This window comes from Neopelma chrysocephalum, unplaced genomic scaffold, assembly GCF_003984885.1.
Source record: "Neopelma chrysocephalum unplaced genomic scaffold, ASM398488v2 Primary Assembly neopelma1_43, whole genome shotgun sequence".
Classification (NCBI taxonomy): domain Eukaryota; kingdom Metazoa; phylum Chordata; class Aves; order Passeriformes; family Pipridae; genus Neopelma; species Neopelma chrysocephalum.
In genome coordinates this window covers 21,753,772-21,825,860 of record NW_020897702.1, presented here as the reverse complement: position 1 = coordinate 21,825,860, position 72,089 = coordinate 21,753,772, and the positions used below count along the sequence as shown (strand labels likewise).

The 72,089-nt window shown below is 43.4% G+C and overlaps 2 protein-coding genes across 6 annotated transcripts in view; both read right to left on the bottom strand.

Annotated features, from left to right (window-relative positions):
- The window catches only part of GAB2 (GRB2 associated binding protein 2), a 92,023-nt gene extending 91,204 nt beyond the window's left edge, over positions 1–819 (bottom strand). For both annotated transcript variants that reach the window (XR_003533314.1, XM_027677572.1), the window contains exon 1: positions 688–819. Coding sequence is in view for 1 of the 2 variants with exons in the window: in XM_027677572.1 (XP_027533373.1) it covers positions 688–759 (72 nt within the window). In the remaining variant the exon portion in view is untranslated. The remainder of the gene's footprint in view (positions 1–687) is intronic.
- A 13,567-nt stretch (positions 820–14,386) lies between these two features.
- Positions 14,387–66,248, bottom strand: NARS2 (asparaginyl-tRNA synthetase 2, mitochondrial). Of its 4 annotated transcripts, none has more exons than XM_027677568.1 (14): positions 66,114–66,248; positions 63,001–63,110; positions 62,032–62,152; positions 61,212–61,352; positions 57,570–57,650; positions 49,419–49,519; positions 35,003–35,135; positions 28,452–28,550; positions 27,979–28,022; positions 26,093–26,159; positions 24,407–24,619; positions 23,197–23,294; positions 20,947–20,973; positions 14,387–15,100 (listed from the first exon to the last, which is right to left on the bottom strand). In XM_027677568.1, exons 1-14 carry the CDS (start codon positions 66,246–66,248, stop codon positions 14,956–14,958), a joined length of 1,515 nt encoding a protein of 504 aa, XP_027533369.1. In that variant the 3' UTR covers positions 14,387–14,955. The 4 variants fall into 4 exon arrangements, with proteins under 4 accessions (XP_027533369.1, XP_027533371.1, XP_027533370.1 ...); XM_027677570.1 differs by having other exon boundaries at positions 24,407–24,544; XM_027677569.1 differs by having other exon boundaries at positions 27,979–28,016.
- Between the last annotated feature and the right edge of the window lie 5,841 nt (positions 66,249–72,089).

The following is a 72,089-nucleotide window of genomic DNA, read 5'->3' as shown; positions in this document are numbered from 1 at the left end:
CGGGACCGTCGGGTGGAGGGCGCAAAGAACAGTTATTTCTTTCAATGAGTGGGGAATGTGACAGAGCTGGCATTTGGACCCTCTTTTTACAACTTCTTTGAAGTGTTTGATCTCAGCCGCTAACGACACAAGGGCTATCCAAGCGCTACTGGTGCTACCTTCAAAGGGTTCGGACGTTCAATGATTAATAGGAACCGTGCGCGGGATGGGGGAGAGCGACTATTATGGGGATGTTGGGGGCGATCCAAGATGCGTTAGTACCTTTACTCCTTGGGACCAAGGTATTTCCAGCCTTCCCTAAAACACGCGACTTCAAAGGCGAGGGTGTGACCGTCGCAGGTCCCGGGTGAGCCCGGCCATCGCGGGGCGCAGCCAGAACGGCCCCAACATAGCGTGCCCCCTCCAGCTGCGGCCGTCATCTCCCACCCCACCACTGCGGGACAGGGGATAAGCCGGGGGGCTCAGAGATGCTCCCACCCTCTTTCCCCGAGCGGCGGGGAGCCACGACCAACCGTGCCGCGCCCGGGCAAGGGGCACCCCCGCCCTGCCGAGCCTCCGCGGCGCCGAGAGAGGCGGCGGCAGGTGCACCCGGGCTGGCGGCGGGGGAGCAGGGATGGAGGCGGAGGGGATGGATCCCGGCTTTCCCAGGGCCGGAGCAGGGATGAGATGGGGTGGGCTGAGACTTACGTATCTCCGCAACTTCTTCTCCGGCGGTGACTTTCGGAGCCAGCCCGAGCACACCACCTCCCCGCCGCTCATCGCGGCAGCCGGGCGCCGCCGGGCGCTGCCTCCGGGCGCTCAGCGCCGGCCGCGCCGGCCCATGGAGGAAGGGCGGGCAGGCGGGAGTGGGTGGGTGGGTGGGTGAGCGGATGGATGGGTGGGTGGGTGGAGGGAGGGATGGATGGGGGGGCGGCGAGCGCCTCCCCCCGCCGCCGCGGCCGCTCGGCTGCGAGCGGGGAAGCAGGAAACTGGCTCCTTCCCGGCTCACCACGCCTCCGCCCGCCCGGCGCCCCGCCAGCCCTGTTAAAGACACAAACCCCGCGGGGAGAGGGGCTGCCCAGCCCCACGCCGCTCTCGAGGGGCTGCCGCTCGTCCCTGTTCCCCCCGCACTGATACAGTGCCTGTAGAGAAACTTTATCCATACTGCAGCAGGTGATCTCCAGCAGCGCACCGTTGCCTTAATAAAAAAGTACACTCCCCCCCCAAACCCCTTCACTCCAAGGTTTCGTTACCCCAGGACCTTTCCTCTCTCTTGATGGAGAAGCTCCTTCTCCCCTCGGAAAGGTGAGGCTGGCTTTAGCCCCGCTGTGCTCAGGGGCTTGTGCCTGAGATGAAGGTGCCATAGGAAAACAAAGAGGTTGAGCAAGAAACAGCCAAACACTAGTGATGCCAAAAACCCTCTTGGAGAAAAGAAAAATAAAATTTAAAAAATTAAACAAACCAACAAAACCAACACAACCCGAGGGGAATCAATAAAAGCTTAGTATTTTATTATTGATTTTGAAGTAATGGAGCAATGGCCACGGAAAGGGGATTTGACTCATGCAGACAAGCCAGGTTTTGTATTACGGCACATTATACTCTGGCTGAGATTCACTATCATCTTTCAGATCTAGAAACATGGTACATTTCAAAGTCTGATCCTCTCCCCAGCTCAGGCAGCAATAAAGAGTCTCTCTACAGACCTGCAAGTTGGGTTATGCTCTAAACGTCCTTTCACTGCATTCTTTAAAGTAAAAACTTGGGCATGGTACCCATAAAAGCTGAGTCCTCTAAGCCCATGCTCACATGGAATACACAACCCAGGGTTGTTTGCTGGGGATGGATTTCTAAGACCTGTCTCTATACAGGAGCTCTGCCCCAAACCTGCTTGGGCACATTCAGTCATCCCTGCCTCAGCTTCTCTGCCTGTCCAACCTCTGTGGGCAGGGACGGTCCCTCCTTACGTGTTTGTGCCGTGGCTGGTGCAATAACAACTCCACGCTGGCTGGATGCTCTACTGCATGTCAAACAACAACAACCTTTATATAATGCCACTCGAGCAAGGATCTTGCATCACTTCAGAACAGTAATTGCAACTCGCAGTGCCTCTGGGAGGTAGGAACGACACCTCTTTTCAAGATGGGGACAGCATGGTTAAGCCATATGTTGTTTATCATCTTTGAGAATGCATAAAGCAGGGGAATAACCCCTTAAAGAACAAGTCAGTCATTTGTTAGGAATGTATTTTCTCAACGGCTTTGTTTTTCTGACAGTGAAATGCAAAGACTTCAAAAGGAAGATTTTTCTACCTTCTCATTACCCAAAGGAAGGATTTGATCCTATTCCAGTGCTGGGCAATCTCTGCACAGAGAGGCTGTGGTCAGATCAGCTCACCTATCTCTGCCAATGCAGCATGTGTGATGGAGCTGAGAGCAGGGGAGGATGGAGAGACCAGTTCTGTGCTGGCCTCAGCCAGCATTGCCTATTATTCAGTGCACTGGAGCTGTATCAATTTACACTGCATGAGAGCAAGAGTCCCACCTGCAAAATCCCCTGGGTTAGAGGAACTTTGCGCATTCGCAGGGAAAACTGTGTCCTGGTGACCTGCACTTGAGAGATCTTCCCAAAACACACAGTGATTTCAGGGAGGCCAGCGAGTCGCTGGGGATTTAGAAAGACTCCATCGAGAGCAGACAATCATGATTAATACACAGGTATCGTACAAAACTATTCCATGGTGTATGTTAATGATTCACAGGTTAGGAACTCACTCATACTGACACCAATGCAAAGTGGTATCAGTTTGAATACCAGTTGCAGAGAACCCTGTCTGCATTTTTATGTTAACAGCTTCCACCACACAGAGTTGAAACACTTCATTTGGGTGATGGATGTTTGAAGAAATGCTCCATAATTATCATCGTGTGAATTGGAATGAATTATTCTACATATTCTGTGACAGCCCTTGGTTTATTACCCTGCTCCCTTGCTGTGCTATTCTTTCTCTCCACTCATCCCCTGTTCTGGATCACATTTACTGACTTGGTTATGTCTCAACATATATCTGAGCAGTGTCCAAAACATGAAGTACCCCTGTGAATTCTTCTTTTATTCCTTTGGTGAAGCCCGACACATGTATCTCAGATTGCTGGGACTTTTGGATGGCAAATGGGTTGCATGTTTTGTACTTTTAAATATGCTGCCATCTCAGATGTGACACAGAATCATAGAGTCACAGAAGTTGGAAAAAACATCCAAGATCATCCAGTCCAACCTTAATATAAGCTCTGTGCAGAAAAATGCTTGAAACAAAGATGCTGCACGTGAACGTGCCTCCCCAATTCCACTGTGGCCATATGCAGAGCAGGAACAGTGAGTTAATTCTGGCATCAGGCTGCCAGATTACATATGATCCAATGCATGTAACATTACAATGCCTTATAATGCTGGCCCTCCTTAAAGCATTTGGCCTGGAAGATACACACAAATACCACCCTCAATGCCCCTAGGAGTTAAGGATGATGTCTGTCTTAAGCACGGCTCTGATTTGGCAGCGCTTGCACATTCGTAACAGTTTTACCAACTTCAAGCTGTTCCTCCAACCGGCAGTGGAGAATGAACTCAGGCTGGCCCCAGCTGACTACGTAAATCTCTGGAGTTTGAGCTAACAGCCAGCAGCCTTGGCGGAAAACTGTGTGAAAACCACATCCCTGTGTTGGAAAAACCCACTGAGGGAGCTATGTGAAGCCATAGAGAATCCATCTCAGCCAGGAGGAACAACTGAAAGGGGAACAGCAGAACTAGCAGGCATAGTAAGGGAGAAATTAAGAGATGCCATATGAGCAATTGTATTCCTTGAACAAGGGTAAGGCTGAGAAACATTTTTCTAAGAAAAAGCCCTTGTACTGTGTGTTTAATGTGCCGGAGTGCATGAAAAAGTGACACTTTCTCCTGCAGAAACCTCCAGGATATTTAACCTTCAGTGCGGTTTCTCGTTCATGTATGAAACCGAAATCTATGAAAGATCAGAACTTCTAAGAAAGAAACCACAATGCCCACCGCTTCTCCTGCCTGCTCCAAATTTATTTATATAAGTTGTGCCATCTGCTGGCAGAAGGGAAAGCTGCAGGCAGAGCAATTCCCCTCCTCGCTCCCGGTCGCTGGTGCAAGCAGTCGGGATGGATGGAGACACAGGGCATTTCCTGTGGATTAGGGACCAGCTGGCTGAAATGCTTCGGGCTACTTACCCCAGCCAGGCACTAATCCCTTGGAAATGCCCTATACTGAGGTTAAAATAAATCGAAACAGGCTAGGGGGTGAGGGGAAAGGCTAAAAAATCTGTGCTGCTTGGTGCTTCTTGCCTGCTTTGAATTCTGACTGAATACTTGGTCTCCTGAGATCCAGCTCCACAACAATAGGACCTGACTTTATCTTCATGCAACAGTTCCTGCAGCAGAGCGAGATGGAAGCAGCTTTTTTATTTCACCAAGGATTTTCAAGGTTAAAAAAAAAATCACCTCTTTCAAGAACTCAATCTTTTTAAGCTTTCCACCCTCCACAGAAAAGCATGGCAAGCCCCCCAGAACGACCGCAATTGAAGCCAAACCACAAGACAGTCCTTTACTTCATGTGATAGACAGCAGTTCCAGCAGCACTGTGTGCTTTCCATGAGCGGAGGGAATAGTAGCACAGGATGCTTTCATCAGATAATGAGACAGTTTGAAGCATCTTCACTACAGTGTTCTGGCAAAGATGGGGCATCAGAGCTCTGATGCCTTAATAGAGACTTGAAAAAGAGAGAAGGGAAGAGATGACTTACAGGTCAGCAGTGTTAAAGGCACATACGGTCCCTTGGACTTGATGGGCCAGTTGCTAGTGGTGGTGATGGGAAAGCAATCTATTTGGAAAGCCTACTTTGTCCTCTCCCTCTTGGACATTCTGGTAAAAATCAGCACATCCCATCAAGAATGGATGCAGACCATTGGGCAGCAGGGGGAGGGGCCTGGGGTGCCTGGACAGTGTCTGTGCATGCAGCTGGAGGACACTTCCAGTCCTCACACTTGAAGATAATTAAATGTGTTTTCCTATTCAGTTCACACTGAAGCCCAGTCCTACCTCTTTGAGCAAATTAGACAGAAGTAACTGCCTGGAGCTGAGCTAGGACAGAACGCTACTGATGTATTCCTCAGTTTTGGGCCCAGGTAGGACTTCTTCCCGCTTGGTGATTCCTTCTACGATGGATGAGTTCCTCATGCAAACTCTCCTGCCTGGATCCAGATACATTTTTGGCAGCTACCTTTACCCTTCTCCCCTTATGCTATTTCTCCCACAGAAGAGAAGGAAACTGGGGGTTTTCCCATTTTTTTCTCACCTCCTCAAGACAGAAAACCATTATAGAACTGCTTGGTGGACAGTGCATCAGGCAGTGCTCCAGACACAGACACTATTCTGATATAAGCATAAAGGCCACTTCATCCTTGTTTTTTCCCAGATGAGACCAGTGGCTCGGTATGGGAAGGACTCCCTCTACGGACACTATTTGGCACAATGGGGCTTTGACCGCAGCTGAGCCCAGGGCAAGCAACCATAAAACAAATAATAAAACAAGCAGGGGAAAATCTTCACCGGGCTCCCCTGCCTGTTTACTCGACCCTGGTATCCTCTCACATCCTTAGACATTATTTCAAGAGCAGATGGTGCTCTGTGGTAGAGCAAACGAGCAATTATCCTCCTGACACCCCGCAAGGCCTCCCCACATGCGACTGCAAGAAGTTACTTCACCCCAAGCTAAGAGCTGTTGTCTGGCTTTTCAGCATAATTGGATGTAATCAAGTTTAATTTGGTTGGTGCAGTAACTCTGAAGACTTTTATAACTGGATTACAGTCGGCTCAACGGTCATGTGCCATTACATTTGCTGGTCAAAACAGAAGCCAGAATAAAAACAGATGCTTTCCCCCTACTCCTCCTTCCAGTGACACCCCTCCAGGATATGAGCTTGCCCTGTACAGTCATTATAATGAACTAAAAATTCTATTAGAAGAAGGAAGTCATTGCTGTTGTATTATGTCCAGGCCTCTTCTACAAAGTGTAAATTACTTGGAGTATGTATCTCTATGTTTGTTTACAATTGTAGACCATGCACAGCTTAGAGTGAAAACTACTGGAGCACAGACCCATGATGCATGTGAGCTTTTAGACATATGAACTTATTATTCTAACTGTACAAATAGGGGGGCTGAGACCATGAGCAGGAGTGAACGGCTGATGAAAATGAACTCCCCCAGGTCTTATTTTCTGCTATACACCACCATCTGAGAGTAAGGAATACACAAAATGCTGTGTTCGTAGCTGACTTACAGCTCTGCTAGTGGTAATCTGTAGGTGAGAGAGTGGCACCTGGTAAATGTGACAAAGCCAGCAGCATAAAGACCTTATTTTCAGACCCCCCAGCTGCTACCAGTGTTGTCATGGAAGAAGCATGTGAAAGCTTGTTCCCATCATACCTTAGGTCAAATTTTGCAAATTCAAAAGCCTGTGGTCTTTTGTAATGCCGGTGAAATGCTGAGAGTTTAGCACACTGATATCCTTCTGGCAGATGCTGAGGCCAGGCAAATGGAGGCTGAAATATGGCACTTTTTTAACAGTGAAAATAATCACTAGAGCAGCACGTGGAGGTGATACGCCCTTGTGGTTTCAAAGCATTTTAGCCCATTTAGAGTGTATTATATTCCTGGTTGAGACATCAACTGCATTTTAGATAGACACCTCCTAAAAGTCTAAAGTGTGAAGAGACTTCCCTGAGATCAGAGCAAAAGATGCTATATGGTTCCCAGTCCCAAATGCTACAGAGCAGCCACTCTCCCAGCTGAATGCTGTTAAGCTGTAGTTGCAGGCATATGTATCTCTGGTTTTGGCCAGATGGCTATTTTGAGTTTCTAATGATCTGGGAAATGAACACTTCATAATGTTCTGTCTCAGAGGGAAGAGCACAAACTTTCTTCCTTTTATCCATAGCAGCACTTTTACAGATGGTACTGGATCTCAATCAGGGACCGGAGTAACACAGTGCTAAAACCACTATGTTTTAACATGTACTCCAAGGACATGGCAATACAATCCTGCCTGGCAAGTCATCCATCAAGTTTATTAACAAATAGGCTCATGAAATTTGCTAAATACTTGAACCATATGCTTCCTAATTCACCATAAATGCTAATAATTTATTAATGTCATTAGTAATAATGGAATTTGAAAGACTGTTGGAAGCCACTGGATAAACCAGGCCCTCAGATTTTACTTGTATGGTTATTTGGGTTTTGCAGGTGGCAAAGTCCAGATGTGTAGGGTGATATGGAAAAGCACCACCCATGCATGTTTACGGAGAAGCACCTATAGCACACCCTTTCTAGCATTTCAGCTGCTGTGCAGAGCCCTGTGTTGGCAGCTATAACACCATGTACACAATGTCGAGCAAGCCTGAAAGCACATCGTGATTTATTTATACTAAACAACTGCAGAGGTCATTTCAAGAGCTTCATGGAGATGCCATCGTGTGACTCCGGTCTGCCAAAAGGACACCTCATCAGTTATAGTGATGACAGCATCTCTGCAGTGGGTAAGTGCTCACAGCTGGATCTCCTGGAGCTGCAAACTGGCTACCAGTTGAGCACTGAGTTTCTGTAACTTTGTGCAGAAATGGAACTAACCTGTTCTCAAGGCAGGGGAGCCTGGAAAATGAACTCTGACCCTGCCTCTTGCTTCCCTGCATAGCCTCTGGCAAGTCCCTTCTTCTGTCACTCACCTGGAGCATCCCAGCTGTGTGAACAGCCCTGGCAGCACTACCACTGAGAGGTCAGTAAACCTTTGAGTTGTATGTGGTGGGTGTCTAGCTCTCTCCTGCTTGGACATGCAGCCTGTGGCCATGCATTCATCAAGAGAGAAGCAGCAGAGCTGAGGGACAAGCAGAAAATGGGAGACCTATGTCTCAGAAAAATATGGATCATATGCCTGCTTCACACAGCTTAATCACAGTACTGACCACTTAGAGCCCAGCATCTTCAAAGGACCACCAAAGATATTATTAGAATTATTGCTCAAAAATCACTGTGAAGGTAAAGACACCAAAGAAAAAAAGGCTGCAAGGCTGACCCGGGTAACTACAGGCCTGTCAGCCTGACCTCGGTGCCTGGCAGACTTATGGAGCAGATTATCCTGTGTGAAATCACACAGCAGCTACAGGATGGACAAGGGATCAGACCCAGCCAACATGGGTTTAGGAGGGGCAGATCTTGTTTGACCAACCTGATCTCCTTTTGCGATCAGGTGACCCACCTGGTGGACGAGGGAAAGGCTGTGGATGTGGTCTATCTGGACTTCAGCAAAGCCTTTGACACTGTCTCCCATAGCATACTCCTGGAAAAGCTGGCAGCCCACGGCTTGGACAAGGGCACTCTCTGCTGGGTCAGGAACTGGCTGGAGGGCCGGGCCCAGAGAGTGCTGGTGAACGGAGCTGCATCCAGTTGGCGGCCGGTCACCAGTGGTGTCCCCCAGGGGTCAGTGCTGGGCCCAGTCCTTTTTAACATCTTTATCGATGATTTAGATGAGGGGATTGAGTCCATCATCAGCAAATTTGCAGATGACACCAAGTTGGGAGGGAGTGTCGACCTGCCGGAAGGCAGGAGGGCTCTGCAGAGGGATCTGGATAGATTGGAGAGATGGGCAAACTCCAATGGAATGAAGTTCAACAAGGCCAAGTGCCGGGTCCTGCACTTTGGCCACAACAACCCCCTGCAGCGCTACAGGCTGGGGACAGAGTGGCTGGAGAGCAGCCAGGCAGAAAGGGACTTGGGGGTGCTGATCGACAGGAGGCTGAACATGAGCCAGCAGTGTGCTCAGGTAGCCAAGAAGGCCAATGGCATCCTGGCCTGCATCAGGAACAGTGTGGCCAGCAGGAGCAGGGAAGTGATCCTTCCCCTGTACTCTATATTGGTGAGGCCACACCTTGAGTATTGTGTTCAGCTCTGGGCCCCTCAGTTCAGGAAGGACATTGAGGTGCTGGAGCGGGTCCAGAGAAGAGCAACGAGACTGGTGAAGGGACTTGAGCACAAGTCCTATGAGGAGAGGCTGAGGGAGCTGGGGTTGTTTAGTCTGGAGAAGAGAAGGCTTAGAGGCGACCTCATCACTCTCTTCAACTACCTGAAGGGAGGTTATAGCCAGGCGGGGGTTGGTCTCTTCTCCCGGGCAACCAACAATAGGACAAGGGGACATGGGCTCAAGCTCTGCCAGGGGAGGTTTAGGTTAGATGTTAGGAAGAAATTCTTTACAGAGAGGGTTATCAGGCATTGGAACGGCCTACCCAGAGAGGTGGTGGATTCACCATCCCTGGAGGTTTTTAAAAAGAGATTGGACGTGGCCCTTAGTGCCATGATATAGTAATTGGAGTTGGATCAGGGGTTGGACTTGATGATCTTGGAGGTCTCTTCCAACCCTACCTATTCTATGATTCTAAGTATTATTAAAAACCATCATGTCAATGAAATATAATTACTTTCCACTTTCACTGGAAATCTAGCCTCTTTCGGAAGCCCTAGCAGATAGTAGAGAATAGTTCCATATAGAAACTTAAGTGTTTACATGATTTATCAAGGCCACCTCCCAGACCACACTGATTTTTTCCTGAGCAGTTTGCATATTTTTTTGCCAGCAACCTGTATGATTGGTGACTTTTGAAAACTCTGAACTCCATTTCTTCAGCACAAGTATCAGTACATTAACCTGCTGAAGACAGTAAGATATACAGCTATTAGTGAAGAACAAGAAGCAAGATCAAGCTTTGCAAAGAAAATTAAATCCTCTGTTGGCTGTCTCAAATTATTCAGAAAAAAAGTCAATTGTAAGAGTAATAAAAATAAACAGCAGGATTGCTATCTCTGAAAGGCCCCAGGACATACAGGGATAGATAAAAATCACTGAAGCACAGTCTAGGATCTTAGAAATGCCAAAAATGCATTTGAAACCAGATCAGTTGCAAACATCCTGCCTTGCTTCTGGTGTGCCAGTGTACCCAAAGGCAAACAGAGGGAAGTCCCATGGGCAGGCGCCGAGCAGGGATTTGGTTGATTTGGGTCAGTTCCATGCTTCTGCCATACATCTTCCACAACCTTGGGCAAGCAGATTAATTGCTCTGTGCCTCAACTTCCCGCAGTAAAATAGCGTCAGCAATAAGAGCAACATGGATTCTGAAGTAATTTCATCCATATGTCATCCACGATAGAGCCTACAATTTCTGATGGAGCTGGTATATGACTTTTAAATGGCCACACAGTCGTGTCCCTCTCTTGCCCTTTATGTGAAAGCTCTCGCTTTACAGCATCTTTTCCATACACCTTGTGCAGCAGACACTGTGACACAGCTGTAGGACAGAAATAATACATTTCACAGCAGCAATAAAACAATGGGAGCCATAATTTCTTTGAACTCCGGGTCAAACTTGTTGTTAGCCAAGTCTGTAAGAACTCATATAGTAAATTACATACGTGTCTTTATCAGCAGGATCATAAAAGAAAACTTTACAACCCTTCTGAAGGTCATGGGTCTGCAACAAACAGTAAGACAAAACAATCAATTCACCCCTGAGACCACCATTTTTGTGACTTCAGCAGCTTTGGTTAGATCTGAGGAAATTAGAACTTTGTCAATCTTTATACAAAGTCTTTCTTATTTCTGTTTTGGACCCATCTCCCATTTCTCCCTAAGTGTAAGGCAAAGGCTAAAACAACAGTAATAATGGCTGTTACTGGTTTCAGCAACAGCAAAGCCACATATAATGGAAACACATTTAATGGAAACAATGACCAAAGTGTTTCTTGGCAAATTAGTCCCTGTCACCCCCTAAAGAAAAACGCATCTATAAGCTATTTCCAAAACAATCAATATTAATCCAGCAAGCAAAACTGTATGTTACATTTCCCATCAAAGTCTTGGCTTTCCCTCAAACAAGTGATGCTTTATAAATTACAACTACTAGCAAATAAACTGGAGAGAGGACTGCTGAGCCGGGCACCTTGCTGCTTTTCCCATAGGTCTGGGGGCCTGGATGCAGGTAATTCAGCTAAAATACCTGTGCTGGTCTGCTGACTTTTAAACACCTGGCCCAGCGATGTATCTTTTTGTCTCTGCTTGTACAGAAACTTGTAAAACAGTCCATTGAACACTGCCACAGCATCACAACATAAATCATAATGGAGAGAACAGCAGTCTCTACTCATAGCTTCAGAGTGTGCATTTGCTGTCCTCCGGATTTAAAAATGAGAAGACTGAGATATGATGTTAGTTCTGAAGGTATTATTTTTTCAATTAAAAATAGAGCACTTTGGGATACTTTGATCCCACATGTAAAAAAATTAAGTGAAAGGATTATCTGATATTCTTGAAATGAAAAAAACAAACGTTTTCCTCTAAACACTCTTCTGAGAGGCTGGCATTTGGTTATGCAAAGTTTATGGCATTGCTCTTTTATCTCCCATCATTCTGTTCTAATGTTGCAAAGCTACTGACGCAGTAATCAATGACACTCATTCTTTCCTCTGAAGCTCAAAGTGAGGACAAACTTGAAAAGAGGCAAGTACAGTCTGCTGAGGAACTGAAACGTCAAGAAATACTTACCAAAATGATGCTAGCAGAGACAGTGCTAGTCACCTGGACTTGAGGGCTGACTGCTTACTGTACTAAAAACACCCTAGGGTAAGCTACTGCACTGCATGGTCAGGCTAAGAGATGGCTCCTGTGTGCAAAGAATAACAGCTTTTTGTTTGAAGTGTCAGAGTTTTTATCTGCCTTCAGCCACTGTCACAGTGCAGACTCTAAGAGAAGATATAGCAAGGAAAACTGCTGAAATTAAGAAATTCTTGGTGCATTTCCCTGCTCACATGTCCAGGAGGAACAAACTCCCTGTCCTCCAGATTAACTTCCGTTTCATTCTAGGAGAGGAGATTCAAAGGAAATACATGACATTCCACATGGAAATCCCAAAGAAAACATGTCGCATTCCTTGGCAATACCAGCCCATGTTATATATACATAGCACAAAGTGAACAATGCCAGCCTGGAGGGAAAGAGCAGCTCCCACCCTTGCTGGGTACCCATAAATCAAGCTTCTCACAAGAGCACCAATCTCTGTATTAACCCTGAGCAGTATCATCACATACACAGGCCTCAGCCTCTCCTCTTTCCCACCACTAAGAAAACTAGCACATGTTGAAGGCTGTTGCCAAGATTGGACAACCTTTTCTTACCCTTCTGAGCCATCTGGCTAGCTCTCCTGAGACAACCCTGCTCACCTTTTGCTTCATCTGCCACATTACTAGGGGTAGTTTTCTCAATGAGCTTTCAGACCTAAGGGCAGTGTCCCCTTAGCTCAACCCTGCCCACTGAATGACCAGCTCACCAAGCACCTTTCAACGAATCAGAAGTACATGTAGAAGACTGGGGAGACTGCTCCTCTTGGACACCTCATTGGAAACACACAAAAAACTAATCACGGTGCATCCTTGTTACTTCTTTCTTACCTTCATCTACCTATCTACAAATCAAAGGTTCAACCTTTACCTTTAGTCCTGCAACAAACTCTTAATAGGGCAAAGAACAAAGGGTAGGTCAGACCAGTTCTTTGTTCTTGCAGGCTATCACCCTGACAGCCACTCTGCACACCTGTTTGAAGCAGTTCTGCATCATTCCCTGTAACTTGTGACTCATGCTACATTAACCTACAACTTTTTGGCTCCTTTCATTATCGTCTTCTCTACATCTTGTTTTCCACCTGTCACTGTTTAGCCCCACCTTGCCCATCAGATCTGGCATCTCACAGTAGGATCAACAATCTCCCACTGATGCCAAAAACAACAGAGACAGCCCAGTGCTGCTGCAGGGATGACAGCAGAGTGGACAGGAGATGGTTTTGCCATCCCCCCAATCTGTTCTCAGCAGATGGGCTTCCAGTTCAAGCACTCTCATTTACAGCAACTGTGACAGAACCAGTGACTAAGGATCTCAATAAGGACACCTGCTCATTCCAAGTTATTTAGGAACAGGCTATGAATGGGGCTGTTTGGCAGCTGTACTCTTTCCACATCTTTCTGCTGAGAGAAGTAATTTCAAACCAAGGCCAGCAATAACAGTTAAGACAACATACGAAAAGGAGGGATGGTCCAAATGCAGGAAGATACTTGGGTGTGAGATGTGGGAACTTCTCAGTGGTTTCAAAGGGAAGGCAGGTGCTTGAACTGTTTCATGGAACCAGACTTACCAACTCGAGGCTGTACTGGGAAATGCAAACCAGCAAACGCACAATTAACACCTGCCTAATCAAGCGGATGAAGGAGACATGAAAAAGTCTTGATATGCAGATGTCTCAGTGCACGCAAGAAACCCCCCAAAGTAATGACCTTGTGGCGATGCTGTTTGCATGATCGTAAGACATAAAAGTCCCCGGCCAGGGAGCACACTGAAACACGGCAGGTGCCACATGACATAAATAGGTATTTTTAGATATTGCAGGTGCAGTATTATACAGCCTCACCAGAAAAAACTGTGACTGCAGTATTACCAGTGCAATGCAAGTGGATTACTATTTCTCAATCGCTTTCATCTACTCGGAAAAGAAGTCTTCGGGGTTGTTATGCAGCCACTTCATATTGCATGTGCCAATTTACAAAGGCTTCATCAGTAGTAAGGCTGCTACCTTGCTTTTTCTCTTTATATATATGTTGTTTATATTCCAGCCATAGTGGTTTCCAGAGTAGTAAGCACCATGCAAATGACCGTTTACTGGATTGTGATAATTTGGACAGGAAGAAGGATGCTGGAAACCCTCCGTTCAAGTCCCAAATAAATCACTGGTTTCCAGTGGCCTTAGGCAAGTCACTTGGTCTTCCCATAGTCCTGTCTTCAAAACAGAAATTAGTATTTCTTTACCTGGCAGAGAAGCTGAGAGCATAAACCCATTAAAGCCTGCTAAGGAGTTCAGATCCTATAGTGATAAGCAATTACTTAATACATATGCAATGCTTGGGAGCATATGTTGGTTATTTTGTAATATAGACAAAATTGTTTGGTCCGATGAGCACATGAGAAATTTTCTCAATAACAACACAAATGCAAAGCAACAACAAAACCCCACCAATAAACTGCAAGTTGGCTCTGTAAAGATGGATGAATGAATTCTGATCTAACTGAACATTTCTTTCTGCTATGAATGTGTGCTCTCTTGGAGACAGAAGACAGGTACATTCTGCAGAAGTTGTGCAACAAATCTGGGTATACAGAACAGGAAAGCTCTACTAAAGACATTGAAGGAAACACTCTAGTGCTGAGAGCTACAGTTTTATAACAGAGGAAACCACAGAGTTACAAAACAACCCAGTACATCTTTATTGATGATTCAGAAAATCAAGCATTCACCTGACTTGCTCCAGCATATCAAGGTGACATTGTTCCTTGGTAGGCTTGGTTGATTTTTCCAAGGTAAGCAATATTTGCTTTTAATTCAGAGTGGGGAGAATCATGCTTTACAGTAGCCATCTTGTAACAGCAAGTGTATTGCTGCCATGACAATATTTTTAGGTCACATCTCCTTATTAATATTTCACATAACCCCCGCTACCTCCCAACAATGCTTATTTAGTACCTCCATGGCCTGTACTAGTCTCATGAGAATCTTAACCCTTTAGTTAAGTGGGATTTACTAATACTCCTGAAGTGCACTGAAGACACGAGCTGCTGTCAAATTAACTGCCAGTGTGCTTCCATAATCTCATCAGAACATATATTATTTTCAACAGGCCAGTATGAAATTTACCAAGAGTTTCACTGATATAAAAATTATCTTGATTTCACACTAAAACACAGTCATATCCTAGTATGTTATATATGGATAGTCACACCAGCAGTTTTCTCCATGTGAGTCAACTGCTGAGCTACAGGAGACAGGAGTGAGAGAACCTGGGGAAAGGAATAACATCTTTGATATTGTCAACTCCCAAGATGTACTGCAGGTAGCGTTCAAACCCCATTCCGAAGCCTCCATGAGGAACTGAGCCGAATTTTCGGAGGTCTAGGTACCTGTAATTTAAACAGACAGTTACGTTTGCAGCACAGTTATGCTGATGTAATTAAAGCGAGTCTTTTATCTACGGTTTTGCTTTCCATCTAAATTACTTCCCTTTGACCCTGACCACTTTGATTTCTGTCAACACAGGTGGTGTTGGTCAGGGGTGTGAAGAGGCAGAATTGTATTTGCAGAAACCCCAGGTGCAAACCCATTTAACCCAGAATAGCTATGCTTTGCTATGTTTTGTTTAGGAGCAAGAACTTATTTGGGTATGAAGAACAGCTTGAACATCATAGCTCTGCTCATATGGAAAGCACATTTGTAAATTTTAGTACCTAAAATATTCCTAGCACAGCTACAAACCCAGGTTCCTACAGAATCACAAAGCACTTCCACTGCTGGAGAGGAAGCTGCCTTCTTGGGTTTGTTTAGCCTTCACCATGCTGGTGTCGAAATCTGCCCTAAAACAAGTTCTTTCATTTTCTGTTTGCTTTTCAATAGCCTAAGTAATTTAATTTTCAGTAATTTCTTCAGAAGCCAAAGTAGGTCTTGCTGTCTGCTCAACATTCCTTCAGACTTTTTTTCTTTTAAGGTAATTAAGATGGCTTTTTGCTACTTTTTCCCTAATCACTCTTATAGACTGAGTCATTTATTTCCATAGTAAGCCAGCAAAAAAACTTGAATATATGTTCTCTAAAAATGAGATCTGGAACAAGGTATTTTATTTTGGAGAACAGCACCTGTTGTGCACAGAAAACAGATATCCCAAATATATGGGTGTCAACAAGATTATGATGGTTCTTCTTTAGAATTCCCTATTTCCCAGCTGGACTGTAGCTGATGTGATACTGTATTTACAGCTACAAATTGTCACCAATGGTTTTATTTTAATAGGAGTGAAAAACATCTCAGTGGTTCTATTGATTTGTGGGGCCGCTTCTGAGCTTGCTGAGGGCACAAAGGCATTCTTCTTTATATGAATGCACTAGTAAGGGATTGAGTGACTCCAGATGTATTACATGCTTCTAATCTTGGTGTATGAATATTTTATCATCCCGGTTTAAAAAAAGAAAATCAAGTGCACTTAAATATAAATGCATATATATGTTTTTCTACTTAGGCAGTGGAATAGAGGGGGGAAAACGCTGTGAATAAAATTAAGATTGGATTGATTGCAATAAATGGCTTCTCAAATTTTAACTACTGTTAATGAACTGCAAAGAAATATTATATTTGTGTGTATATATATTTATATATATAAATATGCATTATATATATTTGAGTGTACTTGCTTGGACATCAGAATTTTCTTGGCTTGAAGACTGTATTTTAACAGTGAAGCCAAAGTAATGTCAATGATCACCTTTACTTGCAAAATAAAAGCACTCTCCCACAAACTGTACAGCTGCAAGAATGCTCTAGCAGTCAGCTTGACAGTATGCCTTTTATACTATGAAATATTATTTTTCCTTGCAGTTCATAAACAGTAGTTAAAATTTAAGAAGCCATTTATTACACTCAACTCAATCCTCAGGTTCCCCCCCCAGTGTTTTTCCCTTCCCTCTACTGCCCAAATAGTAAAAATAGAAGCACATCTTACTTCTTCCTAGTAGCACTGACACACAAAGTGCAGTTGTGCTTATACTTCAAGTTGAACTCAAGAATGGTCTCTGATCACTGGGACTCACGTGCCTTCTATCTGTGCTGCTGCTTAGTTAGCTTGGCTCACTAAGGCTCAGCTGTATCCACCCCATACCTTATAATGAGGATTACGCTTAGGCTGTGAACATGCAGACTGTGCAACTGCATGGTGGTCTCCATTTCTATCCCCTTCATACAGACTGCATTAATAAGAACTTGTGTTTCTGCTAATACCCTGGGAACTGCCCCTGGGGAGCTCTGCTTCACAGCTTTCCAAGGGTTTGCAAGGCATCTGATAGGCAAACCTGATGCTGAGGGTGGTGACTCATGAAATAGGAAAGACCTCATAAATGTGAGGTATATGGGTCCTGGCTGTGGCAGATCACTGTGACCCAGCTCAGCAGTTCTGAGCAGAACTTGCAAACCAGCTGGTCACAACTTTAGCTGTAACTAGGAATATAAGTACCAGCACAAGGATTTCTGATGATGTCTATAAGTACATCTCAGCCTTGCAAAGGCAGTTTAGACTAAGCCTAGCATCTTCTCTCCCCATTTGCTGGCAATAGAGTTTATAAAGTCATTGTAAGAAGAAGAAATAACTCAGCTTCTTCCAGATGAACAATAATAATAAATTCTACCCTTACTTATCCAGGACTTTGATCTGTAGATCTCAAAGCACTTTGAGAAGCCATTTTGGCAAAAGAAGCGAAACAAAACCCATCAAAGTTAATGGAAAAAGTCTATTGAATTAAACGTGCTGAGGATCAAGACTGTGAATCCTTTCTGATGACTGTGCTTAGAAGAAGCAGAGGAATTGGGAAATTTTCCATTCTTCACAGATGAAAGAAAAAGTAACTGCCTGCAGATGAAGAGAAAAATCCCTTTAGACTGGAAAATGCTCCCTGAGGTTTTCCTTCATTCAGTAGTCTCCAGACATTGGATGTTTCTCACCTCAAAAACAGTCATGAACTAGTCTAGCTGTTTTTGCTAGTAACTCATACTTAAGAGGAGAGCTGAGCCCTCCATTGGTAACTGAGGGACTGTGCAACATTATTCCACAGGGAAAATGAGCTTCTGTGACCTCAGCTAGCCCCTAAGTTCATGTTCTGGACCTGAGGACTGGTAGCTCTTCAGCGATTTGAATCTTGCTAAAGTATGTGCTGCAACAACACCCCCCCAGCGATGAATTCCAGGAGCTTGTTATGTTATGTGCCACGTTAGAAGATCATGTGCTAGAAGAGCAGAATGTGTTCTTTTCAGTCTCCTTTCCAAACAAATATAATCTTGATCTTCTTTGCAACACCCTTGTTAAACTGAAGCCTCTGTGGCCAGTTTGAAAAAAGTAAGACCGAAAGAACGAAGTTCTTGAACAGTTCATGACAGTGAATATACTACTAGAGGAAACAAGTGAAAAAAAAGGGTAATGAAAAACTACTAGTGAAATGATACTTGAAAGATCATTTTACTGAATGTTTCAGGAAATAAACATGCAAAGCACCACCAGGTTCTGATGCCGGGTCAAACACTGTCTTAGCTTTCAGGGAGCTTCTGCTCTGCTAAAGCTTCTTGTGTATTCACAAATAAAACCATTCAGGGACACCAATCTAAAACAGTCCCATGGACATGAGTGAGATTTGGGCACATTCTGACTGGCTTTAGTACTGACTTTCTTCCTGCTTCTTTCTGGCTCGGCACAGGCCTCCAGTCTCTCCCCAAATCAAGAGTGATAGGACCAGGCAACTGCCAAGGACAGTGATGGGAAACCTGTTTTCACTGGGCTCTGAAGGAGGTTTAAAGGATGATATGAATGCTGTCACTGGCCATGGGCTGCAAGTGGCTCACCAGTGGTGCTGTTCCCTAAGTCCAACCTCTCCTTTCTATGCTGCCATACAAAGACCTATCACAACACTCCAACATTCAAGCTTCAAAGAAAATTAGAAATTAAAGAGCCCAACACAGCTCAGTCTTCTTCATCCAGAGCAGAAGCAGGGCCAAGACAACACAGTAAAATCCATTTGAAGATGGCAGACACCACCTGCTCTGCCACCGTGTACTTTCACCAGTGTCAGATGATAAGAAAGGCACCTGGACTGTAAAGTATGAGACAATCATCTCCACTGATGTGCATCATGATGATCAGAGTAAGGAAATGGGTGCCTTACATGCAGGAACACTGTCTGAAATGCTGTTCTAGCTGATGGTAGTGATTGTTCATTATTACAAAGTACCCACTGTGTTACTTTTAAGCTGGCACTTGGAGGCTGTAAACAGGGGACCTGATCCTGTTTGCAAGGAACATGCTTAATACTCCCTGGTCACAGAGAAAGCAAGTGACTTTCCAGAGTAAACTCTGATTGCTCGGCTTTCCCACCTCACTTACACAGACCTCTCAGTTTAGCCAAGATCATCATCTACAGCACTGAGCTCTTTTCTATCTACAGGTCAAAGGAAGAAGTGTGAAAATAAGATAAAATAACTGCAAAATCAAGCCAAATACTTCTCCAACTCATACTCTTTTTGGAAAGAAACCTGCACAACAGGAAAGGTGTAGTGTACTGAACAAGATTCAGAGGCGTTTGACCATGTCACTTTATCTACTTTTTTGGGAAAGTTTTCTAAAAGGTAGGAATAGCAAGAAGCAGAACAGCATTTCAGATCACCAGTTGCCTCTTTGCCCTACGATTTTCCCACAAGCAAGGCACTCCTGAAGCTGTCCTAGAAACAGTCAGATTCCACAATATCCTCATGTTTAGTGGGAGAAGAAAACAGGTAGAGTCAGATACATCAATGATTAAGGGGCTTCAAAAGGGATCACATTCTAAAGTCAGCAAATATTATATTTGAAAAGGAATGACTCAACTATTCTTCAAGGAGTTTGCGAGCCAGCTTTGGAAACTCAATTCAATCACTAAATTGGAGGAGATTAATTTCAGTCTCTCCTGCCACCTCCACTGAAAAGATGGATGCTGGCAAACCACCTACCAGTTTTCTGGCAGATTTTGGACTGCAGTCCAGAAGCATCCAGAATTACTCCTATCCTGCACCTTTCTAGGACACCAGACCCTGCTATGGCAGGGGGTAACAACAGCTTTAATCTTCTCTGGGATGTTACATTATCTGTGATGGAGCAGAGTGAATAAAGGAGGAAAGAGTCTCCAAAACAAGATTACAGGAGGAAGAGTTTCCAGAATGTGATTGCTACTATCACATGAAAATGCACATGGGGAACAGGCCACGTCTTAAAACTTCTCTTGAGGGAAGCATGAAGCAGGGCTGCACTATCTTAGTAGTGCTGGAAGGTTCTGCTGTTGAACATCAGACTTCCTCAGGCTGTATTTCAGCATCTAACCACACAACTTATACCCTTGTTCAGGATAATCCTTCCCTCACATGAAGGGATATGGTGTATTCTGGCCCATAAATACAAATAACAAAGGAAGACATTTAATTGCAAATGGATGATGTAAAGATCTGCCATATACTGTGCTATTCCTAAGTGATTTCATATTGTGAAAATGACACTTACTCTGTCTTTTTTCAAGACAGCCTCCTTAATGATCAATCCAAATACTGCAGAATATTTGAATATACTCTTCTAAATTTAAAATTCTCTGCACTAGCACACTCTCAGTAGCTATGATAAAGTACATACCAAGAAACACTTGTCAAGAAGAACACTAAGAACCTCCTGTCTTTTTAAGAGGTTAAACCGATAATTCAAAGGTTGATCTGTCTCCTTGGAATGACAGCTTTAATTGCTTTAACCACTTTGTTAGGGAAGATTTTTCGACGCAATTGTCCTGTCAATTGCAAAGGGTTGCAATTCATAGGGTTATTCATAGGGTTGTTAAAGGTCACAAATTGCTTGTGGTTCTGTAACCTGTTTATCTCATGCATGGTGGTCAGAATCTATTCAACTTCCAACACAGCCTAAAGATTTAATATCAAAAATTATTATGGGTTGTAAATGAATGCATTTCATGCAATCCTGAAAGGAATGACCTGTGCTGTGAGTGGACAAATGGGGAGGATAAACTAAGCAGCATTAAACTTTGTTTAAATGAACTGTCTGTTCCATCTAGACTGGCAGTGATGGCAGGGCAACTGGGCCAAAAGATGTTCCCTCAAGAACAGAATAAAAAAAAAAAAAGATAAATAGTTGTTTAAAGAGTCTCAAAAGAAGAAATAGAGCTTGCAGAGCAAGATAGCATCTTACCATTGGTAGGCATCTGTGAGTCCTAATCTGTGAAACAAACAAAAAAATCCCTTGTAAGTAAAAGGAACAGAGTTGATCTGCACAAGCCTGGAAGAGAATGCTACAAGAAAAGGGAGAGCGTGTGACTACACCCAGTCCAAAAAGGAAAGGCAGGAAATGAAGGGAAATAAAGGGAAGACATGATCAGTGGCTGTCAGTTCTGGTAACTGGTAGACAATCTTGAACAATTCCCAACATGTTTCATAAAATGCCAAGTTTGTTTTGTCAACATACAGGATTGATCCCACCTTCACACAAAGACTTGTACATATTTGTAACTTATCGCATATCAGTAAACTCTGCTTGTGAATGTTTCGAGTTTATGGCCCGAATATTAAATTTACAATGACATGCAGCCAACCTCATTTATGGGTGAGTCAAAATGTCTTCCCTATGTGGCTTCCATTTCATAGTGCACAAAACCACTGAACTCCTGTAGCTTTATTAATGTGTGTCAACTTCTGTAATGTCTTTTTCTCATCACCACCTGTGTAACTTCTCTCCTTTTCCTGCCCTGGCATAAACTGAGCAAAGTTGTAGTTTTTCTTCTGTTTCTCTGAACATGAACAGGAAATTTAGCAGTCAAAGAGAGACCACTTTTCCCATCTTCAGTGCACTGCAGCTGTCCCTGACTTGGCCTTGGAGAGCTATTGTATGAAGCATGTATAAGGAGACAAGAATCATCTTCTTTATCTCTAAGGTTATGCTGGGTCTGCAGGAAATAGAATTTAAAAGCCTAAACAAAGTATTTGGCTCAGCAAAATCAGATCCTGAGGACTCAAAATTGAGAGAAGCATGTGAAAGGAGGTGTGATTTTTCCAGGCCTTCTTCAATGCAGAGCTGTGCTGTAAGGTCACTGAAGTCACACCCCATTTGCAGCTTGAAATACTTTCTAAGACTTTCCTGATAAACAAGAAAGTCTGGCTTTGAACTCCATATGGACTCTCCTCCAGCCCCACAACTTGAGGACTGTGGACTCTAGATCTTACTGGCGAAAAATTTCGAGTGAAAAACTGCAGCAGGCAACACTACATCAGCTGAAGCATGCCTGCTTCAGAGAGCTCACAGAGAGAGTAGCAGGAAGCACAGGGAATATCATCATCCTACACTAAAAATGGAGAATCAATGTTCTGGTGATTTTAATTGCCTTGTGTCTTTTGGATTCATTATGTTGAAATGGATATTGCTTCTGTTCACTCACCAGACATATCTGTGTGAGCATGTGGCTGATTTCAGCAATAAATTAATTCCCAGTGTGCAAACAGTATTACCCTGGGATTAATCCTCCGCCAAAATTGCTTTGCACAAGTGTATGACTGCGCAAGTAGAAATGTTCAAGTGTTGGAAGAGACTTTGCACAACCTGATCTAGTGGAAGGTGTCCCTGGCCATGGCAGGTGGGTTGGAAGTTGGATCTAGATGGTCTTTAAGCTCCCTTCCAACCCAAACCTTTCTGAGATTCTACAAAAGGTTCCTTTGAACAATCAGACAGGATCCAGACAGTAATTATCTATGGAGAATTATCCCATCTATAATGTCGATTATTGTTAATTAAACAGCAGCTTTGATATTCTGACATGGAATTTAGCCTAAAATTACTCAAAGTCACATGATCTTTGCTAGTGGTGAAAAAGCCCATATGACACAGTTACGTCTCAGGCACTTCCAAGTGAAGCTTTCCACCAAAGTGTTAGCAAAGAACCATATTCTCTGAAATGACGCCAGTCACCAAGGCCAGCTGCATCACAGCTAGCAAAGTTTCCAACCAAAACTGCAGTTCCTCAGTTACACAGCGTGATGACAAATGTATCTAAGTTCTGTCTACATGACAACTTCCACCTTTACAATCCACTCTCAGCCACAAAAACTGTGAAGAAAAGGCTCAAGGATGAAGTGCCTCTCATTGGATCCTGTATCAGCTAGTCCCAGCAGAGCTGAGGCATTCAGCTGCCCTGGCCTCCTAGCATAAAGTAAACTTTTCTTCTCTGATGATCTAAAACAGAGAGGCCATTTGCATACCTCCAACAGAAGCATAAGAACTTCTTCACCAGTTTGCAATCACCTACTCGTATAAATAGATATCACAAAGACAAAAATAGGCTTTTAAATAGTATTGGTTGACCTTCCACTCCTCTGTCTTGCCAACCGCTGTGGGCTGCTCAAACACTCTCCTGAGCAGGCTAGTCTCCTGGCACCTGCAGGTTTTCCATACCTCTGTAAGCGTGATTCAAGGAAGGGCAGTCGCTCTTCTCTCAAGCTGCCTCCACACAACTCCCCTATTCCTGGTACGAGGAGATCAACAGCTGCAACCTTAACAGAAAGAAAACTAGTTGAAGTCATGCCCCATAGCCACACAGTGACTGGCAGAAGTACAGTTGACACTGACGGTTGTTCGTAAAACCCTACTGTAATTCTTCCAGAGTCTGTGACACTTAGGTAAGTATTTGCACATACTTGAAAAGTCTCTTGTTGACAGGAGAAGGCTGGGAGGAAATATTGCAAGGATAAACTTCAGTAAATCTACAGAAAACCTAAATGACAGCAGTGATGTTCCACACTGAGAACATCTACAGCAAGTGGTTTGAACTAAGTTACTCTGGTGACAACCCATGCGGGGTTATAAAGAACCCAACAGCAGCTCACAAGACAGCAAAGACACATGGGCAAGTTTCCTGAAGCCCTGATTCCCTGCTCTAATGCTGTAGCTTGTGTTCAGCCCTATCTGCCCCCATTCCTTGAGCCAGCTCAAGTGGATATGGTATCAGTGCCACTCATGTATTGGATCCAACTATTAGGATCCAAGTGATACCACTTAGGCTGTTAGGTTTGGGCTGGCTGTCTTCTCTGTTTTGTCTTCTAGGGTTACTTTTCTTACCCCACAGCTGAAGTGGTTCTAGAACTAAAGCCACTGAAGTGAAAGTGGTACATGGTAGGGTAGCTGCTCTTTGTAGCAGAAGCAATGCTTCAGGTTTTCTCAGTTCAACTGGGAAATCACACCTTCAAAGCATGAGGCTTGTTGATAAAGAGCTTACTTCCTGTGCCCATCTGCTTTTTGAGCATTACATGGATGCTACATTTGGATGACAAGAGAATCACAGACTGCTTGGAGCCATGCAATTCTAGGCCTTTCACCTAATAGTACAGAAGTTTGCCAGGAAAAGAAATAAACTATGCCAAACTTGTCTTAAGGGAATTAAGCTAAAACTTAACACTATCCCAGCTCCTGAATCTTCTCCCTCCCGTTGTTCCTGCTTTGGGGATTTCTTCTGCAACAGGAAAAGAACCAGACAGGATCGTCATGTCTTTTCTTGGACTTCTTGCACAGAGGCCCAGCAGATGATTATTTTCATCAGTCTATCTATCAGTAGGCCGAGACATATGCCTAGCCAAAAAAGCAGTGGAAGTGTGACCCATGGACTCACTGTGTGTTGAGGTCCATCTTCATTGTCCCGCATGTAGAAAGGCTTGAGGTCATATGGGTAGTTAATCACAAACACAGGAACCTCACCACAGTGCTTCACTAGGTACTTTTCATGTTCTGTTTGGAGGTCACAGCCCCACTGCAAAGACAGCAAAGGGGACCTGGGAACCTGCCTTTGAGCATCTTGCCCATGGCAAGAGACCCAACAAAATCCATGTGTAGAAGATGTGAAGCTTTGAATAACATGAAACCAAGCAAAGCAGCTTTTCATACAGGTCACTGGAAAAGTCTGCTAAGAAGGCAGTTTCACAAGTTTTAAGGCACAGCAAAGCACGGAAAATAATATGATTTAACTTCACAGAGCAAGGCCAGATCAAACCCAGGCATTTGGTATCAAATCAGAAAAAAATCCCAAACAAACAAGCAAAACCCTCCACAAAATCACCTCCCAAAAAACACCTCACCACACAAACAAACAAAACCAATCAACCACCCCCAAAAATCAACACCCAAACCATACTCCACATATCTAAAGAGAAATAGGCACCTATCCAAAGTCAGATTATTTGACCCCGCAAACTGGCCTTATTTCAGTATTACCTTTGGTATATAGAAAGCAGCTTTTCTGGGCTGATCCTCTATTTCCTGCTGTGTTACATGCTACATTAATTCTCACTTAAGAAAACCCAGTATCCTATTAAATTCTTTGTTATCAGAAACCTCAGGCATTTGCAATGCCCCTCACTTTTCCTTTCTTCCAGTGATGTTATAAATTTTGTGGCTTTTGACTTGAGACCTCAAGTCCATTTATAGGACGTGCAAAAAATATTGGGGGAGTAGAAGGGGAAGACTGGAACAGACCTCCCACAGATTCTCTTCATCTGAAAATATCCCAAGTTTGCTGTCTCAGATCAAGGTAGTACAGATGAGATCTGAGGTTCTACACCCACTGGTATGCAGAGATGAAACAGTTACTCAACTGGATAAAAAGGTGGCTTCGGACCTTCGGAGGGTTATTTTCCTCAAGGCATCAGAATGAGATAACAATTAAAGAGTATACACGAGGCGAGCACCACCACAAATGCTGTCCCATACTGGGGTGTGTGTGTGTTTGAAATTGTGCAAAATATGATTTTTAGAAAACCATAACCTGACAGTGTTAGAAAGACTAGCATGTTATTCTTTTTCCCAGTCAACATCTATGCTTTGGAAAGAAAAGGGATTCCTTTTATGTACTTCTAGATTACATGGTATTTTGACATGGTATTGGCTTATTAATTGTTGTCAGACTTTTGGTGCTACCTTATTATATTTCCTTTATTTGAGGACTATTGCAGCAACTCTCCTTAGATGATTGGTACTGAACCCGCAACACTCCCAGCACTACTCACACACAGGAAAGAGAAGTGCCTTTGCTGAAGCCTTGGTCCTTCAACAGCACAGTCATCACTTCCTTCCCTGAAAGCGTTACGTGTTGTTCTGCTACAGATCTCACTCCTTATATTGCTCCCATTTCAACCCCAAAGGCCAAAAGTTTCACCTGGGTGATAACCCAGCAAACACCCCAGAAGGCAGATAATTTGTGCCAAGGAACAACTCCCGTGGTATCAGAAAGAAAGGAGATTCTATAGAGTTCAGGCTGTGCACATGAACAGGCACAGGGACAAGTCACCTGGCAACAACCTACCTCTGGCTTGAAAGTGAAAGTTTGAGAAGCTTGCTTCAAAATTTCCACTGCTTCACTGTATGAAATTCTGCAAGAGGAGAAAAAAAAAAGTCTTTAAGATAACTATGAAAGGAATAACAAAGTTTTCTGGACAAGTGCCATGCTGGGAAAAATAAGGAGGCACTTCCCCACCACCATGCCAACTTGTGTGTAATGTCAGACTTCCCAGCAATGCTTCTTTGGACAGAAACCAAAAAGCATTTTATATGGCAAGAACCCTATGTTTTCCTGTGCTTCAGCTACATGCTGGGCAGGAAGTGCTAAGCTCTCAACACTTCTGCATTATTGCAATGTTGCATTTCAGTCAAAAGTGAGCTCTGCAGCGAATTGCTTCACAGAAATTTGTGGATTTTTTTTAAAGAAAACAATGTGCTCTCATCAGCATAGCTACAACAACATAGCTCTAGCTCAGGGTGTGTTAGGCAAAAATAACAGCTCAGGGTGCAAAGCTCTTGTAGCTCAAATGTTTCCACTTTGCTTTGCAAAAACCATGAGATTTATTTGCAGCAATGTTTCTCTACTGCTCTGTCAGACTTGGGAGCAGATTCTCCACTGATTTCCACCAGCACAAAAGAACAGCATCATGGCAATGCAAACAGAAAAATTGCAGTGAATGATTGTGCCAGGTTTGATAACTGGAAATCAAGACTCAATAGAAAAGACTTTGGCTGACAAGTTTTCCACATACCAAGCAAAATGTCATGGACAGAGGAATAACCTGACACTATACAGCAGAACTATATAACAGAACTATACACTATATAACAGAAAGAGTAACCTGACCACTATAATTTCATCTTTCTGTATCATTGGCTAAATCAAATTATAAACAAAATTCTCTAAGGAGCACGAGCTCTGTACATGCAGCTACAAGGTTTCACTAACACAGGGAAGGCTTCTGGAGGAAATACATTGCTCCATGTGTTTGGGTTATGTGAGGCCACAGTCCAAATGAGGTACATCACTGGCACAGGTTCAACACATGTAACTGATGTGTGTAAGCCAGGAATGCACCAGATCTGCCAGCAGCTCATGAAGAGAGAGATAGAGAGGGAGAAAGAGATGTTCTGACTCTCTCTCTTTTTCCTTGGACCATGGGAGAAGCTGAGTGGCAACTCTGTCCTCTCAGGAATATCAGTTAGGTCCAAAGAGAGGACTGAAATGGGGAGATGGTAACTTCCCTGAGGTCTTCCATGGTGCTCTTGCAGACAGAAGACACACAGAGGATCTATCACAATCCTATTGCTCAAGTGTGGCTGTAGCTGCTTAATAGGACAACCAGTGCTGGGCTGAGCAGACCTACAATGTTCTGTGGGAGAAATGGAGAGCTCCACTATTTGAAGACATAGGTAAGAGTAAGGAAGGAGGTATTCTTGAGGGCCAGTGAGGGAAACACAAACCCTTCAATTCTTTAGCACACATAGAACTGGGAATAGGAGTTGCACAACCAATAGGGAATAGAAAAAAAGTTGGAATTTTTAAATATCATAAAATACTTCTATAAAAAGGGAGCCACTGGAGTGGAGATGTGATTGAAAGAAGAGCACCAAGGCCAAAACCAAGCAAGATAGTGAGCAAACCACTGTGCAAGTACATGCTGGAAGAAGGATACAGTTATAGAAAGAGGATCTTGTCCAGGGGAGCAAGAGCCAAAGGCCAGCAGATTCAGATGTCAGTCTCATGCAGAGATGAAAGGGTAATGACAAATAGTAAAAGGGAACTGCAATTCATGCTCCTTTGGAGATATTATGCTAACCCAGAAGATACTGAGTTGTGAAAGAATACATACAAAATAGGAACTCTTTCCCCAAAAGCCCTCTTCCAGATCATTTTGAAATAGTACTTACGTCACAAATTTGTTCTTCAGTATTTGTTCCAACCTGTCCTTGGTCAAAAAAAGAAAAACATAAACATATAAAGATACTCTTAAGGGTTCAGGGGCCCAGAGGAAACTCAGAAAAGTGATTTTCCTCTATATTTGAATTTGTGGGACTGCATTCTGATCTAGATATGGGTCAAAATCCACTCCCAGCCATTCAGTGCTAAAAGAGTACCCAATTATTGAAGCTGATGATTCAGAGGCTGCCAGATGATGTGACAGCTACACTTCCACCATACTTGCTACTCGCTACAGAAACCTGTGTATCCTCTCTCTGCTGGCCTGAACAATCACTTAAGCTCAGGCTGACATTTAGCTCTTCAGTTTCTTAACAAAGGACAACACAGTAAAAAAAAGAATAATAAAAAATCAGCCTCCCTATAGCCAAGAACCCCCAAAATGCACAACAGGATTGCAGCTCTTTCCTGTCACATGTATTACCTTCTGTGCAGGAGCTACATATTTATGAAAAAGTTCAACATCACAAGGACATTTGGAGAGCACAGTGCTTGTTACTGTCTTGAAAAGATCTTCCATAACCTAATAGAAAAAAGAGAAATGGATGAAAAATGAACACTGCTTCGGTGTCCCCAACTACAAATGAAACATGGTACACATCAGCCAAACGGTACAGAAGGAGCTTCTATCCTTCTGCATGGTCAGACTGCATAAGAGGGTACCAGCTTGCTAATGCTCCTAATTAGCAAGCTTGCTTAGTAGTTGAAGAGGACCGGAACCTTTATTTCTACTATGGGTTTAGGACTTCACTGTCTGCTGATGGCCTCAGTATCTTCAGTCAGGTATCTCCAGTTGAAAAACAGCACAGCTGAAATATTCAAGCAGCAACCCTGGTCAGACAGACACATATTACAACCATTTGTGGAGACTGGTCTCAGATGAATTCTTAGTGAGGTATCTGTCCTGTAATGAGTCATTCTGGGTTTCTGCTTTGTTGTTAGTAAAAGCAGAACTAAAGGAAAGGAGAATAAACCTGTAGTGTGTAGAGCCAGCCCACAAAATGGATCCCAGCTAGAGAGACTCCACAGAGTAAAAGCAAAGTGAAGATACACAGAGATGAGTAGAGAGCTAAAGCAGAGGACACATCAGTGCAGGGATGTTTGAGAAACTAAAAAGATGTGGTTCCATTTCCCTAAACCAACGTGTATTAACTAAATGACATTATCATCCAATTTGGATATAGTTATCCAGTAAAACAGGCTTCACTCATTTAGAAATTAAAATGCCATTAAAAGCCCCCACATGCGATGCCATTTTCATCAACCTGTTTTAAGAGCAATTTTCTCTTTTGGTTAAGCAAAGCAGTCCATTCAGGACACTTGCTGTTGTGCAGATTAAGAGTTCTCATGACTCCTCGTAGTCTCACACCCCCACAAAGCAGATAGTGGTACGACCTGTGGTATCAACTGATGACAGTTCCAAACCTTCTTCAAAATCATTCTCCTATTCTACCCTCCTTGGTAAGAACAGAACAATGCAGCTGGGCTGCACGTCACCTCAGCCTGGTATGGGACTAGGTTTTTCTTAATAAAAAGTATCTCTGAAAATTCTGGCACATTCTTTTTTTTTTTTTTTTTTTGGTGAGCATAACAACCGCTTCATTAATTGCAGAGTTGAGAGAAGCAAAGTATCCACCAATGACACTTAGGTGAGCAGCAGTACCCTTCCCTAGACACTACAAGGCCCAGGGAAGGCTAACTGTGAAAAGACGAACCTGACGTTCAGTCAGCAGATCAGAAGAAGCAGCAGCAGGTCTCTGCCTTACAAGCCCTTACAAGGAACCAGATCCTACAGGGAAAGAGGAACATAAGGCACAGAAATGAAGCAGCTGTGCTACTGACATAGCCTGTATGAGATGAGATTTCAGGCACACTGTTCAAACTCTTATGTTTGGATGAACATCTGTCACCTGTCCCAAGCTGCTGGAACACTACTCTGTGCTGAATAACCTCTGTATCCCACCAGCCTAGCAAAGCTGGTAAAGCAGTCCATTTTGACTCCTCTGGAGCCAAACTCAGACTCAAGACTCTTGCATCAACCTGGGCCCTCTTTCTAAAAAGGGAAGATGCAAATAAAGGAACAGCATTATCATATGCAGATTAACAGTTTCACCCCTCCTGGTACTCAAACATAGAGGAAATGAAAAGCCAGCATTTCTGCTGCTGAGTGGCAAATAACCAAACAGTCAGCTTTGAACTTTCTTCAAAGTAGCTAGAAAAAGGTTTATGCAAATGAAATCAGAAAACTGCTTGGCAATTCATGTGGTTTCACCAGGCAGAGACGAAGGGATTTTACATTAAGCTTCCTCTTTCTAGAAAATGAAAGTATCATCTGGTTTCAGAAAAGCATGTTGTTTAATTAGCACTTTTTTTCCTCACTGTGCGATAAAGTAACAATTAGGTTCCCACAGCATTCAACATGAGCAGCTTCCTCTTGTGGAAAAAAGATGTGGGTGGTATGGGAAAAACAATCGGAGAAATATTTCCAGGTTTGAGACTGAGGTTTTATCCTGGCAAAAAAACCCAGACACGTGGGTCATACACTGGCCTCGTCACTGCTCTTATTTATGCCAAACATGTACTAGACACAAACAGTAGAGAGGGGAAAAAAGGAGAAAAAAAAAAATCTCATGCTGAGAATTTATGTCTTTAAGCAGTTAGTACGATGAAGGACTAGAAAGTGGGCAATAGGAGAAATGAGTGGAGAATTGTAACCACTGGCTTGCTGGACTGAGGGAAAACATGAGCTGGAGATACAGGTGAAGTGATTGGTTTGAACATATCCTGAAAGAAACATGTTTGATAGGAGACTTACACAGGGAAAAAGGCATTGGAATCACATCAAGTAGCTCATCTCAGCAGTGGGACTTCTGATGTCCCAAAAGCCCATTAATTTGGTTGCTTCATAATGGCAATGTGGAAACTGCTGGTAGGAGGGCAGACAAGAAGGACAGAGGCTAAAGCTCTCCCCTCTCCCTCAACACTACAGCTTTTCTCTTTTTATTTTCACCTTTCAAAGTTCAGCAGTATCAGCCTTGGCCTTCTCCAATGCTGCTGTGTTACTCAATGGTTAACTGTTCAATTTTAATTAGAAGCAGCTCCCAGGGGTATTGCTTAATTTTAACTTGGATCTTTTGATACTGCAACTTATCCTTTCTCAAATAAAATTATGATCAGAGTTGAAACAGGAAATCATCAATAAAACAGCAGTAAATGTCAGCAGCAGCAACTGGAGGTGCTGTGCACTCCAAGAAGAGTTCAAATCATCATCCCTGTTGCATAAGACACTTTCAGAAAAATCGCATGACCTGCCAGTAGGGTTTTTATTTATGTATTTACCTGAGGCATGCATATGGATGCAGTGTAGTTCACAGGCTATTTACATATGAGACACTCACCAGTGGAGCATTATTTCTTGCTCTCATACTTGGACACACACACCGTACACGTATGCACATATATACACACAAAGAGGGGAGGATTCCCATCTGGTCTTGATCATAAAATCTCCTCTCTCAGCTACACAACCAACAGCTCAGGACTCACTCTAGAGAGATGCTGTTGTTATGCAAGGAAGGAGACTTGTCTGTAGGACTCCTGCTTCACTGGCCATTGAAGCTTGAATGCTGACATAAGTTAGGGAATACAGCAAGCCTCAGCTATGCCAGCTGGATGCCACTTCACAGAAGGAACTTACAGTCCTGCAGATACCCCAATGTCCCTAAAGAGTGCTGAGCAAGACACTTGGACCAAACCTTTCCCACGTGATTACCAGTGTTTGTTCCCTTGAGACTGCAGTCAGATTTGCCCAAGTGCCTCAGCCTGAAGACAAAAAGAATGCTGAGTGCAAACTATTCTGGAAATCAAATCACATACATGTTTCAGATCCAAACTCTCTGAAGCTGACACCTCAAATCAGTGCCACTGATTTCATTTCATGCCTGAACTCCCTTCTATAAATGGAGGTAATAATGCTCCCTGTCACTAGGCTGTAATGACAGCAAATTAATTTTGATGAAGTACATAACCAGTGGAAGACAATACTTCTGCCCTCAGGACAGAGCTCAAATACTGAGTGTTAAATTGTATTCTCCATCTGAAAGAGACATATTCTTCATCCCTTAAAGAGACAGTGGTGCTAGGATGTGATCTTGTTAAGGAAGACTAACACTATGCATAAACTCCCCAAAATGCCATTGGGAAAATGCCTTCTGGCATTTCCTATTTTTACAGCCTAAATAATGTCTTTTTTAGCATAGCTTTGTATGTGTGTTTTATGAAATTCAATAATGACTGTATCAAATGGCCTCTGTGAGACCCCATTAGTGTCAGGAGTGAAGTGGGATCCTCTAAATCTACTGCACTGCCAAGACAGCAGAATGAAAAACAGAAGATAACGGTCTCCAGATACATCTACATAACACAGCACTCAAGAGAGAGGGAGAGATTGACAGCAGGCATCTCAGAGGACAAATGAAACTGGAGACCTTGGACCTCCAATACAGGTACTGGAGGGGAGATGACTCTAGATGGCCACGTCTGGAAAGTCCAGACACTTCCACAATTGAACCTCTTCCGCTGTCTACCTGACCTTCTTCTAACTCCTTCTCATCCAGTTTGGAGGAGAAAAGTGCCTTGGAGCAACCTGACCCAACTTCTTCACTTCACTTGTGGAAAGAGGCTACAGAGGTCTTTCCTTAGATACCCTTACATAGGTACCCTTAGGTACCCTGTACAATAAAGCAGAAATACTATTACCCAGCCATGCAGCATAAAGTACTGCACTAAGCACATGGGACTTTCCACAGAAAGTATTATGAAACCAGTATTGTGAGAGTTGAAGCTTCTTTGTAGCACTAAAACACATTTTGGCAGAGAACAGAAATTCAGATTGCATGATTAACACATAAGAGACTTCACAAGAACTGTGCTACTAATTTAGGAATAACTGAGCACTGCTCTGTGCAATTACAGTGGGGAAAAAAGGCCACTGCTCTAAGATTTCAGGCCCTTTGTTCCTAATTACATTTAACTTGGTTATTAAATCTTCTTTTTTCCTTTTATTTCATAAGGAAAGCTATGTTTCTTTTGGAGCTTTGGCTGAGAGAAAGACCTCAAGGCCTCATCAGTGAATGGTAAACATCTACATCTTTATAGCAACTCTTTAATACTGTACAAGCAAATACTTCAAGATGTCCCTGAAGAAGCTGAGCATTCCCAGCATACTAGTTACTATTAGAGGTACTTAGTCCAAACGTTGAATATCAATTTTAAAAATAAATCTTAAACAATTCAGCTCTTTATGTGAGGACAAAGTTCAGATGGTAGCCATGGCCAAGAGCCCCTGAGGCTTTCAACAGGGCATTTTGCACCGAACAAAGAACTTGCAGATGACAACAAACAGACAAACTGCCCAATGGGCAGATACATGAGAGAACACTGAATTTAGGTCAGTTACACCAGGCAAGAAACTTGACTTAGGCTTTAGAGCAGCTGGCAGGGTTTTTTGTTGGTGTTTTTCCGTTTTTTTAAAGAGTGATTGCCCAATGATTTAAAAATAAACAAAATGGGAACTCCACTTCTGCAAATAAGAACACCCCAAAATTAAGGCTGTTGCAATGTAGACTCATTATGAGGAATGCAAAATGAAGGCTGCTAGGAGACTTTCTGTTATAGGGAAAGAAGCTTGTCAAAGACTTTAAGACAGAGGAAAGATGTGAAGACAGCACAAGATGAGACTTCACAAGATACTTAGCAACAACAAAAGACAAGACAAGGGGGGAAGTTCTTCCTTTCCCTACAAATAAAAGCATTCCAGAACAGTTCTCAACCCTAATTCTCTGAATTGTCTGAACTGGTCGTCTATACTTCAAAAGACAAGAAATTAGGGTTCTCGCACAGGATATGTTGATGCTGTGTTCAAGGGCTCAAACACCACTTAACAGAAGACCCTGCTTATTATACTAGATAAAAGCAGTGAAGATTTCAATTAGCTCCTGATTGCCTAGAGAAACAGGACTCAGGAAGTAAGGTGTGAACATATATACATGCTATGCTCTAAGAATACACAAAGTTGTTCTGGAGAAAAGGAGAGAGCAAAGAAAGAGCAGGATGCTACTAATGATGGAGCACAGATTCCCAGTGGTCAGTCCACACAGTCCAGTGCCATCCAGACATCCTGGACATAGAAGCAGCACACAGAACATGTCAGCTCTGCTGTCTGGCCATACCAACTCAGCGATGTGTACGATCCAGGCTGAAGAAATGACCACCTGGATGTTATTTTATAAATCTGTAGTCAGTGTCTCAGGTATTTTTCTTTATAAGGCTGTTTCTCCAATAGCTTTCCAGAGAGCTTATCTGATAAACCAGAGTTTGTGAGGATGTTTACTCATAAGTCCTACTGGACATAAGCTGGCTAACATTGAGACTAGTAAAATGCATTAGCATCCATCATGTGGGTTAACTGCAACCGAGAGGTCAATCCTGAAAAATCAAAAACCAACAGACTAAGGATTTCCTCCAATCTTCTGCTAAAGCCACAGTGAACAGTGTATGCCAAAAACTGTTGTTTCTACTTCAGATTTCAATGCAGATTTCAAGGAGGCCTTTACAGACCACATCAAGGGACACACTGTACAAATACTGTTCATTCACTGGAGAGGTGCTGAAGGTTTTGAAAGGGAGAGTGCCACTTTCATTAGCCCAGTCAAGCACATTTACACACTTCCTGGCAATACAGCAACTGTGCAGCTTCGGATGAGGGCTGTGTGCACCTGTATCTTCCCTTCCAAATACCCTCTGTGGCCTCATCTCTGCTGAGCAAATCCCAATCCTTGGGAAACCCCTGTGCAGCCTCTACTTGGTTCACACAGGGTGAGAGGAACTGTGACCTCAGCTGAGGGTAGGGAGCACATCTCAGGGAGGAGGAAGAAGCTCTGGTACTGGTCCTGCACAGGCATTTGGAGTGCCCACCTGCATGATGTCCTGTAGGCTTTCAGTGAAGGATAGCTCAGCCTCCACCATGTAGAACTCTGCCAGGTGCCGACGACTCTGTGAGTTTTCTGCTCGGAACGTCGGACCAAAGGTGAACACGTGGGTAAAAGCCCTGCAAGGTGACAAGATACAGGTCAGGTTCAGCACACAAGTGAGTCTGTTACACCTAAAGCCCTCACTTTTCAGGATCTAGAAACAATGTTTCTATTTCATCTTTGACCCGTTTAATGGCACTGCTGAATACGCCACTGTTATGCTCCTTTATCCAGACATAGAGAGGGCTTATTCACACCTCTTCATGACTCAGGGAGGTTGCACACACAGTATTCAGCTTTCACTGTACACAAGTCGTGGTCAGGACACTTTTTGCAACTGTGAGGGAAGAAAAAACAACATTCTGCAGAGCCAGATAACTGGAGAAACACCCAGTCACCACACCAGTCAGGCTCTCCTTGACCGCATCCTTTCTTGTTTCTTTGGCTGCAATGTCTGACCTTCATGGGTGCTGTGAGACCTCAGAGCACAACAGAGCAGAAAGTGCCCTGCAGCTGGAGTTGCTGGGCTGGTGCAAACACGAAGGGGTGGCGGGTGAAGCCCAGCAGGATGGATGCATGGTGTATGGCTTGCAGTCCCCCTCTAGTGGCAAGACCAAAGTTTATTGCTGAAAGAGCCTTCGAGATAATCAACCGGGCATTGTCCACACACCTAAAAATGGTTCAGCTAAAGGGTCCCTACTGCGGAGAACACACCTGGGATATCACTTGGTGCTAGAGCAACCAATGCAATTCTCCAGCCACCTTCTGGAGAGTCTATTTAAACACATCCTCTCTTGTTCTGCAGTCATGTCATGCTGTGTTTCTATTTCCCTTGTAAGAAACCTTCCTATCCAACACCAACACATCCTTAAAAGTTTTAGTTTTATGTGTGAAGCTGCACTACAAGCAATACCTTTTACACCACGGGCTATGAACACTTGGGCTCCTGGACATCCTCAAGCCAGCGAGAGCTTCCCAAGCAGATGCCATGACAGCAGTGTTTCCCCTCTTGCTGCATGGGAAGCAAACCATGATTGGGGGAGAGTGAGCTGCTTCAGAAAAACCATGAACTGGGCAGCTGCTATCTTTAGTACATCTTTAACTTGATGTTATTTTCAGCTGTAGGCAGCATGTAAGAGAAAAAGAACCCAAGCAGTATAGATTAAGCACAGTCTGACACTCATGAAAGGATGCGTGCTAATAGCTGGGGTTGGCATTTGACTTGCATCTTGCTCTGCAAGCTTTCAATTTAAAGAGGATGTTCACTGAAGTTTCTGAACAGGTTAATTTTGTTAAACTGAAGTTTAAATAAACAACACTACAAAAAGCAGCATTTTTCCTTTGCCCCTTATGGAGACATCTGCGCTGCAAATAAAGGAACACACACATTTTGCTTCACTCATCTGTTTCCTCATGTCACATGTTGGTTAAAGGTTATGATCCAAAGAAAGAGCACTTTCTTTTTCCTTGAGTTGCTAGTAGTAAACACACCAGAAGAAAGTTTCAGGTCAAGACTCAATATGCAGCCTGCCTGTAGGTTTCTTTTCCCCACTGCTCTGCTTTCCCCACTCCAAAAAACACACTTTCTGTCTCTACTTTGCCCCTGTACCTGCACTCTCTCATACATGACCACAGCATCTATGACTTTAACCAGATTTTGCAGCAAACATCTTTCCTCAAGCATCATTTTCAACATGCCTCTTCGCTCTGCTGCCTTTCTTACTTGTTACGATGTTACTGTGAAACTTCTGCTGTCTCTCGATCATCCTCTTTCAAACTGCCCTTTGCTATAGCGTCTGTAAAACCTCATCAATGCTTAGACAAGTAATGTACCAAGACTATTACTCAATGCACAGGTCAGTATTATATCATAGGTTCCTTGTGATCCCCCATCTGTAGCCACCTGTTGTCTTGGGTTATACAGAAACACATGTTCTTCCTCAACAAGGCTGTTTTGGTTTGTTTTTTTCCCCTGTTCCTACTGCACCTGGCACAACAAGGTCTTGGATCCAAAGCTTAAGAGCCTCAACTGCTATAGCAATACAAACAACAAATACGAAAGAATGAGTCATGCTGCCAAAATTGTTTTGTGTTTAAGGCAGAACTGGTCAAAAACTTTTGCTTGGCAGGTTGTGGAGGCTGCCTGCAGAGGAAAACAGGAGATGCAGGTTCTTGTTCTATCTGTCCCCACGTTTCAGGCTTTTGCTAAAATATTTCAATTTTAGGCTCTTCAGTTAAAGAAAGAATTTTCCCTAAATACATGAATTTAGTCACAAGTTCAGTTTGTGGCTGAGCCAGGATCAGACACAAGACAAAAATATTTTGAAATGCCTGCAATTGCTGAAGTACCCATTCAGGTCTGCTCAGTTTGATGTGCAGGTTTCTAATCTCTCACTGACATGAAGTCCTCCAAGTAACACTTAAAACTAAAGTGTGACACTAGCTGGCTAGCAGGAGATCCTGTCCCACAGAGCAACAGTCTGGCTTCAGCAAGAGACACACTTCTGTGCAGCTGTCCAGGCACAGGCACTGACATTCAGTCACTGTAGGTTACCATGACAGATGACAGCCTCCAGCAATGAAGGCTACTAAGAGTACTTTGAACTGTACTTATTTCCTACTGAACAGCAGCCCAAGCATGATGACTACGTACTCATTTTCCAAGGGGGTTGCCAACTGCACGATACCTAAAAGCAATCAAAAATAAAAAATACCCCTCACATTGCTCCAAGATGTCAACTATGGTCAAATACTTCACAGTTTTGTACTGCAAGAATAAAGCCTCTCTGTGCCTGAGACAGAGCTTTTGGGGAGAGAAAGTGCAGAACAACTGTCCCTGTTCCCACAGGAACCAACTTCTGTCTTTTCTTAGCTCTAGGCATCCTGTTGGAATGAATTTTCTCTAACCTGTAAACCGAGAACCACCTATGTTTACAAAATGAACCATTAGCACTGCAACTCTATGGACTATTCCAGAGTGCTCAACAGCAGTAAGGGTAAGGGCTTTGTGATAGCCTGTAGAACCTCACATCACTGGTGTGGGGCTGAGTTTGACTGCCTGCCCCTTGGAAGAAGGGAAAAAACAAAACTCAGCCCCCCCTCCCCCCAAATAAACAAACGTGCAGGAAGGGGAGGAATCATTCATTTCCCAGGCTAATTGTAAAGGAAAAAGACAGATACAAGTAACTGTGAGAACCTCACCACAATCCTGGGACCCTGGCAAAGGGAAACCAGCCAGATGACATGCTGGCAAAACGATCAAAGGAGCGCAGTTAATGCAAGTCATCTGGTAATGACAATGTAGCACTGACCAGAGGCCTGGACATAACAGAGAAACACAGCTAAAAATATATAGTCCCTCTTATCAACTCCATGCGTGAACAATTATTTCCATCCAGGCATTTATATGCTGTTTACTGTGCTCTGCCATTCAAGATATTAAACAAATGCCCGCTACACAAATTCAGCCTTTATTTGTACTTCATCTGCTATAAAAAAACATATCTCTGATTTGATACACTGCTGTATCACACTGAGAATGTATAAATATGTTAGAAAAGAGGGATGGGAGCTGACTGCGCTCCAATTTCATGGTACTGAGGGCAAAATCAGTAATTTTGTTCTGTGTGCATTCAGCACCTAGCACAATGGAGCCTCAGTCCAGGGCTGCGAGTCCTATGCTCTACGATGCAAATAATTAATCATTTAACATTCCCAGACCTCTGCAAGACTTCCAGCATTTAAAAATAACTTAAAAATTCTGGCTAGGTCTCCAAAAATGCCTAGGTCAGTTAGGGTTGTGGGCACTAAAGAGTCTTTAAAAAAAAAAATCAGTAGTGCTAATTCCTCATCTCCAACAAAAGCATGCAGGAGAAGAAAAAATAGCCTAATAATCTGTTAAGCCTTTTTCCTTAGCCATTACAGCAGAGCAGTAATACTGTCCTTGTATGTGCTACCAAAGAATACAAGAGAAGCTTTGAAAAGAGTCCCTTTGCAGTCAGCTTCACCCAGATCAGAGCTCTGGACAGCAAGCTCAAGTGCATTGATGCAGCTCACAGGCGCTGCCGGGGTTGACACCAGAAGAAGGCATAGAGCCGCTTAATTAATTGCTCCCTTTCTGTGACTGTATTTCACCCTGTCTGGTTCTCTGGGAAAATTTGAGAGCTTAATGTGGAGGCCAAGAGAATACCCATGGCACTCCCTCCAACAACTGAAATGTGGCAAAAGCCAGGGCCTATCCTGCAAAACCCTGAGCTTGCTCATCCCAGCCCAGCAAAGGGCTCAGCCACTTTCCAGCTACAGGCTCACAGGAGTGCCTTTGGACACTGAAGCAGCACTTGGCAGCATTGTTGGAGAACAGCCGTCCTTCACACGGATGGTCACTCGGTGGAGGCTCATTTTTGCACAGACTGCTCTTGTGTTCTCCACCCTATGAACACCCAGGAAGGGAGAAACTTCCCCTTTCCACCTTTATTTACATGCTACTGAAACAGTCTTCTGAAGTAGCCACCTCTCTCCCTTTGGGAGCTTTCTGCCACGCACAATGAAAGCTCATTTCATTTGAGTTCGTTACCAATTCATTATAGAGGCAGTGATAGAAACCAATAGAGAAGTAATAAGTATCCGTGCCCAAAGCTGCTTCAAATCGTTCTTTTAATTAAACTCCTGCAATGTTTGTAGGCCTCACTGTCTCTGCCTTACTGACAATTTTTATGCTGCAATCCAAATAGAATTAATGGTGCCGACGGTTCCCAAGCCAGGAATGGATTGTGCTCCTTTTCTGAGCCAGGACTCCACACTGCTACCAAGGTAATAAAGACTTATTTGTGCTGTCGAACCAAGGGGATATAACTCTGAACAAGGCTATTAATCAAGAAGATGCAATCCCTGCACAGTCAGCTTACAGCCCATACCGAGGTCAGAACACCACAGCAGTGACACAGCTGGAGACAGAAGCTGGTTGCTGTGACTCAGGGCTAAGCACTAAACCACACCAGTACACACAGGGAGCAAAGATGTTTTTCAAAACTTAATCATCATAGTGACTCCTAGAGTAAGCCATAAAAATACATTACCAACATGGCAGGGGGGAACAATTCACTTGGGGCGAGAGTGGTGCCCTTGCTGATACCCCAAAATACTACAGGTGTCTGCATATACACAAATAATAGTGATTACTCTGACAAGGTCTGCAGTGAAGAGTTAAGCTGAACAGTGACTTGTGCAAAATCCCATCTCTGGCCATGCTAAAGGAACACAGCACGTGACCCTTGTATATTCCCCTACACCATGATCCACCAACCTCTCCCAGCCATACACACACTAAAATCCAGATTGCAAGAAAATCTAGAAACAATTCTAACCCAAAGACAAAACAACAGATGATGTCAGCAGAGGAGGAAAGAACAGCAAGGTGACCCTAAAACCAAGGAGTTTAGCTTTGTCAACCCACTGTCCTTTCCCTTAGGAAGGGAAGAAGTTAATAAATAAAGTGAGCCATCTGATTTAATTCCACTCTGTTCCAGCATGACCATATTAATTCTGAGCATGGAGGACCTGCCTCCTCCGTTGAAATAAGCAGATGACTTTGCTCAGCTGCCAGGAGACACTAGTTGGCTGCAGTGCTTGACCCAAGCACGACTGGGATTGTTCAGGGATGCTGAAATTTGTACGTTGAAAGATGTTCTGGCCCACTGCAAAAAACCACACACACACATACACACACAGACAGCCATTCAAACACACCAACCCAATGTCTCCAGGGTCTAGTTTTTGGAGGAGCTGAAAACTCAGAGCTCCTAATGATGCTAGTGAGGTACAGGTGCCCAGCAGTTTGGAGAAGAGGCAGAATATTTTACAGAATATCTACCTGGAGCTGGGTAGACTGTGTTAAAATAAACCTCAAAGCATCAGAGTTGAACAGAAATACCTGTTTTTTAACCTCAATGTAAAAATAATACTCCCCTATTGTTTGGTGGTTTGGATTTTGCCCAATGAAAGTGAACTTGTTTCTGTTGAAAAGGCTGCAGAAGGGACTGAAAAAGCAGCTTTAAAAAACTCCTCATAGGACATGCCATTTCTGTCTGCCATATGCGAAAATGCAGGTGAGAAAAGTTGCATTTTGACAAGGGCTTCTGTAGTAGTACGTGAGAATTAGGCCTGGGCAGCAGAGCTGGTGTGCTGAGTGCTAAGGTTTCAACTCATGCTGCGACAAGATGGGACTGTACTTCCTTTTGTAAGCATCCAAAAATAGATACATAATTTAAAAAAAAAAAAAGCTGTCTAAGTTCCCAGACAGAGACTGGGAAGTGCCAACTTCCCCCCCAACCAGTCAGACTGAAGCAACGCAGCAGTTTCCCTCGCTGCAATCTCCAAAGGGCAGGGACCCACAATGCCTGAAAGGCTGCATGTGCACAGCACTCTTCTGCCACACTCCAGGACCACTTCTCCCCTTGCCATAGCCTCTGTGCCAGTTCCAGCAGCAAAATACAGAAGATGGGACAAAAATCCTCCCTAGGTAATCCACCTCTGCTTGAAAATGATCCTGGCACACTTGAGTAATTAACAACAACATGACCCATATACCCTAATTATCTGGCAAAGCACCCAGAATTTTGTTTATTAAACCCCAGAGCAGAGCTAGGCACTGGATTGTTAGCCTACAGATGGCAGGAGAACAGGGGAAAATCGAGACAAAGGACATAAGTGTTACTCGGAGACATACAAGGTGTCTGCTCCAGGCTCAAAGACCACATCAGCCTGGGTCCTCCACCCTCTTATGCAACACTGTTTTACTTTATTCTCAGTGGAGTCTTGTTTTGTCCTAGTGTTGATATTATTATTTCTAATTAAAGTCAATAAAATGACTGATTAGCAATGAAAACTCAAGCTGGGTTGATGAAAGCCACCAAAGTAGTTGAACATTTATTCAAATAACCATTTCCTATGCTCTAGCTAACAGAGATATTCTACAAAGAGTTACATAAAATGTTTCAAAGATTTAAATAAAACAGGGAGAAAAGACGTTTTTCAAAACTTAATCATCCCTGTGACTCCTACTCTAAGCCATAAAAATACATTACCAACATGGCAAGGGGTAAACAATTGGGTTAAATCTTTTTCCTTTCGAAGTGGGAAACCCCCATGTTCTCTGAAAACTGCTTTTTAATACCCATGAAGAGGATATTTTATTTAATTTTTGTTTTTCAGATGAACATTGATTTTATGAACTCTGAAAAAAAGAATCACAACAAGAAAATGCATTGGTGGGTGCATTACCATACAAAAGGAGTCACGGTTTAGGTCACATTCCAAAGTTTGGGTGTAACTATTTAAAATCTCCAAGGTCTACAATTCTACAGTAACTAAACAAAGTAAGCAACTGCACAAAAAAAATTTCTTAAATCTGTATTAAATAGATCTATCCTTAATTCTACCGCAGCACGACGACAGCAAATTGGAGAATTTTAGGGCACGTGTTAATGGATTTGTGCATCTATTTTAAGGAAACCTGTGGGAGCAAATAGGGATGAAGTTGTCTAACTTCAAATCTCATCCTAAAGCCACTTCTCAGGGCATAGAGGCTCCCTGAGAAGCAGGAGCTGCAGCCTGGACACAAGGCATGTTCATGCTCTTGTAAGCTATCGAGTTTGCCACAGAGCCATGAGCCACTGATGGTCAGCTGAGCTGCAGCGAGAGGCCACCTGAAGCTTCTTCCTTGCCTCAGTTACAAGTAAAACAAGTTTGCAGAAGTAATCATGAATGTGGCTACTACAGCACAGGAACATGTGGGCAGAGGGTTTTAACAGCCCTATTGTAACTCACAAAGCCACAGCTTCTTAAGCCCTTGCAGCTCTCGTGGTGGTGTCTGGGCACACAGATGAAGCTGAGCTGCAAGGCCCTACACAAACGTGGATGCTGGGCTCTTCTGACACAGATCCTACAGTACCTACTACTGCTTGGAATAGGGATGACAAGATATTCAGAGAAGGAAAAGGGACTGTGCACTGGATTCAAGATAGAAATATGATGCTTTTGCTTAGCTTCCTTGTAAAAGGAGGACCAAAAATCTCAGCTGATGACATCTTTCACCAGATGAGCATACAATCTGTTCTGTTGCTACCTGCATTTCATTTTTACAGCCAGCAGATAAAACAAAGAACACATAGTCCAAGACTGCTGGGATTGTATCCAGTCCCTCCATATGTGGATCCCAACACATGGCTGACCCGCAGCTACTCTCAGAACATGCTCACCATGCTTCTTGCAAGCGAATTACCCGCCTCCCCTCCAAAAAAAGTGGAGGGAAAAAAGGACCAACAGCATATCCATGCAGACTGTAAAGCTCCAACCAGCCAAGCAACCGTAGACTCGCTGTTGTACCTACAAAGTTCATGTATTTGGCCTCCCAGTAATACGAAGTCATTAACAATCATTGCAGCAGTCATGAACCAGACTGAAGCACGCAGTAATTGATTAAAACCAGACATGTCACAGTTGCTTTTTATAGATCCAATTAAGTGTCAGCCTAATTAATGGAAGTTAGTGCGCTAATTATAAGAGTCTGCATTATGAGTCAGACTCAAACAACTGTTGTGCAAGAAATGTCAGAGATTTTTTCAGACATCCAAGATAAATAATTACACTTATTTTTGTTGCTTCTTAGCAACAGGAATGTTATACAACTGGACATCATTCCTGCAGCTGCATTCAGAAGTGTTTAAAATTGTACAATGTAGAGCAAATATTTGCTTAAAGACAATGCAATCTGTTTCATCATTAGCAAGTCATTTTGGAATCAAATTTTAAAACTGTGTTTGCCAGACTGCTGAAAATGAAGCCTCTTTTATGGAAGGCAGCCTCAAACCCATCTCTTTTGAGCTCTGCAGTGTTTTCTTGAACACCAACCGAAAATGACAGCACTCTCTCTTTCATTCTCCATCTCCTCCATGCTTTGAAATGCACTAAAGTACTGACGTATTACAAGTGAAATCAGTGGGACTTACGTACCTTTTGCAATCAAAAGAAAATTCACCGAGTTCAGCTCTCCACAAACTCAAGGAGACCCAGCAAAAATGGCCTGAGTCACTGTTGTTTTTTTTTTAGAGCCTCTCTGCAACCAGCAAAACCAGTTGCAGGATTGCAGAGAATATGTGGATTCGGCAGAACAGCAGCAAAATACATGATGATTTAGAAATCAAGGGAATTTGCTTGAGGAAAGGGGGATTAATTATGTCGCAACTAAACCAAGTTTGTTAGCTAGACATTAACAGGCAGAAGTCAGCATGAAATGCTGAGATTTTAAGTTGGTAGGAAAATACAACTCCTGGGGATGTTGAACTGAAATTGAACTAGAGAGAGAAATCATCAAGATGGTCTTATGCACGAGATAGGTGGAGATGAAAATGAGAATGAAGCCAAGAAAAAATTTAGAAGGAGAAAATAACTCAGGAGGTCATTGGTCCAGTCTGCTGTTCAAAGCAGGGTCAGCAAGAAGGCCAGACCAAGCTGCTCAAAGCTCCATCTAGCTGTGTCTCTGATGAACAGTACAGAGTTTCTCTCAGCAATCTTTTTCAGTGCTTGACGGATTTCTTCATGATTTTTTTCCCACCTATATCCACTCAGAACTTCTCATTTCAGTTTATCCCCATTGTCTCTCATCCTCCTGTCGTTCATCATTGCAAAGAGTGGGCTTGTCTTCTTGATAACCTCCTTGCAGGTCCTAACAGGCTGCTATTAGGTTGCCCCTCCCATTTGCAGGGAACTTCAAGAGAATGTGAGATGAACAAGAAAGCAGAAACCTAGTGAAGGCCTTAAAAGGGAAAAGAAACAGAGCTAGGGAGGGCAAGGAACGTGGAGATAACTTATTCTGCAATTTAAGGAGAGGATAGCTTCCAGAGCTTCTAGGAAAAGAAATTTTATTTAAGCTTATGATGTAAAAGGCAGAACAGACAGTGCCTGGGATGAAAAGTTGCACAAGGCAAAAACACTGATGTAAACAGCATTAGCAAGAGGGGCTGAAAGGAGAGGAGCAGGTACAGCTTGGAGTGAAAGGAGAAACAAAACAAGAACAAAAAGATAACTACAGCCAGTGAGCTGTACTTCTTGACAACAATTGGCTTTGGCTGTCTCCAGTATGCCTCTGAGTCATCTTCAGCTGTCACAGACCCTCCAGCCCAGTTCAGGTCCCCCAAGGGGCCTTTATCCTCACTGGAGGATTGGGGGGGGAAAGAAATACCACACAGACTTCACAGCAAACCAATGACATTTAAAACCAGATATCAGGACACACAGAGTCCTACAGACTTTACCACACACATTGGTTACTGACTCATTCGCGAACTGAGGAGACTAAAGCGGAGAGCTGTATCACTGAATAAAGACTTTTCTGGAGACCTTAAAAAGCCCATAGATTTACAGCAGCTGACAATGATTCAGACACCCTGAGCAGACAACCTAGATGCCATCACTGCAAAGATGAAGCACAATGAAATGAGAAGTTGTGCCAACTAGGCCGTTTGTGTCATACTGAGAGACAAGATGAACTTCTCTGACCTTGCCTTCAATAACAAGCACAGCAGACAGTCAATAAATGCAGGAACATCTCTCTCCACTTTCCTCAAAAAAAAACAACTCACAAACTATAAATGGCTTGGTGTTCTCTCCTGTGATCAGGAATAACACCCCAAACAGCCCCACCATGAAATAGAGCCCTGAGCCCTGGACAACATGCAGGCAGGGGCACTCACCCTGTAGTCTGCAAGGACATGGAAAATGTGATTCCAGACACCTTTGGTCAGTCTTTTCCATACCTCCCCTTCCCAGTCTTTTCCAACCGCAGCTTGGAGGTTGCTCATGAGCTCTGTAAAGCTAAAAGCTAACCCCGAAGAGACATGACTGCCTACTTGACCTTCTGTTCCCTACTACATACACCCCCCATGGACAAATTCCTAGTTGCCTCTCATACCTACCCTGCTCCACCTCTGGTTTCTAACGGACTTCTGCAGGATCTGTCTCTGTGCTCCCAATGTCCTTCAAAAAGTCACAAAAGGATTTGGGCCAAGACTGGATGGGGAAAGTTCTCCCCAGCATTTCCATCTTGGTCTCCTCCCACAAATTCTCAGGGACCAGGTGATCTTGAGAGCCTTAAGACTGCAACTAGTCAACATTTTATTTAAGACAAAAGGAATTTTTGAAGAATAGATCCTTTTCTGGGCATGACGAATTTAACCTGGCTAAAGCAAAGGGTGAATTTCAAGGAATCAAATCCAAAACAGATAAATCTTTACTGTTTTGCCTGCTTTGTTTATTGGGAAGATCAGAATATTTCTGTTTTGGGGGAGAACACTCACTTTTTAGTACTCTGAAAGCATCATCACACCTTCATTTGCCAAGCAGCTCTGGTTACTATCACGCATTTACATTCTTTACATAGGAGTCCCATTCACAGAGCAAAACCCAACTTGCCAACCAGAGGTAAAGCCTTCACAGCATCTTGAGGGTTTCACAGCATCTTGCCCCTCTACTCTGCCCTCGTGAGACCTCACCTGCATCCACTTCTGGGGCCCCCCAACATAAGAGGACATAGATCTGTTGCAGTGAGTCCAAAGTAAGCCACAAAGATGCTCAGAGGGCTGGAGCAGCTCTGCAATGGACACAGGCTGAGAGAGTTGGGCTTGTTCAGCCTGAAGAAGAAAAGGCTCTGGGGAGAACTCAGAGCCCCTTCCAGTACCTAAAGGGGCTAAAAGATAGCTGGAGAGGGACTTTTGACAAGAGCATGAAGTGATGGAACAAGGAGGAATGGCTTTATACTGAAAGATGGTAGGTTTAAATTAGATATTGGGATGAAATTCTTTACTGTGAGGGTGGTGAGGCACTGCAACAGGTTGCCCAGAAAAGCTGTGGATTCCCCATCCCTGGAAGTGTTCAAGGCCAGATTGGATGGGGCTTTGAGAAACCTGAGCTAGTGAAAATGTCCCTGCCCATGGCAGAGGCATTGGAACTGGATGATCTTTAAGGTCCCTTCCAACCCAAACCATTCTAGAATTCTGTGCTCTAGATGGTCTCACAGCATCTAGAGAGTTAATGCTGTATTCACTATGGTGCTTTTGCATCTAGAAGAGCTTCATCTATTTTCAAAGACTGAAGGGATTTAATATCACTTGAGCTGCAGGCTTCAAACACTCAGTGTACCTAAATAAAAACTAAAATAAAAGGAGCAGGTTCCCAGAACAGTTATGTCCCATTTGAATAAAGATAGCTTATCTAAATTTAGATGGCCCTGGATCCATTTAAAATGCCCATAAGAACAACACATTACTGTAAAATAGGAACATGAAGTACTGCATGCTGAAGAGCATTGATTTTTTATTTATCCATCCTTAGAGAACAAGGTGCATCTGAGTGATAGCAGTGGAAAAAATATTTACCACACAGGTCTTTCATCTGCCCAGTTCAGCTTTCTGCTCCATCCCAGAACAGGCTGTGTACTATCTAAAGGGAACAGAGAGCGAGACTGTATTTCAAGTTAATCATTAGAATCTATATTCTTTCTTTGGACTTATTTGATTTGCAGAATTACATCTTTCAATATAGGTCACAGTGCGGGACAGTCAATTAAGTCTAACACATACAAATGCACGTCATCCCATCTTCTTCTAGGGACACAAAAACTCCACCCCCCTTACAGTTAAATAAACCTCTTCATTATTAACTTTCCCCAGCTAATGTCTGAGATGACACATAAGTCGTTGGCTGTCAAGTGACCTGTGCTTTTGTCACAGCAGACAGAGCACAGGAAATATCCTGTCCTTTGAGAACCTTTAGCTTGAGTATTCAGCATATCACAGACACTGAGGTGGTCTGAGAAGAGACAGCGTCTCTCGGAGAGAACAAGCCGAGTAGAAAAGAGCTTTCGGAAGAAGTTCATATGTTTTGATTTATAAGCAAAACTTGCTCTTTGAGCAATTTCACTTCAGCTATTTACCAGCAGCCAATTAAACTGTGCAACAGTGATTAGATAATAAACCCCATTGGTTCTCAACACTGAATATGAGGCAAGAACAGCAAATACTAAGACTATTAGAAATACAGAACAGCCATGTGAAAAGGCAGATCTTTCAAGGTCACATTTTCTAAAGCTAGGATTTTATCCCTCCCACCTTCAGATTTCCACTGGACAGTAACAAATCATGTTAAAAGTGATTTTGAAGTAACTATAAATGCATGAGGAACCCCCTTGGCACGTGGCAAACAACTGCAGTGCTACCTAACTGAGATCTGATCTCTGATAGGCTTTATCAGCCACTCAACTGGTAAGCAGTGATTTGGCTGAAGTACCATGTCTGAGGAGAACCCGCACTGCAAGTGCTCAGAAAAATGTGTCTTCATATAAGGGACTGTGCTGATTTCACTCCTGCTGTTCAGTGTACTCATTTAGTTAATTTATTGGGAAAATACAGCGTAGAGGAAGACCAACCCTCTTAATCAAAGGGAACTGTCTCTCTGACAGACTGACACTTTCACCCTTAACAATCTTAGTGAAACATTAAAAGCTTAAGGGTAATTTATTAATCAAAGTCACTATTAGTTATTTTACTGTGATCACTTTAGTAGCTAGAATGAAAAAAAATTAGATTTAAGGAATGGGTTTTTTTACGATGAAGGTGGTGAAGCACTGGAACTGGTTACCCAGAGAGGAGGTAGATGCCATGTCTGGAAACATTCAAGGGCAGGTTGGATGGAGCTTTGAGCAACCTGATCAAGTTGAAGATGACCCTGCTCATTGCAGGGGGCTTGGAACAGACGATCTTTAAAGGTCCCTTTCAAGCCAAACTGTTCTCATTTTATTTTATGATAAAGCATCAAGTGTGAAAACCATGAAACAAAAGAAATGACAATAGAAGGAAGAAACACAACAGAAAGACTGAAGAAGACATAAATAGGAAGCTTGGGGGGGAAAAAAAGGAGAAAAGAGAAAAGGATGTGATAGCTAAAATGAAAAAGATTTTCTTGCTGAGACATGCCAGACATAAGCAATAACAAAAAGACCCTTAAGGTGTCTAGCAGTGACTAGCAATAATCCTGCAGTCATTCCCATGAAGATTACATCTCCATCCAATGTTCCCAAAGCATAGCAAGCAGAAAGAGACTCCTAGTATTTAAAAATGGTTTATAGCTCAGAATTAAAAAGCCATTTAATTTTCCCATGCCTGGGCTGGCCTCTCACACCATCATTCAGCCACTGCCACTCAATTAATTTCTGGCACATACATGAGAGATATCTAATGGATACCAATAGGGCAAAACCACCAATTGGGAAAATCCCACAGATCAAGACAAAAACTTGTCATTTTGCTCACCCTGCCATCACTTCCAGATGGAGCTGGCCAGAAACCGTCAGGAAGGCAGGCACATTGAAGAAATGGGTCTTTTCCGCAGATTGTATTACCTCACTTGATGCCTGTAAGCCAAAAAATGAGCAAGAAGTCAAACTATTGGTGTTCAAATAAAAAGCACCCAGCTTATTTTCCCTTTTTTCAAAGCATTGATTTTCACTTTCCTACCAAAATTAACAGGGAGGAGGAAGGGAAGAATATCATTTAGAGTTTGAAGCTTCATAGAGCATTGCCTTCAATATTCAATTACAAGCCTGATGAGAAAGTGAAGAAGTGTTTTCTGTGTCAGTCACACTGACTTTTAGCAAAAACTTTTAAAACCAGTGTTACTTTCTTTTCATGGGCAAATGAATTTGTTTCCATTGGAAAAAGACAAACACTAATAAAAAAAAATGGAATGCAATATCCTCTTAGGACTTGTTATTCAGTCTTCAAAAAAAATCAGAACTAAAACAACACGGAGTTGGAAACATCACAGCTTACACATTATAGAGGCGCTGAAAAATAAACTATGTTTCATTGTAGCTTTTAAATATTTTTTCAGGTCATCAGATATTTTAAGGATAAAAATCTACAGGTAATGGAAAATTTAGCAAGTTCAGTGTTTCGTTATGAAAAACTCCCCCAAAAAAGAGTCCCATTTAAGTAAAAGTATTTTGTTCTTTAATTTACAGACACAAAATTAAAATTAGAAGACCTCAGTGTCGAGCAATTTAAATGTCACTTGCACAAAAGAGCTGTGCTTCACCATTTCCCTGGCATAAGACAGCAAGGAGATCTCATGGCAAGGAAAGTCACCAACTTCAGGGCTGTGTTAGCACTGCCAGAAGGTCAAGAAGGGGTTCCCTCACCTCTGCACAGCATTGATGACTTACCGAGATCACTGGGTAAAGCCCTTGTTTCCCCAGTCCAAGACATGGACATACTGGAGTGATATGTCCAGCAAAGGACACAAAAATGATTAATGGACTGGAGCATCTTTCATATTAGGAGAGGCTGAGAAAGCTGGGACTGTCCAGCATGGAGAAGAGAGGGCTCAAGGGGGATCTTACCCTTTTGTATAAATACTTACAGAAGGGAATGTACCAGACTCGTCTCAGCTGTCCTCACTGAGAGGACAAGAGGCAGTGGGCACAGATTTTAAAAAAGACACACAAAAATTAATCTGAAATCAAGAATAACCTTTTTTATTTACTGACGGTGATCAAGCACTAGAACAGGTTGCCCAGAGAGTCTGTGAAGTCTCCATCTGGGGAGATATAAAAAACTCAGTAGCACAATGTCCTATGCATCTTGCTCCAGCTGACCCTGTTTGAGCACAGTGAGATGGATTAGGGGTCACAATTCTGTGACTTTCAAAGAAATATGAAGATAAATGAGATTTTGTTTCAACATCTATATTTCAATGTCATTCCTAAGCTTTGGAGTAGCCAAAGGTTCAGGACAAAACCAGAATGGAACATCAAAGCTAATCTGGGGTTTGGCTGATCTACATTTACTTCCAAACAAAGACTTTCTTCTGAAATAAGTTTGAAATACCCACTTTTCAAAGTGTAGTTCCTAGGAGTTATGCTAGCTCAGCTAAGTATGTCACTGCCTTCCAGCCACCCCACTCCCAACCTTGCTCTGTCACAGGGAGGTGCTTGGGCTCAGACTTGTTTGCCAGTCTTTGATATTCTACAACCTGTCATTTTTCTCAATGAGTTGGAAGGTGTTGCTTTTCTTCTCAAAAAGCTCTGCTGCTCATTGCAAAGATAAAACAGTGACTGCCAAAGACCTCAGATCACAAGGCAGTTTTATCTCTTCACAGCATCACACTAAAGAAATGAGCAAGCTTGCCTTGTTCCACAGAGATCAATGAAGATACGACAATCTGTGGTTGTAACCCCAGGACTGCTTCCTTTGTTTCAGAGGTTTTTGCAGTTCTAAAAAAAACCAAACACCAACCCCAAGGATGCAGAAGCAGGCCCCTATTGTTTTCATCAAATAAACCCAGAGTGTTTGCTCAAAAAGAACAAGGATATTAATAAACATACAAACATCCGCATACTGCAGCCCCAGAACCACGGTCAGAAGACTAAAGAGAACAGTCATGTACCACTCCAGTTTCTCTTACTGCAAGCTTAGTTCAGCTATATGCCTTGTTTCACCAGTGAAAAATCCTACCTAATACTGTAGGATGCAACTTCTAAACACCGAGAGAGACTTGAAGCATACAAAGAACAGAAGAAATCAGCCATGAAATCTCAATGCTTCCTCCCAAATCCACAAACTGGATACAGCTGTCTCCAGAAGCTGGGGCTTGGTTTATTTATAATGACTCTGTGTCATTTTTCATTCTCCAAATCAGATGTAATCTCAGAGAAACACAGAGAAAATAGGCACATAGTAAGTGATTGGAGAAGGAATGAGACAGTCTACAGCTCAACTGGACTTCTGAAAACCTGCAGCCAGTTTTAGAGGCCACTGAGAGATCCCATGATGCATGTCTGCATTGTGAGCAGCACCTGGATGGCTCCTGACAGAAGGTGAAGAGTGAGTACAGCAATATTTAGATAAAATTTTACTCCCCCATCACCATTCGATCACCTCGCCTCTCCACAGCTGCCCACTTTCTCTCCCTTCTTTTGAGACACAATACTCAATACTCAGTGTTGTGAGCTGCAAAGTCAATCCACTTGCTATGCAGGAAAAATTAAATGCCTCCCTTTTTATTCAGAAGGGACTTCTTCAGCAAGGGGATATTCCATAATTAGCAGCTGTACGTTTCACGTGTACAAACATCAACTAATTCACTGGAGGTGGTTCCTCCACTTTACACAATCAAGCACAGGCCAATGTTTTCAATTGCAAGCACCTCAGATTCATGCTCAGCCTTTTAGATCAAGATGGCTTCTTTATTACATACAACCACAGTCACTGGAACAAGACAAATAATAAATAGTAGGTGACACTATGCCTTCACTGCTGACACTGGGTAAGATTGGTTTTCATGTCCATTACTAGCAAAATAAACCAACAACTTTTGTGGTGCCTTTATTTCAACTAGATGGACTCTTCTCCCTCTTCCTAACCCCAAAATACTGACTTGATAACAGATTAGGAGGGGAGAGCTTGAAAGCATACCCATAATTCTCCATTCCCTAGTCAAAAACTACCCAAATTACAATGGGGAAAGAGGGAGGGGGAATTCTTGTACGAAACACCTTGGTGTCTCAGAATAAATGCGCTACAAGCATATTAGTATTTGACGTCAACTTCAAAGGCTTTTTATTCTCATTCTAAATACAAGAACAACTGGATTTAGTACCTGTTTTGTTCTCCATCTCCTCAAATGTCTAATGATTTAATTTAAAATTATTCCCTTTGATGTCAGTCTTGTATTAACTTCTACTTGAGGCGATTAGCTTCAGGAGAGTACAAACGGTTTGATTCTGTCTTTCACTCTGTGCAAGTCAAATGCATAAAGGGATCACAGAAGACTCTAAAAGCTCAGAGAAATCACTGCTGTAGCTCTAGCCCAGGCCTACACCACCACGCTGCTGAAGCTTTACAGCACCACATCTTTAATCTAGATTTGCCCTCTGTGGCACTCCATTATAAAGATGATTGGATTTCCCTTTTTAGACAACCCCTAACCCTTAGACAATTCCTAACTTCCAAGAAGTCCTCCTTACAATTCTAGTCGTAATTCTGATCAGCTGGACTTGCACTGAGCAGCTAGTTTTGCTGAGACAGAACCAGCCTGAGATAGAATTCCCTCTGGAATTACAGGCAGAGAGTTAACCAGATAGAAATGAGCAAAAAATGGGAAAGCTAGAAAATGAAAAAGCAAGCCCTCCCTCAGCTCAGTTCCAGGTTACCCTGATCCCTGCTGAGCACAGTCTCTGAAGCCCCAGTTTCCCAGGGACTGGCTGCCTCACAGACTGACACATTTCTAAAAGGGAAAACACCTGACAGACACTAATAGTGTTGCATTTAACTGTGATTCTCCCCAGCAGATCCCAGCCTTCTTTGGTGCTGACCAGGCTATCTTTTAGTAGCACCAGTGGGATGGTAGGAATAAGTTTCTGCATCTTCAGCAGCAGGCAAACATTTCCAGTGCCACAGTAGGCACAGCCATGAACTGGAACCTTCAGGAATCTAGAAGCTTTGACATTCACTCCTGTGAAAAAAAACCCAAAGCTAAACACCATACAATCTCCAGATGCATTTTAAAGAACTGTACCTGGATGGTTCTTCAGATTTACAGTTAAGTATCCTTTCAGATAACAAAATGACCTGATCCAGACTCTGGGTTCAGTCAAGGTGCAATCATCCAGGTTCAGATTTATCCAGGTGCAATCAGGTATGTGTGGGAAGAGACAAGCCTCATACAGAGCACACATTATCTCTGCTGAATCCTAAAGGTAGAGTGAAACACTCCTCACACGCAGAGCAAGGTCCCCAGGAAGGAATAAGGCCACAGGCAGCAAAACCCACATGTGAGATCTACTTTAAAGAGCCGTGAATGCCAACACAGCTGTTGTGCTTTGTAAAGCACTGCATGCTGAGTTCTCTTAAAAGGCTGAAGCTGGGCAACAGGGAAAGTGGTTGTTGAGACCCTCATCATACCAGCTGGATTGTCCTGGGTCAGACAGACTCTTACAGAGCATAGAGAAGCCTCCAACTTCTCCCCAGCAGCTGAGGACGGCCATACAAAGAAAATTTTCCAAGGAGCAATGTGGAAAGGAGAGAGCAAGAGACCCAGAGAGCCTTAGACACTGCAGACAGAGGGGGAGGCTACTGAAAATAGCAGGGAATAGACATGCAGCTGGGTCACAAGGACAAAAGAAAGGCAGATTTCCCCGGACACAGCCCCAGAAGGGGACTAGGTAAAGTTTCTTGCAACATACAAAGCTGCTAAGAATTTCAGACTTTGGAAGAAAAAAGAAAAAGGAAAAAAGCAAGAAAAGAATCTGTGCTGAGGTGCTGAAACTGCTGGTACAGAGAAATTATTTTCAGTTTAAAATCAAATAAAATAAGGGCTGTCTCACCCTACTGATCTGCATTTTCCCTATTTCAAGAATTACCTTGTCCTGCTTTGGATTATACTAAAACCGAGCTTTCAATATTCAAAGCTCTCCTAGTGTTTTCAATAAACTTACTTTAAAAAAGGCAGCACAAACAAGATGCTTCCTCCTCTACAGGCTTTCACCAAAGGCAGACATTGTCAACAGTGCAGAAATCCACAAGCTGGTGCTGCTGATGTTCTCCATGTGGGTTAGGGTCTGCCTAGCTGTTTTCACACTTCTGACAGTTTCTCCTCAAACCTACATTTTTCATGTGTAGAAACTCTCAGCTGCAAAAGATTTCTCTGCAGTTGTTACCATCTTGGGATATATTTATTTTTTTTAAATGTCCTCTGCCTACTGCCCTCTTTTCACCATTATGGTACTTCATTTTAAAAATATTTAGTTGAACTGATTTTCCCAGTAGAGAGGGAATGGATTCCACCCCCCCCAAAGTCTTAGTATGAGAACCTCCCAGCCAAAGCTACAGACTAATCAGCATACTCAAAACCAAACAAAGATAATGAGGAAGCTGAACATATAAACAAACACAAATCCTACAGGATTAAGAGGACCAGAAATCAAAGACCATATTTCACAAAGCCTTTTCCTTCTAGCTCAAGATACATTTTTCCCCATCTCTTCAAGTCACACATAAAAACACATTCCTACTCTCTCCACTTTCCTTCATTTCCAAAGAATGCATAGGCCTGAGCAACCATCAGTCATTAGTCAGAGGACTAAGATTGTGCCAGTCAGAGAAGACAGCTATTTGAATGCAATGGTTCACAGTGGGTGTAAAAGCAGCCTCTACTTGGGTCCTAAAGGCTACTCAACTAAAGTTTTCAACTTATTCCACCCGCAGCAGGTCAGCTAAACTGATTAGATCATCAGTTTTATACACTGCCCCAAGGAGCTAAAAAAACAACCTCAAAAGGCAGAAAAAACCCAACCCTGAGCAGGTGTATTGTAACTACTACAAATTCAGGAGCAATAGGACACCAATTTATTTTCTGGTCACAACCAGAAGATAGGTCTTAAAACTTAAGAAACAGGATTTAAATATTTTTTGAATTGAAGAATCTAATTTGCAGGTGGATTCCCATCACCATCATTTTTATCTTCTGCTCAAATATAAGAGGAACAGGAATTTATTTTCTCCCTTTGCCTGTGCAAGCAGTGAATTAAAGGCTAGTTTAAAAAGTGACCAAATACAGCAGACAGGGAATATCTCGATAGTTGGTTTGGTTAAAAGCATATAAAGATTTTGGGCTTTGCTGCAAATACCACACCCTTATTATTATGCCTGACACCCTACTGTCACCGATTTCTTGTGTCTGACAGCCTCACATGTACGGCCCAATCTTAATCTTCCCCACGTTTTCACTGTCAAAAAACAGTGTCACTGCTCCAGTGGAGTGAAGTAGTCCCAGCAGGATAGGAGGTGGTCTTGGATCTCCACTAGCCAAGACCAATTCTGAACAGGGCTGGGCAGAAACAAAACTAAGTCCTAAATCAGGACAGACAATGAAGTGGTACCCAAAGAAGAAACATGAAATCAGGGAGAATTTCTCTCTTCCCATCAGCAAGTGGGTTTCTGAAGCTCTTCCTTTGTGGCACAAGCCATTTAATGGGATCTGACTTGGCACTTCTTCCACACCTTTCAAGCACAGCTGTAGCTACATTACTGCAAGTATTATTTGCACCTTAGCAATACCACTGGAGAGAGAGCAAAATATTTGCCTTGAACTATGCATTTAGATAAGATCGAGTTTATACAAGTTTCAGACTTACAATTTAGCACCTCATTCAACATTCAACATCAGGGCTTCTGTTACTACCAGCCACCTACACTGTAGTCCTGCATCCTCTACAGCTTTCAAGTGGATACAATTTGTACCAAAGACGTAATACACAGTACAGCTGCAAACTGCATAATGTTTTCATCATTAAGTGTCACTTGTTTTCACATCTCAATTTGCATGCAACAGCCTGGAATGAACCTTTGGTAGCATCAAGGGATCTCAATTAAAGAGGAACAATTTAGTTTAGCTAATCAACTCTATTGTCCCAGCAAGCAAAAAGGTGAGCCACATGTACTGGTCTGGAAGGGAATCACCAGTAGCACAGGTTAGACCTTAAGATCCTGAAGAACCAGTAGACAGAAGCTTTTTGTCATGAGGCTGTGCAGAGAGTGGAAGACAGGATCCCGCAGCAAGCGACTGCTACCTCAACAATTTTTCCTTTGCTTACAGATGATTCACCAGCAAAGTTGGAGCCAATAAGCATAAGTGGCAATGGATGCCATTGTTTGAGACAGAGGAGTGAATTTCAAATATAGAAGTATAAAAGGCAGATGGAATTCCTTATGATTCATGGATGTGGGGGGTTAGGAATCATGAGAAATCTGTGGGAAAGATCTTAGTGGTTATGGCTGTGTTTCAGTTTCATTGGAGTTTCTGACCCATAATGTGGCGTGCTTCATATAATGACAGATTGTGGCAATACTTTGGTGGATGGGGCGGCTTGACAACTTTGGGAGAGAATTCTAACATGGAACAGGAGTAGCTTGTAGGGAGGAACCTGTATATACACAGGTGAAAAGGAGTTTTAGGTATTGCTGACTTTTTTTTAAGGATTATCTCATGGTGGATTATATTCTTTGTTCCAAAGCTAAGAAGTATTTGACTGTAGGATGTCTGTCCTGAGTGACCCATTCCATTTCTTGGGCTCTTATGAGCACATCATTCTGTTTACTAAGATGTCCCACCTCCCTCTGTTGTTCTTTGCAAACTTTTTCACAGCACCAGGGATAGAAAAACCTCATCAGTAGAAAAGGTACTGATTAATGCACAAAACAGCAATAAAATAAAAAAAGCATCTGTTTAACTCTGTCTAAATTATTAGTTGAAGCTAAGGATTGCTATATTAAAAAAACCAATCACAGAAGTACATAAAAGGAAAGGATTTGTAAAGATAAACATTACCTCTAATCTTCAATAACTCATGAATTGATTTGCAACCAAAAAAAAAAAAATCACAATCTTTATGCAACCCAACTTACCTCAATTTGAAAGAGTTCCCCAGCACCTTCACAGTCATTGGATGTAATTATGGGAGTATGAATATGCACGTAGCCATTATCCTGGAAGAGACAGAACACTAAAGTTAACTACCTAAAGATATCAAACGTCAACCTCAAGGATGACATCAGCCAGCACACATCATAACTTAGCTATTAGCCCCCAACCAGGACAATACATGTAGTCTTTGAAGCAGCTTCTGCCTTACATGGACAGATGACTAAATGCTAGCATGATTTTCAAATCAATGTTTACTACCTGTGCATTTTCCTCCAGGTTCCATAACCAAACGAGAGTTGTGTCATTACTATGGTTCTTTTGCAATAGCCCATCTCCACAGCATTCCCCTTTCTTATCACCTCCCCCAGTTTTTTTATATTTTTGGGCAGTTTCAATCAAATTCACCCCTATGCCATCAACACTTGGTTTCTTCCAGCTTTTTGGAAGACAGTGGTTAGGCAGAAGACATTCCACTAAGAGAAGTGATCAAGTGTGTTGGATGATAAAAATTACACACTGGGTGGGAGAGACACCTTAAAAACACACAACCACCATTAAAATGTCAGTCCCACCTTGCATCTTCTGAGATACTGAAGTCAAACTGATTCTCAGAGACAGGGTATATACCCTGGCTTGGTTATGTTCCAGGTACCTACAGAATTACACATTCACGTAATAGTTCATAGATACAGCAGAGGCCTCCAAAACCAGAAAGGTTGAATAAAGAAGGAACTCCTCTAGATTTCTCTGCAGTGCAGCCACAGGCTTTGAAAACAGCTGCAACCCAATATTCAGTGGATGGATATATCAAGCAGACCTCAGACAAGCACATGCAGCATGTGCATTTTGCATAGAGGTAAAACTAGGAACCGAACTCTATTAATCATCACCTTTCTAACTTAGTCTCACCATGGAGGTCACTGATGGAACACTGAAATCATACCTATCTGTGTCCAAGCAAAAAGAACTTGAAACTATCTAATTTCAGCTGTGAATAAAGGATTTGTTTTCTCTTGCATCACTGCAATATCTAGCACAAAGGGAACGCCTTTAATATCAGGGTGTGCCAGCATTACCATGATACAGGCAATGATGTAACAGAACCTACTGTCTATTTACACAAAATACTCATAAAAATAGTTAAGAAAACAAATGTTTCTAAAAGCTTATCTTCACAGTTTTAACAGAATAATACAAATCAACCAGTCACATGAGAGGTCCTGGTCCTTATCACCAGCTAGTTAAAAGGCTAGGAAGGCTGGAACAGTATTTTCTGCCCACTCTGAGAATCAAACTAAAATTAATTTGGACCAAAGAGTTCGTATGGACATGCAATGCATTTTGTGGAAGTACAATAACCAAGTGGGCGCAAAGTCCCTGCAGTCACCTCTAGGCTACTTCGGTTACAGGTGCAATGACTTTGGCTTACCAAGTGCCTGGCAGGAGCTCCTCATTGAGATGCAGTTACTGCACAGAAGGAAGTTCTGGGGCCAGAACTACTTGCTTTACTTGGAGAAGGTAGTCCAGTCTACCAATACAAAATCCAGGTCTCTGACAGTTCCCTGCATATTCAGAGACCTGCTGGTCACGTGGCCTCCTGACTCTACATGAGATTTTGGAAATCTGCCTAAATTCCTCATACAGTGGTAGCAGTTGCTGTAAGGAAGCACATTTCACACAGAAGACCCCCTATATGCCTTGGAAAGGAATGCAAACCGCACAGATCTGAAATGAGAGAATCACATAAACCTCTTGGACAGTTCCCCTTACAAAAGCTTCTAAAATACTTCAGGCCACATTACTGGCTCATACAAACATGGAAGTTAATGTGCAAAGTGGAAGTTGCCATTCACATTGCAACTATCTTACCGTGCCTAGGAACAACGTTCCTATGCCACATGGACCACAGTATTCAGAAGATTTAAAGATGACATTTTAGCTTTCAACATCCAAATCAAAGGCACCTGACATTAGACATTCATTCCTGGAAATGAATAGGCTAAAAAAAAGAAGTTTTTAAATTTAGAGAGAGTCTTGAGTGTGTATTCAAAATGGTCCACTTATTTTCTTCCACCATTAAGCTCCTTACAGCTTTGCAAAGTGAAAATACTCCTATTGTACTTTCTAGCTATGGTATATTCTGATATTGACAAGTTGGAAATTGCAATATTCTTGGGATGATGCAGGTGACAATTTTAGAAGACTTCCTTCCATTCCTTCCATCAGAAATAAAGCAAACACAAACATTTCTGGTGCTAGGAGAGTTCTGACATAAGCATTTGCAAAATATCCAGTCTGGGACCAAATATTCTTTATCCTTTTAAAAATAATTTTAGTGTAGCTGCCGCTGCTAAATTGATCATAATTTTTGATTCTAATTTTTAATACAGGTCTGCTCTTGAGCATTTTAAACAGGAAGGTATGGCATAGCCTAAGCAGGAGTTGATTTGGAAAAACAAAGCTCGAATAAGATGTTTTCTGTACCTCAGCTGCCTTCTGTGTCCAGGTTTGGAAGCACAAACCGTTGTAGGCATTGCCATCTAGTGGCTCGACACCAGCATAGACTGATTGCCAAGAGTTGGCTTCTGCCTTAGCAGCAGGCACAATCCCGAAACCAGCAGCTTTACCTGACATGAGACTTCTATTAGGTTTTTAAAAAAACCAAACCAAACCCCACAAAAGTCGTCCAAATACCATGCAATTCCAAACAGATAACTCCTAGAGCAAGCAAGCCTTCTTTGCCACTGCACGTGACAAAGACCAGCACACTTGGGACCAGAAATTCAATCTCAACAATTCTACCCTGTTCCTTGGGCCACACTAATTACTACTTGTGAACTTTGTAACCAGAATGCTCTGAATATGATTCTCTTCAAACTAAAGACAGTTTATCTAAACTAAAACGTTTATTTCAATGAACAATTAATGTTTATTTCAATGAATGGCTCAGGTGTGCTAGAGGACTTGCTACCTTTATTTACTCACACAAGGAATCACACGGTCTCTGTTATGACATCTGGCATCAGAGTTAATTCACTGCCTGCCCTGTCTGCACAAAGCCTGTACCATGCCCTCAGTTTAAGTGTGACACATTCAGAAAACTCACGTGGCTCCCACTCATCAGTTTGAAATGCATAAAACAGGAGTCTCTTAATCTCAGCTAACAGCACTCACACAGACTTGTATTGCAGAAATAGAAAGAACTGAGAATAAAAAGAAGCTCTGAGTCAGTTTGTCTGTGTTCCTTTATCACAGATTTTTCCATGTGGAAGGAGGCTTCTGTCCAAGGACTGTAAGGTCACTGCTGAAGATGGGTTGTTAAACAACTCCATATCATCTTGTGTTCCACAGACCACACAATTGCAGGCAACTACACTGTAACTTAGAAAAAGGGATAAAATAACAGGAAACGGGCGAAAAGACACTGACAAGGTCACAGATGTGCTAACCTGATCATAAGCAACTACCAAGGCCCAGCCAGGCTCAGGCCTGGAAAGAAAACCACCATGTCCAAAATCCATACCCTGTAGTCAAGATGTCACACTCTTTCCCTCCTAACCTACACCTGTGAAGCCAACCTGGGGGAGCATTTTACACAGAAGGCTCAGTACAGAAGGGACTACCTGGAAGAAGGAGTGGATGGCTGCAGTGGCTTCACTGCGGATTCTCAAGAGGGAACCCAGTGTGTTGTTCCTGCATCGCAGGTGAGGGAACTGTCGGACATACTCCAGCGGGTGCCTCTCCTTCATTTTCAGGGGAAACGACTGAAAACAACAAGGAAACAAAAATAAGAGGATAAGAATTTGGGAGTCAATACAGTTTTATTGCTATTCAGGGAGTGGCATCTCTGCCTACTAAAACTCAATCATCATTAACAGAGCAGAGAATAACTTGATGCTTTTGCCTACCTTTTCTGGTTATTTTGTGGATTTTATAATGCTTATGGCAGAGCAAGAGCCATGAACACAAGAGAAGGTATGAGCACCCTGAAATGTTCCACTTTTGGATGTTGAGCCCCCCTGAAATCCAGCTGTTCACCTCACTGCTGCAACAGCAACCTGTGCCTATGGCAGATACAGTTATTCCACCTGCACAACCTGGAGCATCTTGCCAGTCCCACTGTTTCTCCAATTCATATCCCGGCCAGACTTACCAGGTACACCACCTGGTACACGTAAGTGCTTCAGGGTGGGACAAATGCAAACTCTTAGGTGCCAGCATGTGCACCCATTTCCACGAAGAAACAGCTGTGCCCCAGAGAAGAGCTCTCATGGTGGTCCCAAGTTCCTCCTTTGATGTACCCTATAGACACCACTGACAAATCAAAGCCTGCAGGACGACTCAGACTTACAGAAAATACAGTTTGAAGCATGCTTTACTGGATGCTTGGACCTTTAAAAATTTATTTCCAGCAGTCCTACCACTCCTGCTGCAGCAACATACCCAAATATCACAAGGTCCCACCACACGGATGGTTTCAGCTTGCAGCTCCATATTTTGCTTCCTATGAGGACTTTTGACCAGCTTCCCTTGCACTTCCACTGCACTTCCAAAAGTCAGCTCTCTAAGAAACAGAGAGAAAACAACAGCTTAACTAAGTGATAGAAATTCAACTACATTCAGAAGAGAGATTCCTGTTAATTTAGCTGGATCACTTGAGATCACAAGGGATGCTGTAGCCATACAGCTTACCTGATGAAATGAAAAATTATTAAATGTATAGGTGGGAATGTGAATAGATTCACAACAATATAAAAGAATTTAGGACAAGGTAGGAGTGTTGGACAAGTAAGGGGAAAAGAGGCAGGCTTTTATCTGAAGGGGCTCTTGGTGGAGATAAACCAGGCCTATAGAAGAAAAATTGAAAAAATTTTTAATATATTAAGTTACACACAGAAGGTTCCTGGATCTTCCCAAAACTCCCAACCCTAGTCCAATGAACAACTGAGAGTTACAAACAAAATTAAGCTGTAAAACAAGTATATTATTTTATTATACTAGATCAGACATGCCTATCCAGGGAGCATGCCTACCAAGCCTGCCTTGAAAAGTTATTATAGGAAGATCAACAGCACCCTCCAAAACCCGGGAGACAGTTATCCCCGGCTACCTTGTGTGATTTCCAAGCAATTCCAACAGGAGTCAAGAACGTCTACACTATTAAGAAAATTAGGCCCAAATTAATCTCACAGGATTAATCAACTGAACCACAAGGCCTCAGCTAAGAGGAGACAGAGTAGTATGACACTCTCCATTCTAAAAATACATCCAGAGACCCCAAACTGCAGCAGTGCCTTTCCTGTGGTCAGGTGCCAGCTGGTGGCGAGTCCTGGGCACAGGAAAGGAGGCCCGAGCACACCCTTCCAGGCACCGCTCAAAATGTATTTCTTCAGTTATTTCAAATGGACCAACCTATTTTCCAAGCTGGGATTAGCAACCACCTGGAGGTGTTCCAGAGAACTTCCATCGTTTATGTGCAGGAACAAAACTTCCTTCTGGGATCGGACAGAATGGACCCAGCCCTAGAGGTAAAAGAGATTTGTTATTTTTTGGCACGGACACAGTGTAGTCATGTTCTTCTTCCAGCTAAGACAGACATGCCACTTCAAGCCTATTTTAGCTTCTTATTGAAATCAGTGTCTCTTTAGGGACAAAAAAAATAAATAAAAAAGGGTAAAAAAAGTCAGTGTCAGTTTTTCTTCTGACTTCAAAGCAGAGAGAAAAAAAATCCTTAGGCAGAGACAGCCTCCTGAGTATGGAAAGGAATAACTAAGATGCACCTGCATCTTTGGGGAGCTGAGAATACAGAAAGCAGGAAGGCGTTCTGAAGATGAAGGGCATTTTAGTGAAGTACATATTCTTATTAGTGGTGTCCCTTCCAAACACTTCTTACTGAAAAAGGAGAGACTGGTAATGAACACTTCTTCACGATAACACATTCAAGACTGTTTTGATGCATTTTATTATCAAATTTTGTTGCTGTATCACCTGTAGAAAAGTTCCAACTGAAATATATTCACTAGTTGTTTACATGTCCTAAACTGCTGGACTGCTAAAACAATGATGCAGCCAATAGATTCATATGAAAGACTACAGAATGCAAAACAAAAATAAAAATTAATGCCTTGGATGTTTCTCCTTATATCTCAAAATCAAGACTGCTACACTGTCCCCATGAAAAAAAAAATATTAAGAAAAAATTTAGAAGCATCTTGTCCAGTTTCTCTGAAAGAATTAAAATAATAATACAAAAGTTCTCTGTAACAGCAAAACAGTAGAACTAGCCATGTACATCTCAGGCTAATGTCTTAATTTGAGTTTTTTAATGAGAGATAAATTTTAATTTCTTTTTAAGGGAAACACTAAGTCAGTACTAGGGCACCAAGCAATAGTAAGAGCATCCAAAATAACTCCCTTAGTTGCTCCCCAAATTGCAAGGGTTGAGACAAAGCTGCCCTTAAAAGCATAGCTACCTGCTGGGGACCTTGCAGCTCATCTTATAGCAGTACTGTAGAGAACAACCGAAAACAGTGCTGATTAAACAACCAAACTGCCTCTTTTCCAACCAGTTTTGTCTTTTGCTTATCTGGAAGGTCCCAGGTAGTCCCAATGACTTTAAACCAATGTGAATCCATCTACTTCTGTTGTCTAGACAGAGCAAACTTCAAGAACTAAACAGCACCAGAAGTAAAGCATTCTTAAAACTACAACATGACTACTAATACAGGCAAAGCATTACATAGGCTTGTAGAACAGGTAGAGGACACATAAGGCATATAAGAACTATGAAGATTTTAAAGCCATGAACCTAGTGATTCAGACAGGGTAAACCACCTCTGCAGAGTGTTCCACTCAAAAGAACTAATGCCAGAAACAAGATCACCTGGGCTATATTTGTATGGCTAAAGCAACAAGTGTTTAAAAGGTATTCCATACAATAACACGCCTGAAGCTCTTGTGCTTATCCTCTGTATTCCAGTAAATCCCCAGAACGCACCATGTTCATTACAGTTGATGCATGTTTAATGTATAATGGCAGATGTTTTTCTTAGTTTCCTTCCTCATAAGTGCTTCTTAACAAAACACACAAAACCCTTGAACAAAGAAACATTCTCAAGAGCTTTTTTTCCCCACTTAATCAGGCTGTTCTGGGTTTTGTTAAATAAGAAGAGGAGTCTTGCAACCTGCAATAGGAAATAAGAACATACCCACAGGCTTGCATTGGAGCAGCAGAGGTTGTGGCACAAAAGTTTTGACCACTTCATACATTACCAGAATCAACATGCAGTAAAAGTGACAATCCTGACTCAGACCAGACTGCACATTCCAACAACCTGGCCATAATGAGGTTGGATTTAAGCCAGACCAGTTCCCTAACCCAGTTTAATACAAAAAACCTCCACATTTTGCCAGCACAGGGGAAGAGCAAAAAAGAAGCAAGGGCCTGGGGGACAGGGAAGGTGGGGAAAAGGCAGTATTGCCAATTTTAGCATCAATTTATTCCAGCTTGCATTATTCATAAAACTACAGCTGAAAAGAACCTACACTGGATGAGCTTCTTCCTACCCTATTAAGCTTCATCTATGCGTGTGTAGGAATACCAGTGTGCTACAAACGGGTTTTTGGGTTAGCAGAATCACAGAAAGGCTTGGGTAGGAAGAGACCTTAAAGATCATCTAGTTCCAAGCCCCCTGCCATGAGCAGGGACACCCTCCATAAGACTGTGTTGCTCCAAGCCCCATCCAACCTGGCCTTGGACACTTCCAGGGATGGGGCACCCACATATTCTCTGGGCAACCTGTGCCAGTGCCTCATCACCCTCAAGGTATAGATCTTCTTTCTCATAAATCTAAATCTACTCTCTTTTAGTTTTGTTTAAAACTGTTACCAAGTACCCCAGTCCTCTTCAGATTCATTCAGAAATACTGGCAACTACACAGGCCTTGCACCAAAACAGGGCCAGTATGTGTGCAACCACTGCTCTGCCAGCTGGGAACACCAGAAATCTGGGGAACACACAACCCTATGTCAAGGGGAAGAGCTCCCTTGCTAAGAAGTCCATTTATCCCAGTCTACCTTGGTTCACAACAGGAGCCAGACACGACCAGCAGTGAAAGCTATCGATGATTCTACTTACATTGCTATAAACCTACAGGTATGTGGTACAAAGATGTGGTACAAGACACAGAAAAAAAACTTTGAAAACAACAGTACAATGGTTTGCTCTCCCAAATGGAACAGGCGATAAAGCCAATACTGTAGAGAATACTTTTCGGTACAACTCATCCCAGAGACCACTTTTCCCTGCCCCTGCCAAGTAACTACAAAGCTTTGACAACAGCAAACTGAGTACACAAACCGAAAGATCGCACAGCGAGGCCCCGCACACCGCGAAGGCGATCCGGGAGCTCAGCAAAACGCCCTGCAGAGCTCCCAGCTCTTCCTCTCTGAGGTACCACTACAGGCCCTCTTCCCTCCGCTCAGGCTCTGGACCGGGACATATCCAGGCACACCGGGACACACACCTGCACTCTGACCGCGTCCGCCGGCTCCCGCGCCCCCAGCGCTTCGCGTACACGCAGCCGCACCGCCCGCGGCAGAGAGACGCAGCGCCGGAGGACCCGCCATCCGCCCCAGGCCCGGGCCCGGGCCCCCAGCATGGCGAGGCCTGGCGGGCCCGCTCCCCCTGAATCCCTGGCCTGAGCCCGCTCCCGGTCCCGCTCCCGGTCCCGCTCCCCGTCCCGCTCCCGGTTCTGCTCCTGCTCCCACTCCCGCACGGGCCCACGTGAGCCGGCGCACCGCCCACCATCTCACGTGACCGCCCCGCCCACCCAATGGCCGCTCGGACTGCCCCCAGCGAGCCAATCGGAACGGGAGAGCGCACCCAGCCCGCCTCTTCCGCCGCCCAGGCGCAAGCGCCTCTGGGAAATGTAGTTCCTGGCTTGGGATCTCGGCGCCAAGCGAGTCACGGGGGGCAGGGATTCCGTGCTGGCCGCGGGATGGATCCCGTGTTGGGAGACAAGGGATCTCCGTGGCAGGGATGAGGGGTCCTGCTACTCTCTGGGACCTCCTCGCCGGCAGCACGGTCTAGACCATGAGCCGCTCTCTTCCCCTCCTGGGCTCCTCTCAGGCAGCGTGAGCCCTCGGTGCTTGTCCTGATGAAGGAGGCAGGGCTCGGCTCTGCTCTGCAAGCCTCGCTGAGGAATCAGATCTTCCTCCTGTCCCTTTTTTAGGCTTATGCCCCTCTGCCTATGCAGGTCCCCTGAGTAGCAGGTGAGGAGCAGTCGCCAGGGCGAGTCTTCAGCCCTGCAGAGAATGACTTGGGAATACCGGTGGGCTAAAAACTGAACGTGACGTGGCAATGTGCACTTCCAGCCCGGAAAGCCAACTGTAACCTGGATTGCATCAAAAGCAGCGTGGCCCGCAGGTCGAGGGCCCTCTGCTCTGGTGAGACCCCACCTAGAGAGCTGCATGAGAGACATGGACCTGTTGGAGCAAGTCTAGAGAAGGGCCACAAAGAGCCTCAGAGGGCTGGAGCACCTCTGCTATGGATACAGGCTGAGAGAGTTGGGATTGTTCACCATGGAGAAGAAAAGGCTCCAGGGAGACCTTATTGCAGCCCTTCCATAGTTAAAGGGGGTTTATAAGATGGAGAGAGTCCCTTACTAATGCCAAGATGAGGGACAATGGCTTTAAAATGTAAGAGTGTAGATTTAGATTGCACATAAGGAAGAAATTCTTCCCTGTAAGAGTGGTGAGACACTGGCATAACTTCCCCATCCCTGGAAGTGTCCAAAGCCAGGTTGGATGGGGCTTGAAGAAACATAGTCATGGAAGGCAGCAGCTGAATATTTCTGCTGTGCTTGTGGTCAGAAGTTACCTCATTCCTGTCCGCTGATATTTGGAGCACTGTGGGTTAAACAAGAGACAGCAGCAATGAGATGCCCCAGGGCCAGGAGGTGCTGGGAGGCAGCTTTGGTTGTGACACTGCTTGTAGGAAGATGAATCCCTGCCTCACTGCAATGTCTCAGGTAAGGAAAGAGTTGCTAGCCGGAGACTTCATTTAAAAGAAACAAGCTGGGCTCATGGAAAAGAGAGAGGAAAGCTTTGCAGATGTTTGGTTTTGACTTTTCCCTGTGATGCTTTTTATCTGTGCATCAAAGTCTTGTCCTCAAAGTCCCTTGTGCTGCTTGCCAGGACCTTCCTTCACCTCTGCCTTTGCTCCCAGTAAGCCAGTGTCCCCACCCGTGGCTCTCAGTCTTGACCTGAGCTCCGAGGGCCTGGAAAGGCCATCCTGAGGAATTAGAGCTGCAGAGCAGGGGCACGGACATAATCAGGTGGATGAGAAAGACATTGAGAGGAAGGATAGGAGGCCTCAGGGAGGGGTGCAGGGAGAGTAGGTAGAGGGAGGGATAGAAGCACATCCTCAGCCAACAAGGACAGCTTGTCCAATATCTGTCCTCTGTGCCACTGCATGGAATCATGCAGACTGCCTGGACACACACAGGTTACTGCCTCAGTGGTGGATGGAAACACAGGGATACTCATATCTTGGTACACCTGAGTAAGCAAAATTAGTTTGAATGCGAATCACCATCCCCTCCTGTAAGGGTCAGCATTGAGCTTTGCTGTGTGTTGGTACACTAATGTGGTTTCTTAGAGAATCACAGTGCAGGAAGGAACTGGTACTGCAGTGTCAGGCAGAGATACAGGATGTAAACTGGTAGGAAATTAGGGCTCTATCGTTCAGGGAACTCCTGGCTTAATGTGAGAATTAAGCTTGTATGTAATGACTGTTCAGCGCATGTTATGTGTTCTCTGTGCCTGGCCACAGATGGTGCATTTATTACTGTTCTGAGCTGTAGGTTTGCCTCGTGTTCTGTCTTACTGTCCAGAATACTTTTTTCTGGCATTATTTGACTCATAAAACCTTCTCCAGGCAAGATAAACAATTAATTTAGGGAAGAATTGAGGGTAACACCAATGACAGCGTCTAAAGACACCAGGAAAGAGATAAGGTCCTTCCCCTCAGATCCATCTGCTCCAGGGCCAGCTTGTGAGTATTTGAAGGGAAGGGCATAACACAGGAAAGTCTGGCCTCAGATTTTTTTGGTCTGGATTTGAACTTTTCCCATCCAGCTGAATGCCCTGGAGAGGGCAAGAATCTGGTCCATCAATCCCCAAAAGAAAATGAAAATGAAGCACTAGCAGAGTGCAAAGCTGACGGTCTCTCAGATGGGCTTTATGCCCTAGGAGCTCAGCTGTGCATCAGCTGCTGCTCCATACACCCTGGTCTGCTCCATGCTCCCTTTTCCTGAGCATTTCGCCATTTCCTCCCATTTCCCCATTCTTGGGGCCAATGCTGTTGAAACTTACTCACTTTGTTGTGAGTTCTTCCAGGCTCCTGGACTGCAGGACAGTGTTCGTGTGCTGGGAGATACAATCTCCAGCATGTTTTTTTAAGATGGCAGGGAGATGGACGGGGATTACTGTGTTCCCAGAGCTCTCCAGGAAACACCAGTTTGTACTCAACAGAGCTGATGTTGCGTTAAGAGTATAGAACTTTGTCAGAATATAAACCCCCTGCTTTCCAGCTGGTCCTTAGAGGTCGGAGGGGCTGGGTGCAGCTGAGCTTGATTTCTGATTTTCACCAGTTCGGCCAGTAAGTCTCGTCACATTCCTAGATGCTCCAATAGTGTGGGTCACACTGTTAGTCTGGTCTCGTTTGCGATCACGGATTCACCAATAGCGTGTTTTACCGTTTCAACACTCTAAGTCTGATTGAGTTCAATAAGAACTTTCACAGACACAGATTCACCCATAGAGCAGTTTGTTGGAGCAACATTGCTATGTACAAGTGTTCCTGGGTGTACTTTGATGCAGCTGGTCTTACAAAAGGCACGACTCTGCTTTGGGGAGGGGAGAGAAGCAAGCCCGTCAACTTGTCTGTGAGGCGGTTATACTCTGATCCTCTACCATGGAGGATTTCCAGTGCCAGTCTATACTTTTGGGAGAAGTGGAGGTGAGATAAATTTTGTTACTGCCATAGTAACTGGTGGTGGGGCAGCCATTTTATATGTAAATGAGGGATATCAACAGTAACAGAGAGATTACAAAGGCTGCGAGTCTTGTGCAAGGGTGGAACAGAACCCTGACACTGTAGCATCAGTCCCTCTTTCACCTGGCTAATAGCAGCTATGAATGTCGTGCAGTGAATGTCGTGCAGCCTCCGCCTGATAACCTACCACCTCCTCAGCCATCATGCCCATAGGAATCCCTTAGCCACAGGTCTCATGACATAGCTCGTGAAAATCCCTTCACCACATATCTCATGGCATAATCTCATGGCATAATCTCATGGTTGTAGGTCTCATTTCCTGGAGCTGCCCATCCTCTTTTCACTGCTGGATGCTGTCTTCACTGGCCAGCAGTTTGGCAACATCAGTACCATGAACCATAGCCCCAGGGATGATCCCAGATCTCAGGTTGTTTGAGTAGGTCCATATGGATCCATGCAGAGCTAGAGCTAACACTGTTCCTTCTCTGGTATGTAAACTGTGTGTTTTGGAGATGTTTCCGGTGTTGGCAAAGACATGGAAGTGTCTGAATGTAGAGTTTGTTTCTTTCAGTGCAGAGCAGAGCCCTTCTAAAAGCTCTCCATAGAGCACTGGTGCTCTCTGTGGATCAGATCAGTCTGAGCAGGGAAGGAGGACACCGGTTGTCAGGGTGTCTGCAGGGAGGGAGGTTTAAAGGATGATGAGAAATAATGGTTCTTCTGTACTCCTAGCTGGGTTTAGGTGACATGAAATGTCCCTAACAGATGTTTCTGATAGAAGTAGAGTTCATCTTCTGAGATGGTGCTTCACTGAGGGAAGAAAGAAAGAGGATTAAAGGTGAATGTGGCTGGGAGATGTGTAGTGTGAAGTCATGTTGAAGGCAGCGCATCTGGAACAAAGGATGCATTGACAAATGGTTCGAAGGAGAAATCTGTATGATATCCATAGGTCCTGTTGCTAGGAATGATTCCTGAGGAGAATTGGCCAGAACTCTTCATGTCTCTCTTTTTCAGTTAAACGCAAAGTGAAAATTTCTCCCGTGGAAACAGACCTGTGGGGCTATCCCAGCTAGCTGTGTGTTCTGCAACAAAGTTTTATCCTTCTGAAACAAGGATCAAGTGGTTCAAAAATGAGCAGGAGGAGATGGACAAAGTTGTGTAGGAGGATCGGCTCCTGAAGGGAGATTAGTCTTTCCAGATCCTGGTCATTTTGGAAGTCCTGCCTAAGCAAGAGGATATCTGTGCATGCCAGGTGGATCATGTCAGCCTGCCAGCACCCATCACCGTGGCCCAGGGTAAGTGACTGGAAATGGGGAGATGAAAAAGTGTTGATGAGAACTGCTTCTAGCTCTATGGGGACAGCAAGAAACAGGAAGAGATGTTTTTGGGGGGGAAGCAATCTCTATGCCCAGGCCTTTACTGTCTGGACTGCTCTTCCAACAGAAACATGCTCTGGATCTGCTATGAGCAAAAATTTGGCTGGAACAGTGGTCTTTGTGCTGGGCTTAGGCTTCATTGTGGTGGTACTTGTCATCTATCAGAAGAAAAAAAAGTGAATTATTCATGAGCTAAGAAGAAACCCGTTCTTAATGGGGTTGCAGAGAAATGTTTTGAAGCCTGTAATGTTTCGCTAGAATTTAGATTTACCATGATAATTTCCTTGGGTTCCCAGCATTCGAGCGGGTTTCATATGGTCTAATCCAATATCGGCAGAAGCCAGTGATAGCTTTTAATTATTTTAACTGATGTTGGATTGGGCTTTCAGTGATGAGAAGTCATTTTAGAAATATCATCAGCTGCTGAAAGGTCAGCCCAGTTCTCTAAGATATAGTCCTCGGCTATGGTCATGGTTTCTTGTGAGTATCAAATTAGCTACTTCATTCCCAAATGTCTCCACATTGCTTTGATACGGATGTATTTTGTAGACTGTAGAAGCAAATACATTCATACTTATTTTTAGAAGGATTAAATACCTCTCCTTTGAAACTGCACAGAGGGAAAAAGAGAGACGTTATCTTCCAGAAAGCTGCATTCTTGTTCTCAGAATTTGGGTTTGCTGAGTAACAGCATCTTATCCCAGCCTTTGCTTTCTGCTTTCTAATAATTTATGGTTATTAGAATTACAAACAAGTACAGGGTAAGTCATTGTTTGGTGATATCTTTCCTGGTGCAATGAGGAATATCCCTCAGCTTAATCCTGTACTGTTATATTCTTCCTAAGCAAATTCCCTTAAGCAAGCCACAGCCAAAGTAGCCCTTTGGCCCTGTTAATTCTCAGCCTATGGGTTTAGGTCTCTAGCATCAGGAGAACCTGAATTCCTTGGCCACCAATACAGCTGTTAATAACTAGGGAAGAAAAGGCTTGATGCTAAAAATGCTGAAACCCCCTTCCTTAGACCCAAACATCAGTTTCCCAATGTACTGTGATGAGAATGGCATACAAATT

What these genes read in the sequence shown, in the direction of transcription:
- NARS2 (XM_027677568.1), bottom strand. Translation starts at nt 66,248, where the DNA reads ATGCTGGGGGCCCGGGCCCGGGCCTGGGGCGGATGGCGGGTCCTCCGG. An exon ending in CCATCCACTCCTTCTTCCAG is followed by an intron (nt 57,651 to 61,211) that starts GTAGTCCCTTCT and finishes TGTCTCTTCCAG; the next exon opens with GATAATGGCTACGTGCATAT. An exon ending in GGGAACTCTTTCAAATTGAG is followed by an intron (nt 49,520 to 57,569) that starts GTAAGTTGGGTT and finishes TTTGGCTTACAG; the next exon opens with GCATCAAGTGAGGTAATACA.